Consider the following 72,089-nt stretch of genomic DNA (forward strand, 5'->3'; position numbering starts at 1 on the left):
TCCTCCATCCTTATTCCCCCTCTCCACGACACCTGCCCTGGTGCAGCTTGAGACTGTGCCCTCTCCTTCTGTCACTGATTGTTTGGGAGAAGAGATCAACCTCCACCTGGCTCAACCACCCTTCAGGTAGTTGTAGAGAGCAATAAGGTCTCCGCTGAGCCTCCTCTTCTCCATGCTAAACACTCCCAGCTCCCTCAGCTGCTGCTTATAGGGCTTATGTTCCAGACCCCTCACCACCTTTGTTGTCCTTTTCTGGATATGTTTGAGCAACTCAACATTTTTCTTGAATTGAGGGGCCCAGAATTGGGCACAGTACTCAAGGTGTGGTCTAACCAGTGCTGAGTACAGAGGCAGAATGACTTCCCTGCTCCTGCTGGCCACACTATTCCTCATCCAGGCCAGGATGCCATTGGCCTTCTTGGCCACCTGGACACACTGCTGGATCACGGTCAGCCGGCTGTCAACCAGTACCCCCCAGTCCGTTTCTGTCTGGCTGCTCTTCACCCACTCTGTCCCTAGCCTGTAGCACTGCATGGGGTTGTTTTGGCCAATGTGTAGAACCCAGCACTTAGCTGTGTTAAATCTCAGGCTGTTGGACTCTGCCCATCTGTCCAGCCTGTCAAGGTCCCTCTGTAGAGCCCTGCTACCCTCTAACAGATCAGCACCCACCCCCAGCTTGGTGTCATCTTCAGACTTACTGATGATGGACTCAATCCCCTTGTCCAGATCATCAGTAAAGATATTGAACAGGATTGGACCTGACACTGACCCCTGGAGGACACCACTAGTGACTGGCTGCCAACTGGCAGTGACACCATTCGCCTCCACTCTCTGGGCCCAGCCCTCCAGCCATTTCTTAACCCAGCACAGAGTGCTCCTGTCCAAGCCACAGGCTGACAGCTTGGCCAGGAGTTTGCTATGGGGGATGGTGTCAAAAGCCTTGCTGAAGTCCAGGTAGACTACATCCACAACCTTCCCCACATCCACCAGGCAAGTCACCTGATCATAGAAGGAGATCAGGTTGATAAGGCAGGACCTGCCCCTCCTAAATCTGTGCTGGCTGGGCCTGATCCGTCAGCCATCCTGTAGGTGCTGTGTGATTGCTCTCAAGACGACCTGCTCCATAGTCTTGCCTGTCACTGAGGTCAGGCTGTACTGGGTCTGTAATTCCCAAGGCTCCTCCTTCCAGCCCTTCTTGTGGATAGGCATCACACTGGCCAGCTTCCAGTCATCTGGGACCTCTCCATTGAGCCAGGACTTCAGTTGAGCTGCTGGTTTCACCCCTGACTCCCACTTACCATTCTCCATACTCCTGTCTGGAGAGACTGGTTTCAACCCCTTGCCCCTTCAAATCTAGTTTGAAGCCCTGTCAGTGAGCCCTGCCAATTGCCTTCCTAAAACCTTTTCCCCCCTGTGGGATAGGCTATTATCATTCTCATCTTTCTCCCCCTTTGTGACAGATGTACTCCATCTGTTGCTATTGTACCCAATGCCATAGAAAGTTCCCCAATATAAAAAAACCCAAAAATTCTGTTGGTGGCACCAGCACTTCAGCCAAGAATGTGAGTTTGAGACTATATTTTAGTCATCTCAGAGGCTATTCAGAATTACTATCATTCACTACTGTGATCACTTTGTTCTTTTGAAGGTCCAGAATATTTTTAGGTTGTTGAATGTACCTTTACAGCCTGTGGTGGTTGATTATTATTCTAGTGTGAACATATTGTTCTGTTTGGAACAAAACATCTCTTGCTATTGGAGGTCTCTTGTTCCAGGCTATGCTGGAAGATATAAACATTTAGTTTATTTATTTGTAGTAAATCATAGGTGTTGTATAATGCATTTTCTTACAAAGATGTATACTTGCTTTTGTTTGAGGTTTTGAGCTCTGACCCAATGTGGGTTGCAGAAAATGACCATTCTTTGATGCAGCTGAAGATGCTTAAAGTAGCTTGTGTAGTGCGAAGTGTGGTAGACAAGAGGAGTGGTAAAGTAAATAAAAAACAACAAACCGTTGCTCAGTATGAATAAAGAAGTAGTGCAGACAGAAAGAGATGAAGGTCTTTTCTGACCCATGGTGCTTTTGCAGAGGCATATTTTAAGCACAGAAATGAAGATATGTATGTGAAAGGCAATTATTCCGCTCTGGTAAATCCCTTCCTTTCATCATTATCTTCCCAAAGCACTTACTTTCTGGAAGTGGAAAGTGTGTCCCTGCCATATTTCTTATCCCTGAATGAAGAAACAAATGTGAATATGCTCTGGTTCTCTTCTGCAATACCATGCATGGTCTGAAGTGTCAGTCAACATTAGCTTTGGATAGAATTTTACACTAACTTTCAAATGAAAATTGGAAGCACTTCCAATCAGCAATTTCCTTAGAGCAGAGAAGGTGGAAAATTGGTTTTATAAGCATGTAACAAACTGAAATGAATTCTTCAATGTTTTCCTTGTTAATTTACTATATGAAAAGCCTGCAGCTGATGGAAAATTTTCCTGTTATTCTTGAATTATATTTTCTTTATATTTGTTAGGTCACTTCCCGTGAAGCCTGAAAATTACTACCAAAATTTATTGGCATGTAGGCAATATTAATCAAACATCCACAGTGTGTTCTGGTGTTTTAAATATGCCTCTTTCAGAAAGGATTGTAAAGCATATCTGCTTTAATTCCAAGTTTAAATGTGAGATACTCACGAGTCCTAAGGGACAGTCTGCTTGCAAAAAAACCTAAGTGTTTTGACAAAGGCATTCAGAGATAATCATATTTCCCTAAACTATTGCCAGAAGTCTTCAAATAGTGGTTTTGATTTTAGGGTGAAAAAGTTTCTTTTCCTTCCTGGAAAGAACCAAAAAGTGCCAAAAGACTAAAGAAGATAAGCAGATGAAGTGTATCCACTTCTGCTAAATGTTTACAAATAAACCAGTACAAATTATACAGAAAATGTGACTCTTGAGGAGGAAGGAGAGGGGAAAAAAAAAAAAAAAAAAAGAGAAACATTACAAAACCATTAATAGTAGAGGAGCTGCTCTAGGAGCATTCTCACATAGCAAACTAAATTGTAGTTTATCATTATAATAGTATAAAGATTTATTCCAAGGTTGGCAGATTGTGGTAACCCACTGTTAAGTAGGCCAGGCTTATTAGTTATTGAATTTCTAGAAAAACGAGTAGATTCAATCTTCTCTTGACAACTACAGCTGCACTCATTAATTTTCAGGATGAGCATTTTAACTTGCAACTTGATAACGGTAATCCAGTGGTAAAACTGCTTCATTTCATATCTTGCTACCACTTGTTAAGATGAGTTTGGCTTCTTCATTTTGGCTTGGAGATGTACTTGGCTCATATTTTGAACCATGAACACTACCAAGATCTTTCACAAGATAGTTGCTCAGAGATTAAAGATTCATTACCACTAAAAAGGCCAACATTCACGGTGTGAACCCAAGTAATTAGAAGAGAATGAGTGGATCTGGATGGTCAGAGGTCGATAAAGTGTAGATGTTCATTTCCCCTCTTTTCTTTTATTATTTTTTTTCTGAGACTTAGAGAAACAGTTCAGTTTTATGTTAGCATTGGATGCTGGATGATCTATACAATAGACTGACTTCAAAAGGTCTCTTTTGGGTAAATGAGGAAACAATGAAATTTGAGGTATCATAAGGGGAAAACACCTTTGTGTCGCTCAGGAAGTGATCTTAAAGGATTTTTTTCTTTTTTTTTTTTTTCTGTAACTATAAAACTGTATATAACTGGATATAGTGGATATGTTATTTGGTTAATATGCACAGCTTTTTTGTAAGACGTTATTAATTAAACACCTGCCATGCCAAGAAAATATTATTCTGCAACTGATGGGCAGATATAGTCAGATATAATTCATGAAAAACTAGGACTAGTAGATCATGGGTTATAAAGCTCCAAAGCATCAGTATCTCTGCAGGCAAATAAGCTGACAAAAAGTTCTACTTAGTGTGTAAACCATCTCCTACACTTAGGGTATATTCTGCCTTTGAGGAAAACCAAATAAAGAAATAAACAAGAAACCAAATCTAAACTAGGAGTATCTAGTTAAAAGTAGGGAACAAACAAACAACAAAAAACCAAACCAAACCAAACCAAACCCACAACACCTCCCCCCCCCCACCCCCCCAACCAAAAAACAACACAAACCAACAATAACAAAACCAAACCCCCAATCCAAATCAAAACAACAACAAACCAAAAAACCCAAACCCCAATTCTGGGTGTTTATTACTCAAGCCTAATAATAGGTAATATTGATTTTGCTCTATTTTCACTTACAGTCATCCAGTCTTACTCAGTTTTACACTTCACTATTTTCTGCCGATACTTCATCATGCTCATATTAATGGTGAATTTTAAGCTTGGGGTATTTTTTTCTGGTTTGTTTTTGGCTTGGGGGCTTTTTGCCATCATATGGAGGACTGTAGACTAATATTCCTGTCGATGTTCTTGCTTACATTTACATTCCTGGCTACATCTATAGCTGTAAATAAGCTATAGCTCAACATATTTTTCCCCTTTTTCCTCTTAGAGAATAATTTAGTTAGTTAGTTAGTTAGTTTAAATTTTTCTCAGTCTACTAGACAGGCAACAGACACATACATGTTCTCAGACTCTGCTTTGGTGGTTTCTGGAAGTATGAGAGTTAAAAGGAGTGTGGGACAGAACTTTTATTTTCTCGTCTTTCATCCAGAAAGAACAGTGCTGGTTCACGTTTGCTCTGTTCTCAGTAGAAAATGCAGGAGTAAAAGGTAGGTTTGGACTAATGTTTTAGAGATTTTAGCCACAAGACTGTCCTGAGGATATCAGCAGTAACAAACCAGACAAATTCTTCCTGAAATAAAAAGGATTTTTTTTTTTTTATGATAACATTGTTGAAACACTGGAACAAATTTCTCAGAGAGGTTGTAGATACCCAATCCCTGGAAACATTCAAGGTCAGGTTGGATGGGTTCTGAACAACCTGATCTTGTTGAAGATGTCCCTTCTTATTGCAGGGGTGTTGGAAGAGATAATCTTTAAAGATCCCTTAAAACACAAACCATTCTATGATTCTATGATAATTCTAAGTTAAAACAACTTGAGATAAATTATTGTTCTCTACGTCATTGCTAGCACCTTTGATTTGATTTTTACCACTATTTCATAAGTGGAACTACCTATGTCTTATATGCCTGGTTAGCTGGTTGGCAGTCTTTATCAGTAGTGAAGACATCTGTTGCAATTGATAAGAACGAGTTATATATGTAAATTCTATTCATCATATAATGATTTTGTATGCTTTCAGAAACTGTAGACTACAGCCTATTTCATGTGAAATTTTCCACTGAATTTGGTAAGAGATGTTCTTAATTACTAACAAAATTTCACTTGGAAACATAAAAGTGAAAACATTCTTCAAAATATATAATCACTGCAACAACAAAAAAGAAATCCATTCTAGGCTACCTCGTGGTTTAAATAAAACACTGTGAAATGTAGAATTAATCTTACATAGATGGGGCAATATCAAAGTCCATACACAGTTTCCACTAAAAGTTTTAAAGATTTAAGCGTATAATTTCCTAGTTCCTGTGAAATGACCTTATCAAATTGGTAAATAACAATGCAAGCTTTATGCATATTACTTTTACACTGTTTAAGAAAAAATAAACACACATAATATTGCTTGGCCTCCTATATCACAGGTTCTTTGCACACATTATAAATGAATACAAACTGAGTTGTTTCCTCTGAACTAATATTTTGGATTTTCTTCTTCTATTAAAGGAGAAAATGCTTCCCATTATTATACATTATCTGTGTTAGTAAAAGCCAAATTCATGAATCCAGTTGAAGGAGTTACTTGTGAGAACAGTCCCACATCACTCATAACTAGTGAAGGATGTTTCCAGTCTGTCTCATTGTGAAATTTGCAAGGCCATTCTACCATTCCTTTCTCTTGCTCTCATTTTTAAATGCAGCTTTTCTGTTGGTTAATGAGAATTACTCATTCTGCTTCTAAATGAATACAATTATTAAATATTCTTGCTATGTTGTAATTTCATGTATTAATATGCCTGCATAAATTCAGTACTCTGTTATGTGAGGTGCTTTATGTAAGTGAATCCTTTCATTGAATTGAGGTGAAACAGAATCAGATGACTAACAGTGAAAGAGTGACAGGATCAGATTTCTCATGATTTTTGCACTGCATTATTATTGTGATTCCACCAAAGGCAAGAACCTGAACCTTTAAGAGTAATACATTATTTTTAATATTTAAATATTTTTTTTTTTATCTTTTCAGTTGTTAAGGAGAAAAGTGTCCATGAAATTGTCTTTAAATATGGCAACAAGAGAGTTCAGAAGCCTAAATATAAGTATTTGTTGTCATTTTTAGACATTGGATGCCTGCCCTCCAGCTGCAGCTCCAGAAGGATGAAAATCGCCCATAAATCTTCTTTTGTACCTGTCAGCTTCCTGTAGAGGTCATGGATAACTAGGTCATGCTCACATTTAGATGGTGAAACTTTATGTTCTTCCGGACATTCACCTTCAGACACATTGATGGAGAATAAAACATACAGAGGAATAAAATGGGGAAGATGAGATAGGGACTGAAAATGTGTCTTGTTCCTAATTTTAACCTCTAGTCATTTTCAAAAAGAAATCAGAGAATTTACTTTAATACTTTGACTCAAATAGCCAGGAATTTATGAACAGCATCAAATATCATAGATATTGGCAGTAACAGCAACAAAGCTGTTTTCCTGAAACTTGATCCTTTTGATCGAGAAAAATTCTTTCTCTTATGTTTTCCTAATTCTAAGAGTTTGATACTTTAAAATCACTGAAAATTGACACTAAGAATGTAAAAGCTATACCATAATTTGTGGTTTGGTACATGTGACAGCATGAGACATTTTACTTTATTATCTCCATCATTAGCATTACTCAAGTCTGCTATAAAATTACAAAATGGTGCTTTATTCCAGAAGGTGTCAGCAGAGTATTGGAGAATAAAAATGAGAACACTATCTAAGGTCTATAGTATTGAGAAATTTTAATGGCAGAAATTATTATGTGTCTACAACTATCACTTGCTACGCTTTTATCATTCTTGTAAAGAAGGCCTGTACTCCCATGCTTTCAACTAATAAGTTAGAAGATACTGAAATATATTTAACTAAGAGAAAGACCTCCAGTCTAAATAGTAGTGTGAAATAAGCAAACCATCTGCAAAGATATCAACACTTCCACACTGCTGAAAAAAAAGTAATCTGATGAATTTAGGGATACTGCATGAGATATTTCTTGAACAGTTATATGCCACTGATAAGGTCTTCTATTGATGCCAAAGCCATAGAACGGTTTGAAAAGGAATATAACTTGAACAGGTTGCCCAGGGAAGTTGTGAATGACCCTTGCCTGGAAGTTTTCAAGGCCAGGCTGGATGGGGCCTTGAGCAACCTGGTCTTGTGGAAACTGTCCCTGCCCATGACATGGGGTTTAAACTGGATAATCTTTAAGGTCCATTCCAACCCAAACTATTCTATTATTTTACAGAAAAGAAATGTGGAGTGTTTGGTTTATGTTCCGTATTTCTCTGTCTCTCTTCCTCTGTTAGTCATCTGATTCTGTTTCTTCTCAACTCAGGGAAATGATTCACTCATATGAAAGACTTCACATAACACAGTGCTCCATTTATACACAGATTTTAATGCATGAAGCCTCAATGGAAAACAAGAATGTTTAATAATCATATTGATTCAGGAGTGAAATGAGTAAATGAAAGAGATATACGCATGTTAGGGTGACCTTGCAAATTTTTGGAGGAGTTTCTAAACCATGTCATTATTAAAGAAATGAGACTAAACAGAAGATGAAATGTGTGTGTCAGTCAGGAACTGCACTCTGAAAAAAATGATCCATTCTAGTATATCTTTTTTTCTTATTGTTTTAGTCAAAAATATGACCAGAGTTCAGTCTACAATGATCAGTAGCACTAATGAGAACTATCTGTATGTCCCTAAGTAAAGAGGGAGTGGTTGCACTGAGGTTTCTAGGAATAAAATGATAGAATATATATATATATTGGAATATACATATTCTTATTGTCCTGGAAGAGGCATTAATGAACCAGCTAAACTGGCCACTGGCCTTTCTCCTCCCTCCCTGTTGCAGTAGTCCAGGTTGTAGGTCGAGGAGCCAATAGGCAGGTGCCGTTGAGGCTGCCTGGGGGGATGGAAGCTGGACCTCGTGCTTCATGTTTCACACAGAGGCATGTGTCAGAGGCTAGTCGAGAAGGCGTGCGATACCTTTCCAAGGCCGCAGCATACTTACCACATTGAAACTCACTTGTTCTGCAAATTAAATTCTCACAAGCTCTTCAAGCAATGCAAACAGACTCTTTTACACTATGAGAAAAAGGGTGAGAGGAATAGTGCTTTCTAGACAGCCTCCTCACTCCTTGAGGGTGCTGCTGGTGGCTATCCCCTATGCAGACCATGCAAGAAAGGAGAGTTCTTATTTTCTTCCAGCATCAGTAAGAAGCTTGATCTTGATGGTCATTAGGAACTAGCTCACTGCTACTGTAGTAACAGTCCCAGCTAAGGGCCTTCTAATTTGTAGTGTTATCCCCTCCTTTTATTAGAACAGAGTCCTTCTATTTTTTTAAGGTATCCTACAGTCCAGTTTTCAGACTTTTCTTGATTATGAAGCAAAACTTACAAATCATTATAAAGGCAATGAAAATGACATCTTTATCTTCATGTGAGTCCAGAAACCCTTAATTAAACATAAAAATTGATGTTTGTTTGTTTGAGTTTTGTGGTATGTGTTTGTTTTTTGTTTTATTATTTGTTTGTTTTTGTTTGTTTTTGTTTTGGGGTGGTTTGTTGGGGGGTTTTCGTACTGTCACATTACTTTTATTTTGTAGCTGGTTATAATGGGAAGTTACTGAGAAAAGGATAAGGATGGCAACATAAAGTAAATAAACTTTAAAAGATACATAGGAGAGCCATTCTATGCAATTATTTTTTTTTAATTTAGTTTTAGGATTAATCAAAAAAGAAAAAAAAAAAAAAGATCCATCCAGGCATGATGAACCATGTCATTGTTTTGCCTTTCATTGTGTTTGTATCTCTCTCTGGCCATTGGAGACTTTTTATATGACCATGCTGAAAAAATCACATATGCCAAATACAGTCAACATGATAAGTATCTCCCTATAAGGCTGAAATAAAAATATGGTCAAGGTATTTCCTTTTTTTAAGGCGCATCTTGCTTTTTCATAAAATTAATCTCAACATATCTCTCTTCTTTCAGACATTACAGGTTTTCTCTGTCATTCCAATCTAGGAAATTTCACAATGAAGAAAAATCACATTATGAGAAGCTGTATTAGCTGTCATGTATCTTGTGCAACTTCAGAGCATTTGTTTAAATCATTTGAATGGGTCAAGACTTTGAAGTTTAAATAAACTTTGAAGGAATTAAAGGATCAAGAATGAATTGTAGTTAGTGATGTTTTCAAGTTTCCTCTTTAAGTGACTTTTATGAACAAAAAGAACTACAAAGATTTGCCTTTCAGTAAGTAGTTTCAAGGTCTGTAATTGAAAACAAATGTACAAACCACTGCAGCATTAAATTAGGCATGCATATGAATATATTAAAATTTTGAAACAGACTACCTGTACTTACCAGGTACACCTAAACTGTAAGTATATAAATATTTATTTTCCATTATCATTTATTGGTCATATTTTTTAGATGAACAAAGAGGTAATTTTCTTGGATGCAAAGTACATTGCATCCCTTGGCACTGAGTAGGGAGTTCATTCCTGGCACTGGTTAAGGAAGAAAAGAAGGTATTTTCCCCGAGGACTCCTTAACAAAGAAGATTCTCAGGCTGTTTGCAAGGGAAGTCAACCAAATTAACTAAGTTGCTTGAATGTAAGTTACAAAACGTTCTTCAGGTAAACTAGAAGTTGATAAACTTTAAGACTATGGAGACCACACAAGTGTTCGGAACTACAATAAGAAGAGAACTAAATCATGTGAACAATGAGTCAGCTACATGTAGGCATTCTTCAGATTATGGTGAAAAAGCCCTGCTTATGGACATTGCTAAAAAGAGTTTTATTACCTTCAGTGTCAGACTTGCAGAGTCTTTCATAAAACAGTATCTTTTCCAAAGAAGATGATGATTTAAGTCCTGATACACAAGACAGCTTGCCTGAGACGGATCTGTGAAGAAGACCATCAGTGACAATGGGCAAAAAGTGATGTATGAAGTGAAGCAAATACTGAAAAAAGTAGTGAAAAGCTCTTGAGAACTTTTCTTCTGTTTTTCATCACTTCATTTGAGATAGCTAATAAAGCCTAACAATATTATATATTCCTTACTTTGAAGCCAAGACTTCTCAGGAAGAAAAATTCTAACTCCGACAATGATTTGCGAAGGAGATGTTTGGGCTATCTTACTCTTCTGTAACTTGAGGTTAAAATTCCAATTTTATATAAATACAGATGTGGGAATTCACTATTTGTCAGTGAGGACTTACATTTGACTCATTGCTTGGTAATCAAATGATGTGAGTATGCTTGTTGTATTTCAGGTGGGAACTCGAGCTAGTGTGACCAGAAATTCTTTGAGTGTTTGTTGTCATTTTGTTCTAAGTATGAATTTTTAAGAACCTAATCTGTCTCCTGTTGTTAACTGAAATGGTTAATTATTGGTATGTGTACAAAGTTCTTAATTGCTGATAAAATTTTACTGTACAAAGAGATGCAGAGATATGCAGATCACAAATTTGGAGCACATGGGCTTATCTTTGTTTAGTTTGGAAGACTGGCATTCTTAGTTTGGCTATTTTCATAACTTATCATTAAGAAGTTTCAGAAAGAATATTACGGCTCCATGATTTACATTCCTGAATTATGAAATTGATATTTTTTTTTATAGTATTCTGCATTCGTTTGCCTTTATCTTGTAATGGATTGCATTTTACTAGCAAGATGGGCAATTTTGCCATCTGCCCTAAACCTCAGACTTAAAATGAACACTTATTTTAAAGTTAAGTCAAATGAAGGATAACACAAAGCAGAACTTAGATACAAAATCATGAGTATTTTATATGCCATTACAATACACTTATTTTTTAAATTACTCTTCAGAGATGCCCAGGAACTAGAAGAGGAAGTTCAGAAGTTTGCTTGAGAGTAAAAGGTTTATAGTGATAGTGTGGACCAATATATATCTAATAAGATACAGATTTTGAATAGTTCCCTGTCCTACTAACTTGGATCCCTAAACCAAATAGTTTGGTCATCTGGAAGTAGCATTGAAATTAAACCCTTTAGCTATAAATGCTCATTTTAAAAAAATTAATTTCTGATCTGCTATACTGTCCCCAGGCAATAAAATGGTCTGTACAAATAGTTAAGCTGCAAAGATCAGGAAAAAGCAGAAATAAGTTATACTGACTGATTGGATAGAACACTTCAGCGTTCTGACACTTGTATATCTACATGGTATCCAGACTTTCTGTTCATTCACTGTGCACACCCCACGGGACAATATTTAACTCTTCAGAGAACAAACTATAACAGCCCTATCAGGCCATTGCAAACTAAGTATATAAAACAAACAGGCTTAAAAAAAGGCTTGCCATACTGCTCTTTTTCTGGAACCATTTTCTGTAATGGTTTTGCTGCATACTTGGCAAAGCTGTTAGTCAGTGCTAGACATGGGTACAGGGCATGACAGAAGATATTTCCAGTTGGCAGTATGACTGAAAATTTAAAGAGGCCATAGCTTAGTGACATGGTGGGGAGAGACATATTATGTCAGATAACTTGTCAATAGAACCATGGGAGAGAAACAGGACCATTTTCTCTATCGGCATAAATGTCGTCTGTGTTGCTGTGTTATTCTACCAAACTACAGAATAAACCAACAGCTAAGCAGCATGGACCAACTCACACAAGCATTGTCTTAAATTAGATCCCTCCATGTCATAATTTTCTTGGCAAGAACTGCTGGAGGGAACCAGAAGCATCAGACATACTGAAGCAATAGTTAAGTTGTGTAGACCTCAAGATCCTTGAGCCCATGATACAAGTGAAGAATATCACCTTATTGCACCTATATGGTGGGTTAACAATTCCCCCTAACATAAAATTTCCAGACCAACTCATTTAGAAAGCAAATGAAGCCATATTGACAAGCAAAACTACAATCTAGAAACAAAATGCAATGAATATGTACAAAATATACAATATTTACATATACCTACAATTTATAAACAGCACAAGAACCCCCCAGCAAGAACCTACCAGCAGCTTCCCCCTCCCTGCTCCTTTTGGCCATGTACACAGTAAAGGAGAGAGAAGAGCAGAAGGCTGCTTGTTAATACTCAGCCCTAACAAAGCAAAGCAGCCAAGGTCAGCAAAGCCAGCAGAAGCCAGGAGATAGGATCTGCTAGAGCAAGGAAGCTGAAAAGAGAAAAAGTTAGTTTACACAAACCATCTTTGTTAGTAGTCTGTCCAAGGGGATTATTTAGAATTTATCATTCTTTTCCTTTTTACATCCAATGGTGATTTATTTACGTTCTACTACTTTCTGTTCAGGAGCTGCGGAAAATTTTCAAGGCACAGACTAAAACTACCACAACCTATCATTAAATGAAGTTAACAAGATTCTACATAATTCTTTTCAGCACTTGAAATCCCACTGGCATTCAAAAAATCATTTGCTAGGGAAATGTTATTGGGCGGCTTAGCAGAAAAATCAATTTTTTTTCTTCTTGTAAGCAACAACTGACAACAGCTTGTTTTTTCAATTTAGTGAAAGAAAGCCAATCAGAGAGATGAACTTTCTCTCATCTCCTGGAATAGATTGCTGGTTTAATGGTAAACAATCAGACCATAAATATTGTGTAAAATTAATAGTTGGATTACTTGTAGTTGCAGGTTGAGAACAGTCGAGTTCTGTTTTGCAGGGCTCCTGTCAGTCTAATCTTGTTTACTTTATCCATTGTCTTTTTTACATGTTTTTGACCAGTTTTTCTCTCCACACCCATTAGTAGAAGATGAGAGACTACATTCATGCCTAGTTGGTGTCAGAGGTGTCAGAGTACCTTTATGTTCTCTTTTAAAGTCCTTTGACCAGCTGAAAATTCCACTTTGAATGATGCAATTCAAAGAAGTCTGTGGGGTTAAATCAGAACCTGTCAAAACAGATGCAGAAATAAAGGTATGCATGAGGTCAACAACTAGACACTTTCTAGTCTTTCATAAAGGAGAAGAATTCAGACTTCTTGTTTTTACCTTGATAGTTGCAGATTACTGGAGGGCATCTTACTAATTTACATTTAGATACAGACTGTAGATTTAAAAAACAGGGGTTACCCTGATGGAAAGCAGCTCCACAGAGAAAGACCTTGGAGTACTGGTGGACAGCAGGTTCTCCATGGAACAACGATGTGCTCTTGTGGCCAAGAGAACCAATGATATCCTCGGGAACATCAAGAAAAGTGTGTGCAGCAGGTCTAGGGAGGTTCTTCTACCTCTCTAAACTACCCTGGTGAGACCACACCTGGAATACTGTGTCCAGTTTTGGGTTCCCCAGTTCAAGAGAGACAGAGAACTGCTGGAAAGAATCCAACAGAGAACCATGAGGATGATTAGGGGACTTGAGCACCTCCCCTGTGAAGAGAGACTGAGAGACCTGGGGCTTTTTAGTCTTGAGAGGAGAAGAGAAGACTGAGCGGGGTTCTCATCAGTGTGTATAAATATCGCGGGGGTGGGTGTCAAGTGGAGAGGGACAGACTCTTTTTGGTGGTTCACAGTAATAAGACAAGGAACAAGAGGTTCAATTTTCAACATTCACCTTGAAATAAGTATGAAAAAAGTACACATGTATTGAGAAGTGAATTTTCAGGAGTTTACTTAAATAAATTACTGCAGTGTGGCAATATAGGTTTTTTTTTTCTTGGCACTATTTTGATTTGTAATGTGGAACAAATAATCTGAATTTCAAAATAAAAAAATCATAGGATTAATTCAAGCCACTTTATTAATCTTTAATGAGGTTGGATTTAATTAAATTTTTAAAATATAGCAAAAGTAAGTTAAATAAATGTCAATTATTTTCCCTCTATATCAAGAACAGAAGGTATATTTCACAAAGGATAAATTACTGTCATATTTAGCATGATGGTCCCTGAGTGACTTTAAGTGTACTATAAATGACTTTTTTTTCCGTAAAGTAGAAGCAAGTTTCGTAGTTTCATATTTGCCAGAGAAAACAGCTACTGCAAAGGTAGTAAGAATAAATATTTTTGCTTGAGTACTAATTAACGTTTGAGAATTGTAAGACTTCCAATTTTTTATGAAGGTGGTGTGATTATGACTCTAAGAGTGTCCTAAAATCTTGCATCTAAGTCCTCATTTCAGATTGCTGAAAAAAAAAAAATTTACTTGAATGTTCTTTCTAAAAATGAAAATATTTTTAACGTTTTTGATGACTTTTAAATACGAAAAGAAAACACAGTTTGCGTTAATGAGTGTATATATATTTAGCTGAGATTTAAGTAGTCTGAAATTTTATTGCTTTCTTTTTACAAAGCGTTTGTGACTTTATAAAAATAAACTTTCCAGTTTTACATTGCTGGAAATAAATTTCAGCTATTTTTAATTAACTTATTTCTCTTACAGATGGGTTTTTCAAAATTTAAATCAACCTGTGAAATATTCTGATGCTGTTAATATGGTCCATTTTTATGAAATAATTTCTATCCTAAGTTCATTAAACATGCTTTCCAATCTGTTACATGAACAGAAACAGGTGTTTGTTTAATAGAACTGACATTTTCTATTCTACAGAGACCTTACACCTGTAAGCATAATTCCCTAGCGCAATTTGCCTTTGACCAATGTTTTAGAAAAGAACAAGAATTATATTTTTTTTTGTTCTTGTACCTCATTCTTATAAATTCCTAAAGAGCACAACTTTCAAAGTTGCTCAGTTTTTGAGATGTTAACATTATTACCTCAACTTCATAGATCTGAGATTAAACATTGTTTATATTGCTATTATATTGAGGGGGGGGGGGGGGGGGGAATAATAACAACAGAAAAAAAACCCAAACAACCAAAACCTCAGACATTTGAAATGCACATATCGTAGAAAACATTTCCCTCCATTATATCTTTGACTGTTCAATATCCATAGCATGTATAGGTTGTTTTGTTTGCTTGTTTGGGTTTTTGTTTGTTAGTGTTTTTTAGTCTTTTTTTTTTTTTTTTTTTTTTTACTTTTCCATGCTTGATAACCTCCTGTTTTGAAAGGAGATTATAGTGTGATTTCTCCTCACTGATGTTTTCACAAATAATGAGATGGAAATCAAACTGTTTTCAAGATGGTCGTTGTCATTGTGCTTTCTACTAATCTTTATGCCACTTGTACTCAGATGTTTGCATTCCAGGTTATTCTTGTAGAAGGCAAAATGGTTTGGTTTTGTTCATTGTCTACTAACAGTCAAAGGAAATGAGAAATATTTGATTTATTTCTGTAAGCGTAATGCTTTCAATTCTTTGGAAACAGGCATATTTAATCAATAGAAATATTTTTTTATAATTTCAGTAGCAGTATCTTAATCAATCTGGGCCTTCATCATATGCCTAGATATATGACCTCTATACATATTTTTTCTTTTTTTAATGGTAGAGGGCTACCAAGAGTCGAAGTTGGATATTAAGGATAAAAATACAAATGTGGAAAATTAATCACTAAAGAAATAAAATCAGCACTCAGAATCAGTCGGTGTCTATTCATGATTTCTCTATAGACTATAGGACTTTTGGTTCCTGTTTGTAGTGTTGGGACAAATTTTTCACAGGTATGGGAGCATAAGGTTAAATGAGATTAAGGTGTACAGAATTAACTGATGTGATAGTCTAACAGTAAGTCAATATGAGCATAGAGATGTGTGGAGTAAATTAACTGATATTTTGTGAGCATACAAAATCTTCCTGTACCATCAGCTTTACTCCATGCAAATATAGGTGACATTATGTAAAAAATATTAATTTCGCAGCCTTTTAATCTACTGGATTAATTCTACCAGGAACCTGGCAGATATTAAAATTACTTTCTATAAACATCAAAAGTGGGTTTTATAAGGATAAGTATATTTCAATGTTTTATCTGGTACATGACAGAAATAATTTATATTTTGCAGTAAAACACTTGGAAGATGAACTAAATTTATTATCAACATATAAAATTCATCATGATTTACTGTACTTGAAGCGAGCATCATAATTAATTGTTATAATGACAAATGTTTTGAAGAGAAAAGACTGGAAGTATGTTTGTCAAATTTTCACACTAATAAAATATCTTACTGTCTGTACTACAAAAACATTCTGATGATAAAGTTATGGAATGTCTATTCCATAAAATTTTCTTCATACTATTGCTCCAAAAGAAACAGAGAAATTAAAAAAGGCAAGACACTTAAATTTATTTGGTTTGGGGTTTTTTGTTTCTCTTATTTCAATGAAACTGTTTAAGATTTAGAAATTAATAAGGAAGTATGAAAAATATTTAATTTGGATCATTCTGATGTATCCAGACATTTAGCAGTGTTTTGGAAAGACTCAAATGAGTCTACGTCAAAAGACTGAAATTAACCTCCTAGACGAGATTAATGGAATTAATGATTCTGAGATGTTATAGGTGTTCTGAGTAAAAGGTTCAAAGCAGTAAACAAAGCAGTTCAAAGCAGGCCCACAGAAGCACATTGATCAGATCCCCTCTCAGTCTTCTTTACTCCAGACTAAACAGCCCCAGGGATCTCAGTCTCTCTTCACAGGGGAGATGCTCAAGTCCCCTAATCATCCTCGTGGCTCTCTGTTGGGTTCTTTCCAGCAGTTGTCTCTCTTGAACTGGGGAGCCCAAAACAGGACACAGTATTCCAGGTGTTGTCTCACCATGGCAGAGTAGAGAGGTAGAACTTCCCATGACCTGGTAGGCATACCTTTCTTGATACATTCCAGGATACCACTGGCTCTCTTGGCCACAAGAGCACATTGCTGTTCCACAGAGAACTTGCTGTCCACAAGTACTCCAAGGTCTTTCTCTGTGGAGCTGCTTTCCAGCAGGGCAGCCCCCAACCTGTACTGCTGCCTGTTGTTACTTCTCCCCAGATGTAGGACCTTGCACTTGCCCTTATTAAACTTCATGAGGTTTGCCTTCACCCAGTTCTCCAGCCTGTCCAGGTCATGTTGGATGGCTGCACAGCCTGATAGGTGTCAGCCAACCCCCCCAGTTTTGTATCATCAATGAACTTGCTGAGGGTACTCTCAATCCCCTCAACCAGGTCGTTGATAAAGATATTGAACAAAACTGGACCCAGTACCAATCCCTGGGGGACATCACTTGCCACAGGCCTCCAAGGTGACTCTGTGACACTGATGATGACCCTCTGAATTCTGTTGTGGAGCCAGTTTTCAATCCACCTCTCTGACCAGCCATCTATGCCACATCTCCTGAGCTTTTCCATGAGGATGTTATGGGAGACAGTATCAAAAGCTTTACTGAAGCTGAGATATATGACATCCACTGCTCCTCCATCATCTACCCACTTGGTCATAACTTCATAGAAGACTATCAGATTAATTAGACAGGATCTCCCCTTGGTAAATCCATATTGGCTACTCCTGATAACCTTCTTGTCTTCCATGTGGTTAGAGATGACGTCCAGGATGAGCTGCTCCATCATCTTTCTAGGGATGGAGGTGAGTCTGACTGGTCTGTAGTTGCCTGGGTCCTCCTTCCTGCCTTTTTTGAAGACTGGAGTGACATTTGCTTTCTTCCAGTCATCAGGCACCTCTCCTGTTCTCCAGGACTTTTCAAAGATGATGGAGAGAAGTTCAGCAATAGTATCAGCGAGCTCTCTCAGCACTCGTGGATGCATCCCATCAGGGCCCATGGATTTGTGTGTCTTCAGATGATTATTACTTGTTCAGCACTACTGGACAATTTCAATGCATTTAAGTTTTATCAAGGGAAATTGTGAAACACTGTTGTTTTAAGACATCGTGTGACAGACACACACATAGACAGAAGACATTTCCATGAACTTTAATGCATTCAAGCTAGATTTATATAGGAGTCTAGAATTTTGGATATTTAGAGATGGAAATGACTCCACGATATTAATCCCTTCAGGTAAGCAAGCATATGTAAATTGTCTCTGAAATCCATTATTTTTTTTTGTTGCTTGTTTTTTCTCTTAATAATTCTAGTGAATGGGGTGTTTCAAGCTTCATTGAAATATTTTTCCCTTAATACTTATTCACTAAGTACTGAAGTCTGAGTAGTCTTCCTTGTTGTATAGGTGGGCCACAGAGCACTATGTTTGCCAGTTACCTGAATTAATATTTTCTGAGCCTGCAGTCTCACTTCACTCTGATTCCTATTCCTGTTGGCTTCTGATGACTTGCAGCCTCTTCTCCATCCCATGCTTCTCACCTCTACTGGCTCTACCTTGCTCCATATGCTCTTCTCATCCCCATATCCTCAGGTTCAGCTTTTTAGTCTTTTGTATTTGGCTCACGCTTCCTTCCTCAGTCTGTCCTGTAGATAGTAGTAAGGGAATAGCAAGGGCATAACATGTATAAAGGGAACTGCAAAAGAGCAAATACAGTTGAGATCTAGCATATGTTGCTTCTGCAGGCACAAAGGTTTGTTGGAGCTCTGTGTCAGGAAACCTAATTTGGAGCAGAAATGAGTAGTCACAGGAACAAGCAGAAAGGAGATTTTTTTGTGTCCCAGATGCAAATAATCTTTTCATGATTCTGGGAATTAGTGCAGACAACAATAATTTACAGTGAAATCCTCACTGAATTGCCTCTGTTGTGTGGTAAAGCAGCTCTAGCACAGATGAAACCTACAGGACACAGATGTATAACTCCTAGCAAGATCTTAATTATGTGTTAATTTTACTCATTTTAAAGTGTAACTATTTAGTAGTATATAGATGACTATATTGATACACTTCTAGGACAATTAAAGGACTACACCATATTCCAAATTTGTCCTTCATCAGCTTTGTGCAAGAGATTTTTCCAGAGAAAGCTGTTTCTTTTCTTTCTTTCCTTATTTCTTTCCTTCTTTCCCTCTTTTTCAATGTGGGAAAAACTATTTACTTTTCACCAATATTGACATACATCAAGAGCTTGCTCATTCTACTCAAGAAAAATTAACTTCAAATAGGCAAAATTTTGAAAAGTTGTAAGCAGTAGAAGAGGATTATGTAAAATAGATAAATACTGGTAACACTGAAACATAGCTACTGTTCATATGTCATAAAGTGGTTTTGTCCTTCTCTTTCTAAAATAATCATTTACCTTGTGGTTCCTCTTGAGTATAATGTAAGCACTGAGTCTTATAGGAGGTACATATAGCAAGACTACTACTAGGCAAAGGAGCACAGAATAATTATCAAAATTACTCATCAAAGTAGTACTTATTCTGAGCTTGAAGATTTCTGATTTACATGACAAATTGTGTTGGTTTAAGCTTTACCCAGAGTCTAAAAGCCCAAATGGTAGCAGACTGAGATTCCTCCTCTCTCCCTTTCCCAGTAAGGTAGAAACAAATAAGGTAGGGGAAAGGAGAGGTAAATTGATGAAAGAAATGGTCTGGAATCAGTTTAGAAGTAGAAGAGGGTAATTTTTTAACAAAATGTATGTATCAGGAACAGGGAGAGTTACAAACTATTAAGAAAAGGGTAAACAGAAAAAAAAAAATAATAAACCAGGCCCAAGCTGGCATTGGATCCCTTTGATGCAAATGGATTCAGTTCTTTAGAAAAGAGTGGATGCAGTTCTGGAAGCCAAAATGTAGGCAGCCATGTGGTATGTTGTGTGGCAGCACTAGCAGAGATGATCTTTCAAGCATTTGATGTGTAGGGGAAAAGAAGCAGCAGCACGTGGTTGTCTCCTTAAATAGGCTTGCTGGGCAGGAAGGGGAAGAGGAATAGACCATCTTTGACCCAGGGGGGACCCCCTCCACCTGGGAGGGGGAAAACAAGTGTCTCTCTGCCCACCTGGATCAAGTTTCTTTTGTTCACCTGGGGCTGGGTTCTTTTTTTCAGCTACCATCAAGGATGGGTGTAACCCAGCACACAAATCTAAGAGCAAAGGATATAGAAACATAAAATCTGAAATCCATAATGGCACATACCAGTAAACTACACTATTTCAAATGCTTGTTCCCCTTGAAGTTAATTTTTCATGCACTGAAGCCAGAATGTAGGGGAAAGGTTTTGTAGAAAGCATATTTAAAAATAAAGTCCATGGTGGCATTTGGCATGGGGGTTACATGCTGATGAATTTTACATTGGAATATATGCACTCATTGCTGGAAATTGTTGGCATCAATTTTGTTTTGTTCCTCTTTGAGGAAATCAAAGCAGATATTTTGTTAAGCTTTTAATTTAAACTTTGAGAGTCTGACCTTAATTTATAAATCTGACCTAAAATCACTGGAACATCATAATCATGGTATATAGCAAAATCAAACTGAATGCCTGTGTAAAATCATCGCCTCCATGCCTAACCATGCCCAATGATGGTTATTCAGTTGCAAATGTGAGGTCAGTTTCTCTTCTTCAGTGCACTGCAGCACCATCTGAAATACACCCTTTTTTTTCAACCTGGTGGACAAACTGGTCTGCTGAGATGCTGTAAAATGTTATCTTATTTTTGCCAAACATGATTCTCAAATGCAAATAGAATGTTCTCAATGGAACATTAGAAGAAGACATTTTGCCCACAATACTTTTCATTTTTTGATGATAGCTAGCAGCTGCATACAAACATGTACAAAGAAGAGGTTTTGGTGCTATACAGTTTGTCCAACTCTCTGGGTACTCCAAGGACAGCCTTGATGTTCACTGTGAAAGCAAACTTGCCCTGTGAAAGGTTAAAGCAGCAGAAATATATATTAAAAAATATCTATTTCCAAAATGAGTTTTCCAGCTGCTCGTGTCAAATTCTTTTTGTTATTATTGGAGAATACCATTTATCTGTAAGTTAATATAACATGTAAGTTATATACCTAGGAAGAATCCTACAAAACTTGTTTTCTTTTTTTATTTTTTTTAAATAATTTTATTTTATTAATTTTAAGCAAACTGTGATAACATTGTGCTGTAGGCAGCTAGACATAGTCTGACTTACTCTGAAACAGAATAATAATTTCCAGGTAACAATACCCACTCTGGGCATTCTTTACATAAAACAAGGTTTAGCTTCCAATGCTATTCAAACTCACATCAGTCTCAGAGAATAATTGCAGTAAAGAAATACTATTTAAGAAATTAAATTCAAGAGGCTATAATCCTACAAAGCAGTTTGACCGTTGCATAGTGAATTCACAGAATCATAGAATCAGCCAGGGTTGGAAGGGACCACAAGGATCATCTAGTTCCAACCCCCCTGCCATGGGCAGGGACACCTCACACTACATCAGGCTGGCCAGAGCCTCATCCAGCCTGGCCTTAAACACCTCCAGGGATGGGGCCTTAACCACCTCCCTGGACAACCCATTCCAGGCTCTCACCACTCTCATCCTGAAGAACTTCCTCACGTCCAGTCTGAATCTCCCCACTTCCAGCTTTATTTCATTCCCCCTAGTCCTATCACTACCTGATATCCTAAAAAGTCATCTTTCTCCCATAGGAACTTTAATACAATAGTATTTTAGTATTTTTTTTTTAGGTTTCTTGGTTTTCTTTTCAATCTCATGAATTTTACATCATTTTCTACACAGAGACTCATCTTCCATTTACTCCGTATCTGACTACAGATATTAGACATAAGAATTAAGTCTTCCTGCTGTAGGGTACAGAGTTGCAGCTCCATGTTCAATTTTAAAAGGGAAAAACCCAAATCTATTTCTAGCAATTTAAAATAGTGATTGACATTCAAGATGAGATTCACTTATTTTAACATAATCTATATTGTTTTAAACTCATAGTAGTCATATTCCCTTTATAGTTCACAGAGACAAGCCACTCAAGAAGGCAGTAGTTCTTACTTACCACAGAGCATACCTGAATGTAGAGGGAACCCAGAAGGCTGACTGAGACTAAGTGTAATTTTTAGGGATCTACATTGAGGCATGATGAATTCCTCCCTTCTTCTCAGGAAATAATGGCAGGCTGCAGATTTCAGATAAAAGAATAGGATTTTTGAGATACGTTTCTATGATTTTTGAGGTATATTTCTATGTGGTATGATGATCTAGTTCCAGCTAGACATGACTCCCTGTAGAACATAGTTTGAATTATTGTCAGATGTTGTTTGAAATGCAGATTTGAGTCACACATACAGGGTTGGAAATATGACACAGGACCTACAAGAGACCCACTTTTTTTCTTTTTTTAAGTGGTAGCTGGAGCCTTGATACAAGGAATCACAAATGACACAATAGGTATGTAATCTTAAATTGCTTTAATAAATAAACCCTTAAAATTAGGGAGAAGCGAATTTTGGTCTTGCTGTATCTCTGGGCTGATTAATTTTAACTATGGATGCAAAGGACTTTTACAGAAAGAAATGGGAATGCCCATTTTTTATTCTCTGCACAGCAGGGCAATATTTTGATAGTTCTTAGATCTAAGTTTGAATGTCTTGATGTGAAGAAGAAATTGATTCTATGTATCTTTTCTCTATGCAGGTGTTGACTAACCTAGACAATCGTAAAAATGAAGGAATAAAAGGAAACAGCTTGACTAACCTTGTCCCTGAATTTGGAAAGAAATACATTGTGGTCTCTCCTTTGACTTTGAAAGGACTACATATAATGCCCTGAAAGTCAGTTGCAATATACAGAGGGACCTTGAAGACTGATGTCAGGAGAAATTTACAAAGGAGCATATAGACAGCATTTCTTAATGGGTAGCTGAGACAACACAACACTAACATTGCAAGTTTTAAGATCAAATTCTGAGACCTGTAGCTTTCCCTGTGATTTATATAGGGATGTTGGATATGCAATTTAGAATTTGTTTTCTGACATGGGAATCAGGTGCTTGAATCTTACAGGATCAAAGGATGTTAGGTGTTGGAAGAGACCTTCAGCATCGAGTCCAAACTGCCTGCCAGAGCAGGACCATAGAATCTAGCACAGGTCACACAGGAACACAACCAGATGGGTCTGGAAAGTCTCCAAAGAAGGAGACTCCACAACCTCTCTGGGCAGCCTGTTCCAGTGCTCTGTGACCCTCACAGTGAAGAAGTTCCTCCTCACGTTGAGGTGGAACCTCTTGTGCTGTAGTTTATAGTCATTACCCCTTGTCCTATCACAGGGTGCATCTGAGAAGAGCCTGTCTTCTCCCTCTTGACACCCAGCCCTCAGATAGTTATAGACATTTACGAAATCCCCTCTCAGTCTTCTCTTCTCCAGACTAAACAGCTCCAGGGGTCTAAGGCTTTCCTCACAGGGCATGTGCTCCAGTCCCTTCATCATCCTGGTAGCTCTCTGTTGGACTTTCTCCAGCAGATACCTGTGACTCTTGAACTAGGGAGCCCAAAACTGGATGCAATATTCCAGGTGAGGTCTCACCAGGGCAGAGTAGAGGGGGAGGAGAACCTCCCTTGATCTGCTGGACACACTCCTCTTAATGCACCCCAAGATCCCATTGGCCTTCTTGGCCACAAGGGTACATCTCATTTTGGATCTAATCCTAGGTCTTACTTCTCCGGTGATTTTCCACTTTTGGTTGAAAAACTAGCTTTTGCACCACTTTGGCAAAAATAAAGAACATGCAAACAGTTGGATCTGCCATTAGAATTTTATTCCTTAGTAAAAAACTATAATTTTTAGATTTAATTTATTTCATTGAAATTTTGCTAAAATAAAGCACAAAGGAGAATTTTTTTCTCAATATTAGATAGTCATTCATTAAGTACTAGTTTTTCAAACCCTTTCTGTTTTTTTTTTTTAAGTAAAGAGCAAAGGTAAAGGGATTTGAATTTGAGCAAGAGTCTTCTCTTCACAATCAACAGTCTTTCATATATTTGATCCTGAAGCCAAATGTTTATTTTGAAATTATAGTGTCTTACCTATGTCCATAGAAATAAATAATGCTGGTGTCACAGTCTGAACCCATGACTATTCTTCCCCACCATGAATGCCAACAATGAAAATTACCAATATTCTTTTTCCTTCTTATTGTGACAATGTATTAGTTGTTTTTTTCCTCCCTATTACTGTCAGCCTACATAAAGAATGCAATAATATGAATCAATTAGAAGTAATATAATTCTCCTAAGTCTGTGATGATTTACTGTCTTCGTTCCAGGTGTTTTTTTGTTGTTGTTGTTTTTCCCTCTAAATATTCTCTTCTGTGTTTTGGTTTCTTTTTCTTGTCTCTGTACCTTTCTCTTTCTCTTTCACAGCAGGGTTACAAACCATTCTCTTGTCCCTTGCTTCAGCAGTGATTTTTCATTGCCTTCATAGCTGTTTTGTGAGGATTTGCAGCTGCATTCCCATGGCTCCTCTTTATCCTGGCAGCAACCCGCAGAATTTTTTCCTACAGTTCTTGCCTGCTTGTTTTAAGGGTGGGTGTCACATTACTAGTCTGTCAGTGCTTCTGTTAATTAATAGAGACAATGTTAATTGAGGAGTGATTTTCTTAATAGACATGTTAAACCTCTAAATACACCCTGTATGAACTCAGTGTTTTCTGTAACAAGAACATTTTCCCACTGAGCTAGTTCATGCAATTCATAAAGGTTTGGTGCCTTTTTAGCTTGCATTCCAACTGCCTACCAAAGTAATACAGTTTGGATTTAGTGGCAAACTTGGTACCAAAATCAGGCAATTTCTGAAGCCTGACTGAAGAGCTGAGAAAATCTGGGTGAGCCTCACTCATTCTTAAGTCAAAGTAGGCTGCTTCATGTCTGTTGTTGCAAACCACTTAAAATTCAGTGTTTGTTTAGAGATGGTTCAAACTGAAACAAAAAGCACTTTATTCAGTTTTGTGTTGGTAACTCCTGGCATGCTACACTATCAAGGAATTGCAGTGTTACTACTGCACCATTAAGACATTCTTTAATTGGACCACGTTTTCCTGTTACCATGGAGAACATCCTGGCACATAAAAGCTCAGAATAAACTTGAATGCTTTCTAGCATTTAAAATAGCTTCAGATTTGGAGTTTGCATTAAAAAAATAAGTAAATAAAAGCAGAATCTGCTCTAACTCTTTTCTAGAGTGTAGTTAGCCACACACTGGAGACTGTAGGAAGGTAAAGGGTGGTAAAGGTTTCTGCCCACAAGAAAAATGTGTGACAAAGGCAGAGTTGCTCTGTATGCTTAACAAAGCAAAGAACACCCCCAGAATGTGATTTATCCCAGCCCTTTCCTAGGCATCCAAACACCGATGATCCTTCATTAATGGCCAAAAATGGTAGCTCTGACTCAGAAAGATAAACATTAGGCATCTACACCCAGCACGTATTCTAACTATAGAATATGCCATGTATTATCTGAGAATCACAGAGTACATCTGGTTGGAAGCACCTCAATGATCATCCAGTCCAAACTTTGACCCAGCACTGAAGGGTTAACAATAAGCCATGTCCATAAGAGCCAGGTCCACACACTGCTTGCATACCTCCAGAGATGTTGATTCTACCACTGCCCTGGGCAGACCATTCCAGTGTTTGATAACCCTTTCAGTGAAAAAATATTTCCTAATATCCAGCCTAAACCTCCCCTGCTGCAGCCCGAAAACATTTCCTCTAGTCCTATCACTTGACACCAAGGAGAAGAGGCTGGCCCCCTCCTCACTCCAACTTCCCTTCAGATAGTTGTAGAGAGCGATGAGGTCTCCCCTTGGCCTCCTCTTCTCCACACTGAACAACCCCAGCTCCGTCAGACGTTCCTCATACGTTGTGTATTCTAGACCCTTCGCAAGCTTTGTTGTCCTTCTCTGGACATGCTCCAGCACCTCAATGTCCTTCCTATAGTGAGGAATATTTGACATATATATAACAATATTTGACTGTTACTTAACTATGAACAAAGACAGATGGATATATATCTTACATGGATATAACCTACTAGGTAGGCAAGTGTCATGGTCTTTAATTCTGTAATATGAAACTAAATTAATGGATTTGCTTCTCTTCTGATTTTTTTCTCTTTAATCTCAAGCCACTTTGCTGTATTTTTTTTTCTCCTGCTTTTATATAGTAACATGTGTGAGATCATTTTAACCAGATGTGATTTTAAAAGGTCACAGTTTTTTGGCTGGTATTGTGACATAATTACCATACCTGGAAACAGTTAAACTGTTAACTTTTCCACTCATGACTGCTTTCATTTCACACTTCTCATAAAGCAAATAATAAGAGATCATCTTTGGGACACAACCTTCAAATATAAAATGATTCTTAATGTGGTTGTCTTCAATGTGGTTTGGTAGGACAAAGTGTTGTACACCTGGAACTTGTTACTATGATATAAAAGGAAAATCTTTTTATTTTCAGTTCTATTCAAAAGAACAGTAGGAGAAAAAAGGGAATTAAAATTAAAATAATTGACAAATGAAAAGGAAAAAATGTTAGAGGAAACATTTTCCAGCTGTTACAAATAATGAAATGTAACTTAAAAGCTACTTTGTAAAAATGAATGCAACAGAGCGTTTTTTATGTGTTTGACACCATGCTTAGAATTCTTTGGAGTACCTTTCAAAACAAGTTACTTTTGAGCCTTTCATGATAGATTTTCTAACTTTTTTCTTTATTCTGTTTAATTACAATACTTATAATATTTTTATACTTTAATGAGTAAGTCTTTTGCACTGAAAAGCAAAATTGCTCCTAAACACGCTGATCACTTTAATAGAATGAACTGCAACAATTTTTGACCTAAGTGACAAGAACACCACTTGCAGCTTACAGAAAAAAAAGGAAAAAGTTTTAAAAAATTATTAACATTTCTTTTCCAATTCACTATCCAATTTACTGTTGAAGTTCTCCATCAAGTAGGTTTTCCTCTTTATTTATTATAGAACAGATACATTTGATTTATATTTTCTTTTTCAAAAAATGAAAATTCACTTACATTTTTGCACCTTGACTCCTTGAAGTATACCTAAGGAGTCATCATCTTCTACTAACTTACCAAGGAGAGTCTCTCTTGTGCTTTTAGAAGACACAAAGCACAAGATGCATGATCCAGAATTTGAGTGTTAAACCTTTGGGTCACCCTATTCACACTGTTTATAAAGATAACCAGAGTTAGTCTCATGGTGCTTGTTAAAGCACAGGTGATATTTACTTTTAGAAAAACTTGTTCTTTATAGCTTCCTTGCAGCAGACTTGATTTTCTTCTTATTCCTGATGTAGCAGAGGCACCCACAAAACGAACAGCAACAGCTATCCAAAAAATGTGGATTTATTGCAACCAAAATTAGTCAGCACTCCTTCTGACACAATTAAATTACAATTTTGGATGTCATCTAGGAATATACTATTACAGAACCAATTAAGCTTTAACCTTTAATTATAAGGAACATTCTTTCTAGAAAGGTAAACCAAAATGTGCACACACACATAAAGGGGAAACCTCCCACTCAAGGGCACTCAAAGTATACATTGACCAAAGGGAATGTAAGCGCTCAGCCCATGGAAGTATCCTTAGATGACATCCCAGTCTAACAGGAAAAGATCCAACTGCAAGGCTGCTTGTTTAGAGGAGACCAACTCATATTGGCTCTGTAGCAGGATTCCAATTATACCCTAAGTTGACGGTGCACTGTGGTCATTTTTAACTAGTTGGAAGTTAATGTCTGAGAGAGGTCAAGCTGATCTTTTATCAGTCTCTAACAAGCCTTGGCCCTTTGTCAGATGTCTGTGTAATAAAATGTACATTTTTGTGTATTTTACTATTTAATATATTGGGTGGTGGTATCTTCAGACACTGCTGTAACTTATTTACAAAGTATATTTACAGGTTCTGTTATTCAGTTGTGAGTGACACATTCCACATATAGAGACAGTTAAACGATTTAAGCACAGATCTCAGAATTTCCGATACAGTGACTCAAATTGGAAATAAAGGTTCTGTGATCTGTGGTTTCCCACAAATGGGATTCTGTGGCAGATTGGCTGGGCACTCACAGCTTGTTCCTCTGTCTGGTATCTTCCCAGATGCTGCGACTACAATTCGAGAGGCCCTTGGCTTGGAAAGGATTAGGGGGCCTCTCTCTCTCATGTGCTTTGTCTGTAAAGGCTGGTACACATTTGCCTGGACCCCAGGAACTGACCAGGTTTGCACACTCACAGGTGGTTAACCCATTGTCTGGGTTAGAGCATGTTTTGAGGTTTGACCCTTCAGGATAGTCTGTCATGCTTTTGTGTTTCTATCAAAACAGTTGCACCTGCCTTAATGATGGTATTTTCCAAGTGGATATTGCTCTGTTGCAAAGCAATTTAGCTCATCTCTACAGGACCAAGACCTGCTCCCATGACTGCTACCGTTGCGCGTTTTATTTCATTTCATTGCCGGAGTCTGTTTTGGATTCACAAAACTAGAGCATTCCTAAATAAATCATAAGTCCAGCTCTGACTCTAGGGAGTAGTCACAAAAAAAAAATCCCCAATGTAAACAAGATAAACATATAGTTTGACCTACACCCGGCACAGTGCTCCAGAACTTTCCCAGCGAGTTTGGCACAAAAAAAATTCATATTATAAACAAAGTACTTTGATGGGATGAAGCACAGATATTGCAATGTTTTGGACACATTAAACTGGAGGTGAAATAAAAGGAGAAATGAATCACAGAAAATAATTATTAGGTTTTAGTGTCACAAAAGCAGTGGATGAGGGCAGATGATGCAGTGCTGCGGAGGGTGCACATAGCAGATAGAATCTAATTTTCTATGGAAGGGAAAAATCACTTGGCTTTCTACAAAAAGCCTTGAACAGTGTTATTGTAAGCTACTTCTCATCGCTTGTCTTAAGGCTAGGCATCACTCCCTGAGTCAAATGTGCTTAGCAAGGTACATTTAGGTAAGGGTGTGTCTTTAATGGTGTCAAGGGTTAGGGCTGGCTGGGCTGGTGAATAGATGAATGACCAATTAACCTCTTTCACTTCCCAAAGAGGAAGAGAAAGGGAGAAAAAAAAAAAAAAAAGGAGATTTATAGATAGGAAAATAAAATTAACACTACTTTAATAAAAAAATTAAAATAACAAAATACATACAAACAAGTACAAAACAAATACAAAAGATAACCTCCCAGTGGTAATCATGTCACTGTCACCACTGATTCTGCACTGCATACATTGGGAAAGTCCTAGTCCTAGACTTAGTACCAGATGGGAAACAGATTCAGGAGCTGCATACTAGAACTGGATTCAGGAACACACACAGATCAGGATGGAGATCAGAATGAACAGACCTCTCCTGGAACACTGATGTTAATTTGGGTTAAATTAACAAGGCAGGAATTACAAAAATACAGTTATTTTTATTTTCCTGAAAACCCCGCCCCAAAATTGTGTACAAAACGGATGAATTATTTACAGGTTCCATTCGGTCAGGAATACTTCCAGGATGCTTATGCCAATTTCAGTACAATCTGGAAAATTCAGATAATGGGAAAGAATAATCCACAAATAGCTTCACCCCACTTGTAAAGCAAAGGCCAGTCAAGAGACTGCTAGGGAAGTATGGGATGCCAGTTTTTATTCACAAGTTTGGAGTAGGAATTTTCAGACGATCCCTAGGTGTACCTCCCTTGCTGACAGGCTCCAGAAACTGCTGGTTTTGTAATCAAATTCGGTGGGTGACATGGCTCAAAACCAAAATGGGGGGACCTGCAAGAAATCAAAAGTGTCTGTAGACACGGCTGCCACGAGGGAAATTCGTGCAGTGCAAGGAAAAGCTGCAGGATCGGTCCCAGGCAAGATCGGTTCCAGGCAGAAGGGATCACGGCAGGCAGGTGGGTCCGGGGAGAAGCCAGTCGAGTGCCAGTTCCTCCAAGGTAGCCACAAATCCAGGGCAAGGCAAATAGAGTCAAAAAATGAATGCCTAAAGTGGCAGAGCCAAAAATGAGCGGGCTCCCAGGAAAGCCAGGAGAGTGGCAGAAAATGAGTCCTGACTGCTCCCTGCTTACCCTAAGCTATTCCTAGACAATTGTTCGGGCCAAAATGTGAAGTACCCCCGTATCACATCTCCAAATCCCAGCAGGACTTTGCATCTCTGTCTTCCCTTATGCAAACCTCTGCTGATAGATAAGGAGGGGAGGGGGGAACACCCAGCAACAGACACTAGCCATTGAAAAAGATTATTTAAACATTGTGATATACTGAGTATAACATATGTGGAATCAAATACCTTTTTGGTCAGTTTAGGGTCACTTTTCTGTGCACACCTCCCTGCAGGTGCAATCACTTGCTTTAGGACACCCCAAGATTTGGATGATACACAAGATTTAGCAGTGAGATTGATTTACATTGGAGCAAGTGTAAGCAAAAGTCTTTTTGCATATTTATCTTTTTTATAAAATGTAGAATCAGACACTGTGAAAATATGTTATCTTCAGCAAGTACAGTCACTTAGAAGAGACTTAGCTGAAAAGAAAAATTACTGAACAGAATTGTGTTTTAGCTTAAACCAGGACAGACAGTAAATAGAAAGGGCAAAAGGCATTGATTCTATAGTACTACGTCCCTTTTACAAGATGCCAGGTCTTGGTCTTATTCTCTGTAAGCAGATGGCACAACCAACAATGTGTCCATATCACTAAGCAAGAAATCACATCCTCAATGACTATTAGAAACAGTCTGTAGCTACTGGTCTTTTACAAACTATGTCAAGCACCATCTGGGAGACCATAGTTAATTCCAAGCAGAACGGATGTAAGCTGACAGTGCTACTAGTCTCTAAGAGCCAGTGCAACTATGCACAAAACCTGATGTTTATTAGTACATGCAAATTTCTCTACACTACAAAGTCTCAAGAAAAATCAGTCACACATTTATTCAACTCTTTATGGTAATACTGTTTCTGTAGTTTACCCCAAACTCACAGTAGTCTCTGAAATAAAACAACAGAGAGGCACTGTTGTTTCTCTGTTCTGTGACGCAATGGTTTTTATATATTATTATAAATTGCATTACATTTGCTTTTTCTTGTGTCTGTTACAAATTAATATGCAACTTTGTATCCAACAACAATCCCTGATCTGTTTAACTATCATGTTTTTAATCTCCCTGTTGAGTGCAAAGTAGGAATTTCATATCTTCTTTTTCCCTTAAATGTGGTAGCTTACCTTTCTTTCCTTTTTCAAAGTCTCAGTTCAATTTGTGTATGTATGTGTTCAACTTTTCTAGCTTGATTTTTTTTTATACTTATGTCCTTGTTAGGGTTTGAAATATTCCCTGAATAACTGCAATATCTAAATAATATTAATATAAAAGTTGTAGTCTAAGTGCTCTACATTGTTGAATAAAGGCAGTTGTGACACAGTTAGCAAATTCATCAAAGTTCCTGACAAAACTTGAGCCATACAGCTTATAATATGTATTTATTAAGAACAACTAAACAAGAAAACTTTACTCAAAAAATTATTTGGTTGCTTTATTTTTGTCCACAGCTGATATTTTTTATATCGAACTTCAAAATTTAGTTTGAATGACAACTTCTCTCATATCACTTTTTGTTCTTACATACTTTCTGAATAAAGTTCTAACAATAATGCACAGAAATACCTGTCTTGGAAGCACTCCAAGACTCCTTTTTTGTGCCTGGCATATCCATATTTTTTTTCTTTCCATGTGTTATTTGGTAGATGCTCTCATGAAATACCTACTGGATTTAAGCTAACAAAGACTTTAGCTCTGCTCCTTGTTGATTGTGCAGTGATTAAATAATCCATTTCGGATATGTGAAAACAACTCAGTTCCTTACTTTGTCTTTAGGGATGCTAACCTGCACTTCCCCCCCTGCAAATGCACTAAGGAAGTGTTCAACCATTGGGTGATTTCAGTTCAGCCTTCTTAATATGTTTCACTGTGCACAGTCTATGAAAATATTCATTTGGTTGGAGAGAGAGAATCCAAAAACTCCTGGACAATAGATTGAAAGCTCAGAGCTTAGGTTCCATGCACAGGAGATGGATAGAATGAGATATCTCAGAGCGGAGGTCCAAAATGTTGCATTCATATGCGGTCCTACTAATAGCTTGCTGATGAGAAATTCTACAAAAGATCTTACCTTCCACATGTGCTTCATCCTTAATCTTAGAAGCCATCACCCAAGCAATTACAAAACCTCTTTTAAAATACCAATTAGAGAGGGAATCTTTCTTTCACAGTACAATTTGTGTGGTTGATAGCAGTGGAATACTGCACTTTGATGCGGAAATCAGGTTAAGCTGCACTACTAGTAAGCAGCTGAAAAGACTCAATGTCTTTCTCAGTGTTGCTGCAGTGTCCCTTGTGGGTCACCCTGTGTCTATGAAGTGACTCATACACTGAAATGAGCTGGAAAGCATTAGCATGGAAGGAACTAGAAACAGCCCTCTGGAACACACATGGAATACCTGAAACCAAATGTACTCAATGGCTCAGCATGCTTTCAGTCATGCTCCCAGAAACAGCCTTCAGTACAGATTAACCATAAAGGAGACAACTAAATGTGAGACAGGATGAGATAGAGCACACCCTTGTTGTAGTGACACTGAATAGCCATTAAATATGTAAATAAAAACATATTACATTTAATGTAGTTAGTTGCTCTTATGTTCATGTTAAAAAAACAAACAAAAAAACAAACAAACAAAAAAAGGACCTCTTACTACCTTAATATCAGAGAAGTCTTCCAAAGACTATTGAAGGCTTCCTACATGGCAGTGACAACACCCAAAAATCTTAACACTAGCTAGCCTGGGCTGCTCTTGCTGCTGATTTTTGCAAACCCAATTATGCCACACAGAGGCAGCCTTTCTTCCAGTTTCAGAAGAAGCTACCAAGGTACAGATGATGTTCACATGTCTTGAAAAGCAATGGAGATTTCCTCTCCTGTGAAACGCAGCCTTCTCTTATTCAGAAACTCATCTAGAGTGGCTGCAACTTCTTAGCATCATTTTTCTCTATAAAACTAGAAAGAGAGAACCACCATTTTTGCACCCATCCCAAAGCCAGAGGTAAGACCCTCAACCAGCCAAGATACCACACAGAGGAACTCAGCCCCAGTAAGGATGCCCAGCCAGTGTCCATGGATGATAGTGAAGTAGTCATCAATTCTCTTCCTAGCTTTTGTCCACCATCACCAATCACCCAGTGCACACCATGAGGACTCACCAGTGAGGAGAGGAGGATCCTCAGCCCAGACGGGCTCAGCCTGGGGCTTCTGCTTTTCCTGGGTGGGATTAAAAAGGGGAGTGGACAGAGAGAGCAAAGTGGCCACACCTGGGGTGGGAGAAGACACCAAAAGAGCCCAGGTGCTCTGGGATTTGATGGGGAGGAAGAGGGGGGAAAGGGGTGGGTGGTATTGATAAGAGGCATATATGGTGGGAAAGGGGAGGTGATGGTGAAAGGAGCTTTATTTTCCATAAATCTTTCATAATGCATAACTGCAGTTCATGGTTAGCTTTGCCTTCATGCAAAAAGAGTAAACCCATCAATACTTCATAAAATAAAGTACAATTCAAGGCTGCACCTTGAATATTCAGTTCAATTATTTACAGTGGGGGTGATGGAGCACTGGAAGAGGCTGCCTGGGGGGGTTGTGGAACCTCCTTCTCTGAAGACTTTCAAAACCCACCTGGATGCATTCCTGTGTGGACTATCTTAAGTGATCCTGCTCTGGCAGGGGGGTTGGACCTGATGATCTCTTGAGGTCCCTTCCAACCTCTGATATACTGTGATACTATGACTGAAGCTCTAGGAACCACTTATATTAGGTTTGCTTGCATCATCTATAATCTTAACGTTTTCAGAATTTTACTTGTTATTATCCAAGAAAAAAAAAATATTTTTACAAGGTGGAAAACTAAAAAACAACAGTGAAACCTTTAGTGGCACAAGGTGGTGCTGTTGGATAAAAAAATGTAGAGGCATAACAGAAATATTGTTATGACGAGTTAAAAAAAAATGAAAGAATGACAGTTTCATTCACCTCTGTCATATCCAATCTTGCATTTCTTCTTTTGACACAACGATTTTAAATTAAGCAGAATTGTAATTTCTGGTGGCTTGTATACCTGATAACTTGCACAGGGGATACAGATCTTTAACATGGAATTCATGCTTCTGAATACTGACGGTTAATGAGGCTATTATTTTAATTTTTCAATTGCCCAGATGTGATATTGGTAATTGGTGGTTTCACATCTCTTACTGTCATTTTTCAGTGCAAATTTTATTCCTCATTTTTAAAAACCTTTTATAATATAAGGTGAATGCCAAACCATCAGAAGATTCAATACCATATTTTCTATTGCAATGAGTATTTTATTAAGCCAATAACCTTGTTTCTCAGATATAAATGGCACATGTTTGAAAAAAAATGAATACCTGTTCAAATTGCTTTGGCTGATGTAACATCTTGACATTGAACTGAATGCTCAGAACCCTGCTATCATCTAATTTGCAATCTTTCTTCATAAATGTTCTTTTTCTAAAAGGTATTCAGTGTGGTAGATGTAAACAAAGTCTTCAATTTGGCAATCATCTCTGCTTATTGTATTTCAAGCTAAAGGCTTTTAAATTTTCAGCAAAGCACCTTGTCATATTTCAGTATCTACTGAAGACCGTTTGGTTGTCTGTTTTTAAAACTGAATAGACTAATTATGCAGTGGCTGATTTGCAAAAGGGGGGTAAATGACATATTTGAGTTTTGAGTTATTGTGTTAAATTTAGTTTTAATCAAAAAAGTCATTATTATGTTAACCCTTTCAGTGGATTTTGATGCTCTGATGATCTCACTAGGATTACATTATAGCACTTTATGTGAGGTCAGAAAAGATGTCAGAGCTTTAGAAGGGATTTTCAATGACAAAATGAAAGTTTTAAAATTGTGCTTTGCTTCAAAGGAAGGGGTCTCAGCAGTGATACTCTTTGTCACATTGGTAGGCAGGCACATCATTAGCATCTTTGACTTATAAGAATAGGAAGCCTGAGGGTATAAATTTCAGCACATTAGAGTTAAAAGATGAGGCACTCAGACTGTGGCTGTGGCCAGCTACTGTTTTCAATATAAGGGGCAGAATAAACTCAAAGTGTATTTCCACCTTTCACCTTGGTGCCCTGTGTGTAACGTTATTTCATTTTTATTATTCTTTGGATTCAAATCCTAAGTGAGATTCTGAGTATCCTTTACTCCCTTTGACATGAACAGCATTTGTAAATGAAGATTATGTTACCAGCACATTTTTCAATGCAGAGTATGTTATCAGGACCTCTTGGTACCTGGTTCAAAGCCCTTGCTGTGTTTGATTCATTTTGGATGTATTTGATTTGTATTTTATTAAAAGCAGACCCTTCAAAGGTAATGGATAACATGCTTCAAAGACAAAATGCATTTGTGATCTCACAGAAACAGCATGGTCTTTTGAGTAAGTACTAGCTTGGGAAAACAATCTGGCATTTCTGGGTGTTTCCACCATCATTCATCTCCCCACTGAATGGCCTGCAGGAAGTGGTTCCCTCACTGTAAGCTTGAGTATTGTTTTTCAGTTGCTTGGTTGGTTGGTTGGTTTGGGGTTTTTGGTTTGCTTTTGGTTTTGGTTGGTTGATTTAGTTTGGTTTTTTTTCCCCAAACTAATTCAATAAATTCAGTAATTTCAGTCTAATGATAAAAAGCTGATGATAAAAAGGTATTTGGCATGGTTATCACAATCAGAAGGATGTAATTCTTCTTCCCAGAGGGGTAAAGAGAAGTGGACATGAAGAGAACTCTGAAATATAAACATGTGAACTCTGCATATTCTGTATACCTTTATGCATGCACATATCTAAATATATCATTGTTCAGTTTCTTTCTTCTTTCTCTGTATCTCAATATTTGCTAAGCATTTCTAAGCTAACTGTTGGGTGTAAAACCTTTATTAAGAAGGCTAAAGAGAGCAGTAAGTTTGGATGCAATACAGAGATATACTTTTTTTACTGTACATGTATTCTTTGGTCCTCATCCATTATTCAAACCGCTACAGGAAAAGCTTGTTTGTGTGACAGGAGACTAGCGAAAAACATTAGAGTAGTCAGTATTTTCAGAACCTAGCACCTTATTGTTTGACATCTAAATCCACATAACTTGCTTCCTTCATAACGTGTTAAACAGTCTCCTTTTCTTACCAGTCTTTTAAACATTACAGTCATGGAGAATAGCTGCCTCTCTAGGGGATGTGTATACTACAGTTTGTACCTCAAGTGCCAGAGTAAACATAAACATTTATGCTGTTATGTCAGTAATATAACCTCCCTACTCCAGCTGAGTATTCCCCTGTTTATGTGGCCAAGAATCACATTAGCCCTTTCAACCACAGCACCACACTGGGAGCTAGCAAAATCGTGTTCAGCTGTTTTTAACTTGAAGGAACAGATTGTTAGAAAGTAACATGTCCTCAGCTTCCTTGATTTAGAGGATGGGTAAGCTTCTGTGAAGTGACAGTTTGGGGACTTCATTGAGATCAAATGCAACCATATTCTTGTCTAAATAGGAAATATTTAATGCAATATTAGAGTTTAGCTTGCCTACTTAACATTTATTTTAAGATGTTCCTTTCCCATATCACTCTAGGTATCTGATAGAGTCACTGGAGTGAGCAGAAAGTAGTTGATAATTATGCAGACAAGCGGCAGTGAAAATTCACTGAAGAATACAGACAACATTTCCATATCTGCCCTTTTTTCTACAGTACATTTTCTTTTTGCTCTATGACTTGATGCAGCCAGTGCAACAGAAAAATTATCATGGAGCTTTGGTTTTATTAGAAGATGGAGGGCCAGGTTTTAGTGATGCTGTTCCCACAGCCAGTGCAAACTAGCCCCAAAGCTGCTGTAAGCAGTCTGGCAAGTTCATTACAGTGCAGAGGTGATCCAAAACTAGAAGTGAACAGGGATTTTTCTCTCTTTTCATGCCTGAAGCCAGGGAAAACTGGCATCACTCTAAGAAAACTTAAATGCCCAGTGTGTTGTTTTGCCAGGAATTTTTCACCTTCTGAAGGAAGAGAATTCAAACATGCAACATGCTTCTGCTGCATAGTTTGATGAAATGAAGAAGTGCTACAGATAAAGGCCCAACTTTAAAAAAATAACAGCATCAAAACTGAATTGATAATCTACCTCTTTGCTGGTGGGGAATTTTTCTGCTGCTGTAAGCCAAGGATGCATTTGTCAGAGACTGTGACTTGTTTAGCTTCAAGGGTGCTGCAACATAAAACCAGTAACCAAGATCACCACCATGGCAACGGAGCATCAATCAGACCACAAGACTAGAGGCTTCCTGATTTCTTTCACATTTGAATGTGGAGCTGATTCCAAAAAATCTCACCTAACCCCTGTGCCTGTGCTCAAATCCACAGCCTGGAAGACAGAGGGACCCAGAGACCTCTGAAGACCACTGGAGACCCCCCAGTGATGGTATTGGTCACATGAACCACCAGCTGGTGGTGGATGTGGTTAAGCAAAACAGCTTTTAGATGATACGTGGTTCTCAGAAGAAAATTAATATATAATAAGGCAACCAGATAAAAGGAGAGGAATGACCAGCTTTCAATGGAACATTCCCCCACTGACCTAAGCAATGAATTGAACTGGAGGAATGCCCCAGAGCCACAGTGGTAGGTATCCCAACATTTTATTTTCTTGCTTGATTTTTCCTCCTTTTCTGTACTGCTAACCCTTCCCTTCACGAAAATAAGATTAAAGTGGTTTTCTCAGCCAAATACTCGGATCCATCTCAGTTTCATTCAGGGGATCCCTAAAAGATCCTACTCTCCCACAACAGTGGATTAAGCCAGCATTATAACGCTCTGATTCCACACAAAGCCTTATAATACCCTTTTGGACTGTTTGATATATCGGTTGATCTCTTTGTATCAACTGATTCCCAGTATCTATCTCACCTATTTTCCAGTTTTAGGCAGAGTCACCGCAAACAAACAAACAAAAAAATCAAAACCCTAAAACCCAAAAAACCAATCCTGATGTATTTATACTGTAGGTTTTTTTAGTGCAAAGTCTACCTTTTTTTTACCCACAGAACTAAAAATAACATCTCCATGTGCTGCTCCAACAATGCAATCCTCTCTAGCTTGTCATGATCCTAATATTTTCCGACTACATATTCCTTCTCCCTAACTTGCACTATCTGAGTGCTTGATTACCTACATTATAAACTGCTTCAGGCAGTTGGCCCAGCTAAGGACTAACAATTTTTATTTATTTTTCTTAATTTGACACATGAATTTTTATCCATTTGGCTCCCTGTAATGTTTCAATACATGATTACAGAAGACATAGTGCCAGTGCAATGCAGTAGATTGCTCAGCTGGGGATGCAAAAGGCAACTGAGATCACAGCAGTCTCAATTAAGATTTGTTGCAATGATTATGGATATGCACCTTTCATTTCCTGAATTTAAGCTACTGCTGAGAGAAGTGATCCATGGGGAACTGTTTAGGAACCTGGATGAAAATATTTTTAACCAGACCTGTTCATCATGCAGCTTTATGAACTTCTTTGTTGGCAGCTAGAAGGTGGTACAACCTAGAGGCAAGCGACTGAGAGAATGAGAAATATTTCTTTAGTGACAGTGACAGTTTATTTTATCCTAAACTGATATTGAAACTTTGTGTGCTTTAATTAAAAAAAACAAACAACCAATCAAAACCCAACAAAAATCTGCTTAGTTTTGCAACTGCTTTAAAACAGTACACTGCTCTTGTGTTCCTTGAAACCACGTTTTTCAGACAACCTGTACAATTTTCCAGAGGAATTTCACCCTGACCATCCTTCACAAATTTCTACCTTCTTCAGTCTCTCTTTTTAGCCTAATTAACTCCTCTAGATATACATAATTCAAGAAATTATTTGGGAGAATATAGAATATATTTCTATTCTGGTAGTATCTACTGATTTGCAAGACTTCAGGGCCGTTGGCCATCAGTTCGGAGATAACCAATTCTGATTGTCTATAAATGTATTAGCTGTCTTTGAGTACTATTCAAACATGTATACATCAACTTAGAACAAAGTGGAGATGACACACAGTGCAAACAAAATGTACATAGAGCTTGATACCCAGAACATATTATTGATAGGTTTTGATCAACTTACAAAGTCCAAAGAATACAATTCCATGCTTTATAAAGTATCACCATAAAAAAAGGCAGTTCATTGTTTTCTGCAATGTTACCCACCACTAAAAAATACTGGGTTTTTTTTTCCTGAATTATGCTTAGGACATTGCACTAACATGGTTGCAAACTAGATTTGTCCTACATCCTTCAGGCTGATCTCCTAAAATGAAACATAGAAGATCAAATTATGTATTGTGAAGAAATCAAAGACAGGAATTTTGTGTTCCATAAATTATTTCAATTCTGCTTTCCTTTTCTTGGTTACTTAAACGGAAGAATAGATTCACATTTTTTAAGGTCCCTGATCTCAGAATTTTACCAGACATATAACCATAAATTAGTTTTAATGAAAGTAGGTCCCTAATACATAAACTGGTTAAAACCAAAAAATATTTAACTAACACCAAAAAAGGAATAAAAGTACTGAACACAAATCCTGATGTCGATAACCTCTTTCCACGTGAAAATTCACAATTTGTGCTAAATGTAAATGCTTTAATTTCACAGAAATTAAGAAGTTGTGGATAGGACACATGCCATAGACTTGGAACTTTGCCATATTTTTCAAACCCACTAGCCACTTTGCTATGATTTTTCTCCTAGTTCTCTATCACCTTTTGTATTCACTTATGAAGCTTTTACTTTTTCAGCTACTTTATAATGAATTTGTCTATTATTAGAAATTTTGGGGTTTAATTAAATTACCTTATTGGTTACCATGCAATAGTCTTCTAATATACTGCTTCTCTTAAATTAATGAAGTCTTCTACAGTTTGTTTGATTTGTAATTTTTACTTAGTTATGAAAAATTTCATTGGCTTATAGCATCTCCTATTTTCACTAGCATTCTTAGGTGAAAAAAAAAATCAATCAATATAAAACCAGAAGTATATCTTTTATTACAGTGTCATTACTGATATTTGAATAGCTGCCAAAGATCACCAGCTGACTTCATCAGCTAATGGATTGGTGTGATTTCCCTTTAACCAAGCAATGAAGTCACCAATATTTTACAGCTCTCACACATACTTTGTTGTGAAAATTAAATATATTGTGCAAAGCCCAGTATAAAAACTTTCCATGACATCTAATAATATTTTGTAATGAATAAAGGGGTGCAGAGAATTAATAAAAATATAAATTATTTTATTAATTTAGAAATCCCACCACCCACACACCTTGTATACAAATTTAGAAAAATACTATTTACATGTTCGTTGCTCAGTTGAACAATATCTCCCAGAGTACAGGAACAGGTACAGATGGTTAAAGATCAGTATTTGGAAAATGATAGAACCCAAGAGTAGGATATTGCCCTACTAACAAGAGAAGGTGTTCCCCAGGGACTCAGGCATGTTCCAAATATACTCACAATGCTGGTTTTAGTTGTGAGTAGTTCTCTTAGTGCCTCTGCTTCTTGAGGAATCCTTCTGGACTGTGGTGTATGGTCCACATGTGCTGGGGAGAAAATCCCAGGAAGGACCCCTAGTCCTCTCTAGCAAACCCATTGTGCCTCAGCTCATGGCCCAAATGTCCTGTGTCACAAATGCCATAAATCATATTCCACGTGCCAAAAAAGGGCAAGAAACTAATCAGCATCAGGTTCTGCATTGTTCAGGCTTGTACTGGCCTGGGGGTCTGCCCCTGACTGTAGAGGGAGATTTACCCCAGCTCCAGTTAGAGAAAGCTTTGGTTAGTCTTTAACTTAGAAAAGAATGTAAACATCTTGTAACTGAAGACAAAGACTAGGCAGAATTTGGTTGGATGTGTTAAAAAGCTTGTTTGCTAATTTTAACCTATTGTATGCTTTGCTTAAACACATGTCAGTAATTAATAGCCAAATAGGATATGCCAACTCTGCTTAAAGAAAAGTATATAACTTGTCTGTGTAACGTAATAAGCGTCTTCACCTGGAAACATCTTGGCCTCACGCAGCCCATGGAGACCATGCTCACACATCACTACCTGACATGTGACTTGGGGGAAGGGGCCCAGGTGTCAGCTGACATGATCTTGAAAGGGGAGGAGGTGCCTTCTTCCTTACCCCTCTTCCCATATTTTCTGATCTTCACCCCCATCCCGACTCCAGGGGGTACGGAAGGGGTTTTGGATGCATTGCCACATATCTGCATCCTGGCTTTACAGATAAAGGAAGTGGATAGCATAGCCTATACACGAATGACAGAATCTGAGTAAAAGGATGCACGTGTGTAAAACACTCTCTGTTCTTTCAAATTGAAAGCAATGAGTTTTGCTGCTTCATATATATGCACACCAGTATCACCAGAGCCTCAGCACTTAGATGTTTATAAGCAGTATGCAAATGTTAAAGCCAAAGAATTTTCTACCAGAAGCTGAGAAACATATAAATGGTCAGTACAAGCTTGGGGGTGCTGGTAGACGAGAAGCTCAACATGAGCTGTCAATGTGCGCTTGCAGCCCAGAAAGCCAACCAGATCCTGGGCTGCATCAGGAGAAGTGTGGCCAGCATGTTGAGTGTAATTGACAAAAATGACCACTCCAATTTTATGTGGTTAAATTTAAAGTTTTATTTGGTAAGTGAGCAAAAACAGCGCTGGGCAGCCAGGGGAATCTCCTGTTCCTCCACGGCTCACATCTGACAGTATCGTATAGACTCCTTTTATAGGGTAGGAGTTCAGCATCATCTCAGTCTCTTTGCATTGTTTCAGTTCCTTATCTCTTGTTCTGCATACTCGGAGCCAGTTTATCATTCTGCATATGCGTAGATATCCAGCAAGGAGTCGTGGATCCGGCTTAGGAATGTTAGAATACAGGACTTTGACAGATACACAAAGCTGCCTATGATACACAAGGCTGTCTGTTGTAGTTTAGTTACAAGTCTTGGCAAATAAGCAAAGCAACCTACATTCCACTATTAAGCTATTATAAAAGATAATTATTAATCTAACATCATTTAAACTTAACATCATATGATTAACAGATAATTCCATTTCTATTTATTACAAAGACTTCGGATTAGATACGTATTTTATGGGTAAGAAATATGTAGAAAACAATTATTGTTGTGATAGAGTAGGTGGTTCATTACATTTTAAAGTCAAGGAATTTGAAACTCTCCACTAGCTACGGCACAGCAGATTTGTCCAGGCCAGTGAAACTCTTCTCCTTGCCATGAGGAGGGAAGCAATGTATATGATAGACATTATGTAACAGCTACATATTTAGTATCCACTCCTTAATCTTGTTTTTCATATTTCAGTGGCTTTTTAGACATCCCAGCTCAGCTGCTTTCATTATTGCTGTGATTTGAACTCGAGCTTTTTGTCTGTCTGATACAGGAACTAGTTGAAGTGCCGAACAACCCAAATTCAGAGACCTGATGTCTGAACCCCACAGTTAAACACTCATTGCCCCAGATTTCCTGCTCCTTTAACACTGGCTGCAGGATTTAGCAGATAGGATGAGGAACTCTTTGTCAGAGCACTAACAGAATCTACAAATCCAGTCTGCCCAATCTGGAGGCTCCCTAGCTGTATTCACAGCCCATATCAACATCCCAGGGCCTTCAGAGTCAGGTCTACAGCTCCCCCACAGCCCTGCCCTGGCCTGGGCATTGTCTCATCAGCAGAGGTCTGAATAGAGGAGACAAGGTGTGAAACGTTTTTCCCCTGCCCTGATGACAGCAATAGTCACCTATTGTCACTGGCCCCACAGGTATTTACCGGTGTGGGGAGAAGCCCTCTGGTATTTGAAAGGTGATAAGGGGGCTATTTCACATTTTGGCTTGAACAGATTGTCTAGGAAAGGGTAAGCAGAGAACAGTCAGGGTCCTCACATATGATTAACAAATAATTTCATTTTTATTTATTACATTGAGGAAAGTGATTCTCCCCCTCTGCTCTGTTCTGCTGAGACCCCACCTGGAATACTGCATCCAGTTCTGGAGCCCCTATTACAAAAGGGATATGGACATGCTGGAACATGTTCAGGGAAGGGCCACCAGGATGATCAGAGTGTTGGAGCACCTCTCCTATGAGGAGAAACTGAGAGAGTTGGGGCTGTTCAGTCTGGAGAAGAGAAGGCTCCGAGGTGACCTTACTGTGGCCTTCCAGTATCTGAAGAGGGCCTACAAGAAAGCTGAGGAGGCACCTTTTAGGATATCAGGAAGTGGCAGGACTAGGGGGAATGGAACAAAGCTGGAAGTGGGGAGATTCAGACTGGATGTAAGGAAGAAGTTCTTCCCCATGAGAGTGGTGAGAGCCTGGAATGGGTTGTCCAGGGAGGTAGTTGAGGCCCCATCCCTGGAGGTGTTTTCGGTCAGGCTGGATGAGGCTCTGGCCAGCCTGATCTAGTGTGAGGTGTCCCTGCCCATGGCAGGGAACTAGATGATCCTTGTGGTCCCTTCCAACCCTGACTGTTTCTATGATTCTAAGTTTAATTCAAAATATTTGTAGAATTTCTGAGGATTTTTGGTTGGAACCACCCACTAGATCTCAGCTAGTCCAATTGCTGTTCAAAGCTTGTTTCTCACATCAGTTTGCCCAGGGCTGTCTTCAGCTTCTCTGGGTGCAGTTGGGGCACAAAACGTCAGCTGTTTACTTAGGAACAGAGTCAAGTGGATTCTCAACAGTTGGAAAGTCTCTCAAGGACTCTTTTGGTGACCAAATGTACACATATAATCCTATAATCTTTGTCTACATAGAGAAGCCACTGTCACCTTGGAGATGATCCATTGTTGATGCTAGTGTGTGCTTGCACCCTTGCACGGTTTTACCCAGCTTTTAGTATTCTGTATATATTTGTTCTTGATGCTTCAGCAGGGCTAGAGATTGGAACATTTTCATACATTATCTGTCAACATATACTTTCTTTGTTTATATCTACTTGTCTTTCCACATCTACAAGTCTCTTATAGAAGATATTTGCATAAACGTGCACAGAAAGGTATTTTCTGAAACACCCTACAGTCTCATGTGGGGAAGGTGGAGAAATTCCCAGGAAGTCCATTTAGGCTGAAGACAGCTAGAGGTAACTGAATCAAACCAGTCAAGGTACCATTTCTTTCCTAGTGCATCACCACCTTTCCTATGATGACTCCATCATCTTCAAGCACTTTTTGCATGCCTTTGCTTGACAATTCCCATGACAATATCTTGTTTCTGCATTTGGGTCAATGTTGTGCCACTAGTTGCTACTGCTTTGTGTCAGTTGAGTAGGAAACCCAGCGTATGCCTAGCTTGCCCCCCAAGACTTTCTGCTGAGCAGGGGGCATCACCTGGTCATTTGTTCTTCTGGTATGTTGCACAACCTCAGGGACTCAGTCTTATAATCACAGGGAACTTTTTGTAACTCAGTGGACTTCAAAGTATAGTTTTTCTTGAAACTTAGTCTTAGAAAATATCCTATCACATGCAAACCAGAACCCTTCATACACAAAAATGTACATTAGCTACACAGATGTCTTCACTTTCTTCTGATCAATTTATTTTTTTATTTGCTTGTTTAAAATGCCAATCTTGCACCTTTTTCTTTTACTCAGCAAGTAATCTATGCAAGCATCACATTGTGCAATTATTTTTTCTTTGCACCTGTTGTTGAACTATGTGAGTTACATATGCAAAACCCACCAAATTTTGAGCAACAACAGCTGAGCAAATAGTTTGAAATAAATGCCTTACTTAATCTTGTCCATTTGCAAAGTGTTTATAGGCAGATCATTTTTTCCTTGGATTGATTGAACATTCAGATTTTCTCAAGAGTTTTTCACTTGAATGATTGAATAAATAACTGGGAACAGCTTAGAGTACCTGTGTATTGTTCAGTATTCTCTTTGGCTAGCAATTAAAAAGCAGCTTCTGACTTCTAACTTTTCTATAGTTCTTCCTTATCAAACATCTCTTTTATACCACAGTATCTGAGGACCTTACAGACTTATACATGCTTACAGCTTACGAACTCAGAATTTTTTTTTTGTTTTCCCTTTTATGGATGAGAAGCGTTATACAGAAGGCTTTTTCTTAAATGCTTAAGGCACAGTTCCACTAAAACAGAGAAGCATCATCTCATCCCTTGCCAGCTCAGTTCCTGGAAAATTCAGCAGCCAGTAAATGTTTTGGCTCCCAATATGATATAAAAAAGAGCCAAGTGCCTAAGGAATGGATTTTCAGAAACCTGCAAGCTAAGCAGAGTCTATGTCAGTAAGATATGAGACAAATCCTTACAAAAGGCCATAAATAAAAGCTGTGATTTGCAATCCTTCCATTGCAGTCATCCAGAAAACAATTGATCCAACAAGCTTGGGTCTAAGTAGCTAATGCTGTTCAAAATATGAGGGCACATCAGTCTCTTGCAAGTACTAGAGAAACATAAAATGCCTGCCTCATCCTTGGGGATCAGGGCAGGTTACTCGTTGTTTCTAGATAGAAAGTGTCTTCTGATTTTTTTATAGGGACATAAGAGCCCTGGGGGCACCAGTAGGCCTCAATGTCCCTGGACAAACTTCACCCATGGAATCCCTCCTTATGGTCCCAAGGGTTCAAGAAACCTCTGGGTCAGGTACCAAGTCCCTGCATGAGGTATGTGGTAGATATTATTATTTCTAGCCCTACCTTTGCCTTCCTCTGCTCCTGCTTCTCACTCCCTTAGCGCTGATGCATCATGTGCTGTGTTTGGTGCCACACATGGACTTCATTACCTGACCTCTCCTAAGACCATACCCATATACCAAAGTGAGAATTCTATTTGGCTGAACTGATTGTATACCATTGCCAAGTCACATTCAAATTATTTTCACACAAATTGTTGAAAGATATTAATTAGATAATTTAAAATTATCTATGTCAGAAATGAACTTTGGAGTTCTGAAAATACTTAGGAACTCAGTCCCAAAACTGCACAGTTTATATAATAACAATCTGGAGACATGGGACAACAGGTATTGCTTAAAGATGAGATTAATCTTTTTCAATCCTGAGCATAGGACACAAATCCATATTCAGAAACTAAAATGTAAATGTTGGCATTAAGATGTCTCCTTGTAATTCTACATATCTATTCAAGCCTAAATGTGGGAAACTTAATCCATCTGAGGTAAGGCTTCATGGATCTGGAGGAAAGGTTGTTTTGTTGTTGATTGGCTGTTTCTTTAATATTTTTCTTTATGATCTACAAAAAGTCAAAAGGAACTCTCATTTCTGTACTTTGTACAAGTGGAATGTATGATTCTCTAAACACTTTTATGTTCAAGGCCTGACAGAAATAGACATTTATTCAGAGAACAAATGTGTTTCTGTCTGCTAGTAGGTTTTATTTCATTTTTAGTGATGCAGTTAATTTGTTGTGGTTGTCCTTATATTTGTTAAGACCTGATAAATATAAGCTCAAAAAGCTCCCTTTATGTTCACATCTTTATCTTGATGGTTTACAATGAGCAAGTGTATAGATGGTATTACAGAACTAGCTTGTTTATATTCTTATTGATAATTCCATACTTTTTAAAAAATAAATGCATTTGTGCTCCCACTTTCAACAAAGCTGGAGATCCTAAAATTATTCAGTCAAGAAAACAAAAATAATGTAATTTCAGAGCAGAGAGGGATGCATTGTTGACTCAGTAGATAAATTGCAGTGGCTCTAAATAAAATATTGCCCTATGAGCAAAACCACAATCTTTCAGAGTCCTCCAAATGTCATATTTCTTAGTCAAAAGTTGAGTCTCAACAACATATAATTCTTTGCAAAAACTACTTTTGAAACAATCTTTGACATATACAAGAATGAAAATGTGATAAACATTTCAATATCAAATAAAAGCTTGTTCAATTACTTGTAAGGATAAGCCCAAATTCTCATACGAAAGTTCAATGAATTGCCCAATTGAATATTTTCCAGGGCATGTGAAAGAAATAAAAGGAAGCCCTAGATAAATTATGATGTTTTGGATAACTGCTGTAAAAATGTTACTGTTCTAGTACTTTATCTGCCTGTGTTGATTTTATCCTGTGTTTCTAAATTTGTGCTTCAGAGGGATTATTGTCTTACAGTTGAGCCATTTGTCTTTCTTGAAGATAGCAAGATATTTCTTTGACTAGGTTTTCCAAAATTCTTTATTGTTCTTGTGTTCAAAAAGGAAAAGACTGTAGGAAGTCACTGTAATGAATCAACTGAAATTTCCATGTAGTAATTTAATGTCATGGGTGTCCTTAATATTGTAACGTGAAATTTACACCGTGAATTATTTTTCCTTAGTAAATCTGAAGAAAAAGATGGAACACAGCTTTGTTGCAAGTAGGTTTTGCAACTCAGGTTCCTGAGCAGAACTTTCCCCTTTTTTCTTATATTTAATTTCAAGACAAAGTGGCTGTATATACATCTGATTTTTTAAGATTCTTCCTTCAGGAATCAGGTTCTTCAAATTCATCTTGAAGGAAAGGTGTCATCTATCTGGACTTTTGTAAAGCCTTTGCCACAGTTTCCCACAGTATCCTTCTCTCTAAACTGGAGAGATATGTCCAGTGGATATGGAATTGGTAGTATGATCTCATACAGAAGGTAATGGCTCATTGTCCAAATGGAGACAGATGACAAGTTGTGCCTGTCAAAGGTCTGTATTGGGACCAGTGCTGTTTAATATTTTCATCAATGACATAGTAAGCAAGATTGAATGCACCATCATCAAGTTTGCAAATGATACCAAGCTGAGTGGTGTGGCTAATAAGACAATGTGCACTTGCAGCAAATCACATTCTGGGTTACATCAAAAGAAGCATGGCCAGCAGGTAGAGAATGGTGATTCTGCCACTCTACTTTGCTCTGGTGAGACCTCACCTGTAGTACTCTGTCCACCTATGGCACCCCTGTCATGACCCACTATCTTGAGCCAACACTGGGCAGCAGGGGTCATGCTAAGATTAAAAAAATTCCCTTAGAGTAAATTAAAGTGAACCAGCACCAAATGGCTGATGAGTTAAGGTTATTAGAGCCAGTGAAAACTCTTGCTAATGGACTGGAGCAGAAGGAAAATGATAAGAAAAAGGAAAGGAAAAACATTGAGAGAGAGAGTTAAGAAGTAAAAATATCACCACCCTTGGTTCTCAAGACAACTCACAGATGTAGTCCAAGTTCTTCTGTGGCAGGTATACTTTCCATCAGGGTCTTCTGTGGTAAGGGCAACATGTGGATCCCCTTTTATACCCTCTTGTCAGGGCTGGGTGTTCTCTCCAAGTCACAAAGAGAGGTGGGCCTGAGTGAGGTCTGCAGTGTGCACAGAGGGGTGCCAATGGCCTTTCATCAACCCTGTTGCAGCAGTTTTAAAGAGGGAATGCCCACTTCTGCAGAAATTCTCTCTTTTCAATGTAAAGCTATCTGCTGACACAGCAGCTCTTCTCCAGAGCTATTATGGTCATCACTCTGTCTGTTCAAGACCAGGTATTGTCACTCTTTGAGACACTAGACTCATTAGGGGCTATCAGCTTTGCCATGCCACATGCATTGTTTTGAGACAATAGAGGACTGGACCCCCTGTCTCAAAACTTTGAGTCCATGGAAATGGAAGCATTTTCCTTCTTCAGGGTGGTAATATGAATGTAGTGCAAAGGGAGAGAGAGAGAAGAAAACAATCACAGTCTGGTGACCAAAAGTAATACAGTTCACAGAAACCATCTTCCTTACCCCGTGATTTTCCAATGCAAACCATGAGGTTGGGGGAGCCTGTTGAACCATTCCTTTTGGTTTTGATGATTCAGAAACAATTTATTGGCCTGGTTGGAGATTTCTTTCATCTCAACTTGACCTCCTCAATAGAGGTCTTGGAGTCTTCAAAATAACCTGTCCTGCAAAGTCCTGGTCCAATTTACTTAACAAGCACAATTGGCAAGTAAATCATATCAGTTGAGGGGGAGAGGAGACCTCGTGTCCTTCTCAAAAGGTCCTGCCTTTCAAATATTTTAAAAGTGAATTTGGTCCACTTATTGTAAAATAAGAAAAGATGATATTTTTGTTGCTTTCTCCTACGAAATGGAGGGTTTTGTCTGAATTGTGTAGTTCAGTGGGGAACTGAATTCAGTGAGGAACCTCTTCATTGGATCTTTCTGGTGTTCCGTTCTCTATTGAGACTTGTCATAGAGGTGGCATAGGTAAATGGCAAATTTACAGCTGGCATAATAAAAACCTTAATCATTTGCTAGAGAAGGGCAATTAGGGCAAGGAGAGGAGTCTTCTAAAACCAGCAATTAAAGCAATTACATGTGCATAACCAATAACAAAACAAAACAAAATTTTAATTGTTTAACAAATGATAAAATTAAACATAGTTATCACATAGGTTGTGTCTTCACAAGACTTGTGAAGTCTTGACTGGTGAAGATTGATCTACTTCCCCTTGTTCTTGACTGGCTAAGGCTGATCTCCTTTTCCTCTCAGAAGAACAAGAACTCATTCCCTTTTCAGACTGGTCTTAAAATAAGGGGACAATCCAACAAATATTGATTCTATATTCCTTGTCATGGGTGTCGGTGACTATCCAGGCATACATATTCAGGCAGTTTTAATGCCAAAAGAATCCATCCCAACTTAGTGAATTCTCCTGTGATATTTTCAGATAGCCCTCTAAAATAAATTCACTGGTAGATGAGGTGGAGAGCTGATGATAGAAACAAGTGAAATTCAGTTATCATTTCCCCATTATTTCCGCTCTCTGTTATAATTATCTTTTCACTCTACATTCATGTCACTATTCACCTCAGTATTTAGCTACAAGCTTGTCAGTTAAGTAGAAAGTAAAATAATTTTTGTTTGTGATCAAAAGACCTCAGTATTAAATCTGATTTTGGAGAATCCTGAGATTTAAATGCATATCCTCAGCTAGGATGTATGCCTTAATACATGATTGTGGCATGTGGGATGCACAGGGTTGAAAAGTCCAGGGAATGTGGAGAGAGCTTTAGAGAACATATAAGATCTTTTAGGAAACACTGTGCTTAAGAGGCATGGAGTCTAAAGGACTGAGAAAGCAGCATGAGTGTATGTGCTATTTCTCAGCCTTCCACTTGAGTCCTTATCCTGTAATATCCATTGTATTGTTTGAATGCTAGTAATAAAGAGTAGATCCATCATGAAAGTGATTATCATTTGTTAAATGCCTACAAGAAGAAAACAAAAAGCTTGAATACTTTGCACTAGTTAAGCAAAAGAAACCTCATGCACTGTATTTCAGTGGCCATTGCTGTGGCATAAAACTTTCAGGAAGATCCTGCCACACAGCAGGAAGGTGATTCAGAAGTGTATTTTTCCCCAAAATCCTGATCAGCTTTGTTCAGATAAAAAGGGAATTTGTATTCTTATTGATAATTCTTACAGGGCTTGGGGCTGCAATATTGTCAGAACTTGTAGTCTTGTTCCACATCTCTTGGTACATGCTATATTTCATAAAGATTCACATGACTACTGATGCCCTCCGTTTTCATGAGTTAAAAAGATATCATTGCCCCTGCTGTGAATCTATTTTCTAAAGCAACAGAAAATACAACACAAAAAAATCCACAAATAATAATTAAAAAAAAAAAACCACCAAATTTGTTTATCGGTTCTTGAATTTGGAAAAAGAAATTACATGAAATCATCATTTTTTTTGTAAATCTCTGATTTGTAGCCCAACATAATTCTTCAAACTTGCTGGCTGTTGTGAGTTAACCTTCGTGAGCAGTTTAGCACCACATAGCCTCTTGCTCACTTTCCTCACATACCCACAGTGGAACAGTGGAAAAGAAAGAGTTACAGCAAGAAAACTCAGGAGTCAAGATTTTTAAAAATTAGTTACTCACCACCACCCACCAGTAGACTGATGCCCACCCAATTCCTGAGCAGCATACTATTAATCTCCTGAATCCTGCCTTTTTCCCCCCTTTGCTAAGCATGATATTATATGCTATGGAATATCTTTGGCTAGTCCAGGTCATGTGCCTGGTTTTGTTTCCTCCCAATAGATGGTGCACCACCCAGTCTATTCACTCAGGGGGACAGCAAAAAACACTTAAGATCTTGACGCTGTGCTAACAGTGTTCATCAAAATCTAGAACATTGGTATGTCACAAATCCAAAACACAGGACCATATGAGGTGCTATAAAGAAAACTGACTGTCTCTTACTAAGGCCAGTACATGAGTATCTCTTCATGGCTTTTGGCAAGAGGACTGCCAATATCATCACTGGAAATATCTAAGTCACAGGACTTAGCCTTTGATTCTTTTAGTTTCTCTTTACATCTGTGAACCTGACTTTCTTAGGCTTGAAAAAAAACCCGAAACAAATCAGCCAACACACTGTAGCTTAAATGCATTATTTGTAACCAAAATCTTGAAGCACCTTAAGAAACCTTGAAATGACGCTTTCAAAGACTAGTTGACTGGGGACAGGGGAAACAGATGAGGAACCTATATACTCATACAATCTACTGTTTTTTCTGCTGTAGCCAGAGGTGAACCACTTAGAACTGATTCAGAGAGCCTAAAACTGGTGAACTTTACCTTTGTTCTCAGTGTAAAAAATGGAAAGATGTAGATGGTCCTGGCAGTTATGAAATGCATCTAAGTTAAAAGTCTAAATTTAACTATTAAGAACCCCAGGATTCTGCCAGGATGCTGCCAGAAAAGCTCACCAAGCCACTTTCCATCATTTCCAGCAGTCCTGACTAACTAGAGAGGTCCCAGTTGACTGGATATTGACAAATGTGACACATATCTGCAATAAGGGCTGGAAGGAGGATCCAAGAAATGACAGACCTGTCAGTCTGACGTCAGTACAGGGGAAGGTAGTGGAGCAAATCATCAGGTCCTGTCAGCATGGATTCATAAAGGGCAGGTCCTTCTTGATGAACCTAATCTTCTTCTATGACAAGGTAAACTGCTCAGTGGATGAGGAAAGGGCTGCAAATGTTGTTTACCTGGACTCTAGTAAAGTATTTGGCACTATTTCTCACAGCATTCTCCTGGACAAATTGTCAGTTCATGGCTTGAATAGAAGATTGAGAGGGGGTTTAATAAATGCTTACAAATATCTGAGGGCTGGGTGTCAAGAGGGAAGGGGCAGGCTCTTCTCAGCTGAACCCTGTGATAGGATAAGGCGCAATGGATATAAACTACAGCACAGGAGGTTCCACCTCAACATGAGGAGGCACTTCTTCACTGTAAGAATCACAGAGCACTGGAACAGACTCCCTAGAGAGATTTCCTTCTCTCTAGGAGTTTCTTTCTCTGGAGACTTTCGAGACCCATCTGGATGCATTTGTGTGTGACCTGCACTAGATTACATGGTTATGTGGTCCTGCTCTGGCAGGGGGTTTGGACTCAATGACCTCCGGAGGTCCCTTCCAACCCCTAAGATCCTGTGATCATGTGATACTCTTCACTAAGTGAAAAAAAAAAAAAAAAAAAAGCCTAGATGGCCAGGCCCATCGAGTGGGAATAAATAGAGTCAAATCCAGATGGTGGGATCTGGAGCTCAGTCTTGGGGCCAGTTCTGTTTATTATCTTTATCAGTGATCAGGATGAGGGGATTGAGCAGACCCTCAGTAAATTTGCAGGGAACACTAATCTGGGAGGCAATATTGATCTGCTTGAAGGGAGGAAGGCTTTTACAGAGGGACCTGGACAGGATGGGTTGATGGGCCAAAAGAAAAGGAGAATGGAGAAAAGGAGGATGAAGGGAGACCTTATCACTCTCTACAGCTCCCTGAAAGGAAGTTGTAGTGAAGAGAGTGTTGGTCTCTTCTCCCTAGTATCAAGTGGTAGGAAAAGCAGAAAAGGCCTCAAGTCGCCCCAGGGCAACTTGAGACTGGATATTAGAAACAACTTCTTCACTGAAATAGTCATCAAACACTGGAATAGTCTTCTCAAGAAGGTGGTTGAATCCTCATCTCTAGAGGTGTTTAAAAGTCACATAGATGTGGTGCTAAGGGACAAGATTTAGTACCAGACTTGGTAGAGTTGGATAATTGTTGGACTAGATGATCTTTTCAGACCAGGTGATACCAAGATTCTATGATTGTAATTGCAAATTGTGACTTTAAATACATCCTAAATTACTATGAATTTATTTTTCCTCTCCATATGAATTAGAGTTTGGGACTTCTATCTAATATTTTGTTCTGATACATTTTCATCAAGAAATACTCTACTGCAACAGTCTATACTGTATTATGCCTTAATGCTACATTTCTTCTCCTGCAAAGATTTCTCAGACGAAACTGTATTATGCCTTAATGCTACATTTCTTGTCCTGCAAAGATTTCTCAGATGAAACTGCTGTTGTCTGCCTCTGGAAGCATTAGAAGTGTCTACATTATGCTATCAGACTGGCATTTCAACAGCAAAAAATGACATAAGGCAGTGATGACTCAGAATAATTTTTAAATGATGAATTTAGCTAATAGAATTAAAGTCTCAATCTGACCAGTCCAACTTCTATGCAACAATCTGAATGAGGATCCAATTTTACATGCAAAACCCACACCCAAACTTCATCCATTGTCATTTCACAATACCAGACACAACATAAGAGAATTATTTTTTCTTTTTATTGCATCAGATGAAACACAAAGGCCATTTTTCTACTGCATGTAGAATTCTGCAATATCTATGTACTTCAGAATGCATAATTTCATTTGAATAATTACAGAAGGAACTGATTATTTGGCTTAAAACTTATTCTATAAAACCATTAGATCTGCTAGGAGTATTTTCAGATATGTGGACTTGCCTAATTATATGTGATTCATTTTAAATTTCTATCTATGTAGCTTCTGGAGTCCAGTAGTGAAAAATATTTAGTTCCAACTCCTCTTCAGTCGGTGCATTGGATGAGAGCCTTTACTCTGAATAGGGTAAAGCAGGGACTAAAACCAGAATGATCATCTGTGCTAGGCCAGTAACCATAAATAATCACTCTGGTCCTGTTTTTGAGTAAAAACAAATTGAGATTTTAGAATTCTCTTGATAATTTAAATGTTATTACAGTAATATATTTTTCCTCCTTCTGCCCAAGACCTGAGATTACTATATCTGCTTTCTTCATATCCCAGGTTTACATACTTTTTCCTCCTGTAGCTGAATGCAAGAGGTCTATGAAAATAATAGATATACTTAAAGAAAACAAGAAAATACATTTTTCTTGAAAAAAATTATCTTCACTTTTGTGATCAATAAAATAGAATAAAAATATAAGTGACTAAGGGATGAGTTGAAAGATTAATGATGTATTATTTTGTTTTCAATCACTGTTTACCTTCTGTGAGAACATGAAATACTGTTACTACTTCTGATGATAATGTGTTCTGGTTGCACAGTAGTGAAATATCAAAACTTGTTTTAATGGAAAACACATTATTTCCAGCAGTATATTTATTCAGTCAAGTTCCTAGCTGTAAACTGTGCTGGATTAGTTTTACTGTGAACTGTATTTCGCAGAAAGGCATGTTCAAAGAGAACAGAATATCACAGCATAGGGAAAAGTCATCTCTTTCTTCCAGGTTACATAATTTCATCTGTTCATTCTTCACAGTGCATTGGCTTGTTTTTTCTTTAATCAAGTTTTATCAGGCTCTGCTCTGTGGGTGTCTGTAGAGTCGCTTTTGATTTACCGCTATGTCAATGAAAGAAGGATAAGGTTACATAGCTCTCATGAGACACCTAGTCAAAAGTTGTAATAATAAAGACAAATTGTTATATTATTTTGTGACTGTTACTGTGTCACCAGAAAAGGGCTTTGAGTCAACTCAGCTATCACTATTGTGAGTGGAAGAAAACCTCTGTATCTTGATCCAGCTTTACATGAAAACCCAACAAAATACTCCATAAATCTATCATTGCCAAAAACATAAATGGAGGAACAGAATCTGCAAATATCTTGTTGCAGTTCAATAGCAAATTACTGTGACTGACTGTGTTTACTTTCTCCAGAAGATGTCAGTCAGTACACTGGTAGGTGTAAGTTTCAGAAGTTTGCAGTAAGAACACAGTCAGAATGAACTGTGGCATAAAGCCCTGCTCACTTCAAAAAATACCTTGGCCTATTTCAATAACATTACTGCCATATATACATGTCAGGAGTGAGGAGCAGTCTTCAGTTCTGTTCCTCTGTCAAACACATTTGTTTGCACTCCTCCTTTAATGAGTTATCTTTTATTTACATCCACAGAAGAGTGATTCTCTGAAGGAGTTCAAAGTCTAAGGAGAGAGACTTGGAGAAAAAAGGACAATTCATACAGGAGTTATTGCAGCCTGAAGGAAAACAGATAGTGCTGGCAGTTTACTACATATGCAATTTATATACCGATTTATGATACAGTTGCATTAAAACGAGTAGCTGATAAATATCTAGTAGTTTTTCATGTTACCAGACATTAAAATCAGACAGAGCAACCACTTTTTACAGAAAAGAGATAGTTTTGCTTCCAAACACAAGGCGTTGCAAAGAACAATTGTCCCTTCAGAGACCAGTGCTGTTTAATACCTTCATTGAGTGCACCTTCACCAAGTTTGTGCAGATGACACCAAGCTGAGTGGTGCAGTTGGTATGCCAGGGGGATGTAGTATCATCCAGAGGGACCTGAACAAGCTGGAGAAGTGGGGCCAGGTGAACATCATGTGGTTCAATAAGGCCAAGTGCAAGGTCCTGCAGCCGGGTTAGGACAATCCCTGTTATCTATACAGGGTAGGGGGTGATGTATTAGCAGCATAAAATATTATCACACTAAACTAAAGAGTTACAACTATACTATTAAAACAAAGAGTGACCAAGATGCATTCCCTAGTTCTGCAATTAATTCAGATGATTTGGCTAAAGTGACACTATTAAAATCTCTACACCTCCAAAAAAAGTACAGTTGAGAGCTGTTCTTAATACTGTGTTCTGGCTTAAAACGCTTTCGGAGACTGATACTTGACCAGATCAAAATTTTCTCAAGGACTATTTCAACTGTTTAACCATATAATTAAGGAGCTGGTGGCAATGCTCACCAATCCACTCACCATCCACTCAACAGTCCTGGCCAACTCCAGTTGAAAGGAGACTAGCAAATGTGACACCCATCTACGAGAACTACTGTAAGGATGATCATGACACCAAGCTGTGTGGTGCAGCAGACACGTTGGAGGGAAGGGATGCCATCCAGAGGGACCTTGACAGGCTGGAGAGGTGGGCAAAAGCCAACCTCATGAGGTTCAAGAAGACAAAGTGCAAGGTCCTGCATCTGGGTCAAGGCAATTCCCAAGCACAAATACAGGCTGGGCAGTGAGTGGCTAGAAAGGGAGAGGGACTTGGGGGTGCTGGTGGACGAGAAGCTCAACACGAGCTGTCAATGTGCACTTACAGCCCAGAAAGCCAACGAGATCCTGGGCTACATCAGGAGAAGTGTGGCCAGCAGGTCGAGGGAGGTGATTCTCCCCCTCTACTCTGCTCTGCTGAGACCCCACCTAGAGTACTGCGTCCAGTTCTGGAGCCCCTGTTACAAGAGGGATATGAACATGCTGGAACGTGTCCAGAGAAGGGCCACCAGGATGATCAGAGGGCTGGAGCACCTCTCCTGTGAGGACAGACTGAAAGACTTGGGGCTGTTCAGTCTGGAGAAGAGAAGGTTCCGAGGTGACCTTCTTGTGGCCTTCCAGGATCTGAAGGGGGCCTACAAGAAAGCTGGGGAGGGACTTTTTAGGATATCAGGTAGTGATAGGACTAGGGGGAATGGAACAAAGCTGGAAGTGGGGAGATTCAGGCTGGATGTAAGGAAGCAGTTCTTCCCCATGAGAGTGATGAGATCCTGGAATGGGTTGTCCAGGGAGGTAGTTGAGGCCCCATCCCTGGAGGTGTTTAAGGCCAGGCTGGATGGGGCTCTGGCCAGCCTGATGTAGTGTGAGGTGTCCCTGCCCATGGCAGGGGGTTGGAACTGGATGATCCTTGTGGTCCCTTCCAACCCTGACTGATTCTATGATTCTATGATTCTATGATTCTATGATTCTATGATCCAGGGAACTACAGACCTGTCAGTGCCAGGGAGGTCATCATGTAGCACATACAACACAACCAGGCAATTGGGCCCAGTCAGCAAAGGTTTATGAAAGGCAGGACCTGCCTGACTAACCTGATCTCCTTGTACAACAAGGTGACCTACCTAGTGGATGAGGGAAGGGCCATGGACTTTGTCTACCTAGATTTTAGTAAAACCTTTGACACTGTCTCTCACAGCATTCTCCTTCAGAAAATCACGGCACAGAGCTTGGACTCAGCACTTCATAAAAATGTGGTTGGATGTCTGGGCCCAAACCTGGCTGAAGTTTGGTAACAAGCAGTATTCCCCAGGGTTCAGTACAGGGTCCTGTTCTCTTTAATATCTTTATTAATGATCTGGATGAGGGGATTCAGTGCAACCTCAGAAAGTCTGCAGATGACACCAAACTGGGTGGCTGTGTCAATCTGCTAGAGCATAGGGAAGCTTTGCAATGGTTAACACTTAAGGGTTTAGTATAAATTAAAATATGAAACTATCAATATTGTCTAATTTTCCAAAGCTGTTCTGGATGACTTTTTAAGTATGTTGTGTGGTATGATAATACACAATTTATCTTAGAATCACAGAATCATAGAATTGTTAGGGTTGGAAGGGACTTCAAGGATCATCTGGTTCCAATTCCCCTGTCATGGACAGGGACACCTGACACTAGATCAGGTAGCTCAGAGCCACATCCAGCCTGGCCTTAAAAACCTCCATGGATGAGGCTTCTACCACCTGCCTGGGCAACCTGTTCCAGTGTCTCACCATCCTCATGCTGTAAAGCTTGTTCCTAACATCCAATCTGAATCTCCCACTTCTAGTTTTGCTCCATTCCCCCTAGTCCTATCACTGACATCTTAAAAAGTCCTTCACCAGCTTTCTTGTGGGCCCCCTTAAGATAGTGGAAGGCCACAATAAGGTCACCTCAGAGCCTTCTCCTCTCCAGACTGAATAGCCCCAAATCTCTCAGTCTGTCCTCGTAGGAGAGGTGCTCCAGCCCTCTGATTATCCTCCTGGCCCTTCTCTGGACATGTTCCAGCTCCTCCAGATCCTTCTTGTAATAGGAGCTCCAGAACTGGATGCAGTACTCCAGGTGGGGTCTCACCAGGGAGTAGTAGAGGGGGAGAATCACCTCCCTCGACCTGCTGGCTATGATTCTCTTGATAAAGCCAGGATGTGATTGACTTTCCAGGCTGCAAGTGCACACTGGTGGCTCATGTTGAGCTTCTCATCCACCAGCACCCCCAAGTCCCTTTCTTCAGGGCTGTTCTCAAGCCAGTCACTGCCCAGCCTATATTGGTGCTTGGGATCGCCCTGATCCAGATGTAGGACCTTGCATTTGGTCTTGTTGAACCTCATGAGGTTGGCTTTTGCCCACCTCTCCAGCCTGTCAAGGTCTCTCTGGATGGTATCCCTTCCCTAAATCTTTCTTGCATCATTTTTGGTGAGATATGGTTATAGTAAGAGACAACTAAGCATTCTACAGAAAAAAAATCTGAGCAAAGCTGAAGTATTCAGACTCTCAGAGAAATAATTACCAGAGATTATAGACCAATCTGGCAAGACGTGGGTGGAAAATGAAATTTAAAATTTAAACTTCTGAATCCCTCATGACAAGAATGGGAAGGATCCAGGATGCCTGCTAATTAATCTGTTTTATAAAAACCCAATACATCTTAATTTTACGTATATATATATATATATTTACATATAAATAACACTTTCAAAATATAATAGTAGGCGACTTGGAAGAAAGGTGGGAAAAAACAAGCAAGAATAAAACACCCTTTTAAATTGTATGTATAAGGGCTGTGTACCCCATATTGAGGTCATTACTTCTCAGTTTTGAAAAACTGACCAAAGCATACAGCCCAGAACTTGTAATTTCCTTCAATACACCATTTGTTTAATTTTGTTGTCTATGAATTCCACAGTTCTATGAGATTTTTTCCATTCTTTGTTTAATCTGAATAAAAGAAAAATCAGTGTTGTATTCCATATAATTTTGCCCATATTGTTAGTTACTAATATTGGAATGATTATGATTGTTACAGGTTATAGGTTTTACTATATTCTAATCTAAATCTCTCCTTTGAATGAAAGAAAAATGAAACTATCAATAGAATCAGTCATTTATAGAGTGCTAATTGCTCATAAAATAACACAAACTTCATGAGCAATACAAATGGGCTTTAAGTGCCATAGGCTAGCTCCATTAGATTAATGAGCCAATGACTCCAACTTGGATGCCTCTTCTAATTATGCATGATTCACCATTTCTTTCAAAAGAAAAGCATCTAATTAATTAGTTGCAAAATGTCATCTATAGGTCACTGACAGCAAGGAAGATCACCTGGTTTAGTCTTCAGGCAAAATTATTACTCCTCTGGGATTACCACTAAATGTCATTATGGAATCTAAAAGAGCTCCTGCAGCAGAAAGATTATAGAAAAGAAAGTAAAAGAGAAACAAGTAAAACCACAAATCCTCTCCTTTCCACCCTGAATCATACACAGAATTATCCATCCAACCTTAAGTAGGTAAATACAATACTCATGAGATGCTGCAAATAAAAGACTCCGTTTTAATAACATAAAAAAAATAGTGTTACAAAGTCCACAGTGTTCCATAAAGCAGCAATACTATCTGCTGAAACACCCTGGTAAAATTCTTGCTTGAAAGATCCTCTATTTCAGTCTGATGAACTCTCACTTTCAACTCCCAAACTAAGGCCTGAAGTTAACAGTTTGGCAAAATACGAAACTGCAACATTCTCCAAAACGTTTGTAAACTTTCTGTTTGATTTAGGGCCCGATCCAACCGGCACCGATTTTAAGACCCTAATTTGCAAAAATTAAGGGCTGTTTAGTGAATCCATCATTATACAGGTGCTAGTCTGTTAAATTACCTTTAACTTTAATTTGTGGAAATGTCACGGAAAGGGTGTTATTTAAAATGTATAACTCATGATATCAAAAACTGAAGCTGGTTTATTCCAACCGTTCCGCCTATAAATGAGAAGAAATGCTATCACTTGCAACTTGCAAGGAGATAAAAGCCGCTGTCAGGTAGGATCTCAGTTTGATTTATTCTCCTTTTTCCAAATATAAAATCTTAGATCCTTGATAGAGCAGTGCTAGTTAGGAAATCTATAGGCCATGAAAAGCAATGCAATGATTGAGCTGTCTGGAATACTAAATTTACATTCATCCCCACAGTGTGAGGTATTAAAATACACTTTCATTTTAAACATGTGACGGAAAGTTATAGACATTGTAATTTATTCATTCTGAGAAGCAAATACCTGGTTTATCTTGCCAAGGGATTTTGTTTGAATTAAGTCTTAATTTTTTGTTTTGTCTTCATCACTTAATTATGCTATTTATCATATATCTTGAAGCAGTAAAACCAAAATGAAACTTTGATAATGTCCTCCTGGCAGTAATGATAAAATTGACATGTATATGTGTGTGTGTGTGTGCGTGTGTGTATATATATATTTAATTTCACAGGATAACACTTTTGTGACAGAAAACAGGTTAGTTAGAAAGGTATGAAACAATTCTATTATTTCCTAACTTTTATCATCTTAGAGACAGTACCTTTTTTTTTAATTATTTTTGGACACCTTTTACCAAATGGAACAAAATAAGTCAGAGGACAGCCTTGTAGATAGTCTTCTAGTATCTGGACTTGATAACAGGTTACTGTCCAGGTCACTTGCTGTAAATTTCACTTCTGAGTTTCTGCCACTTTGGACTCCATTGTCTTGTGTCTGTTTACCCTAAATTTCACTTCTGTTCTACCACATAGAAAACTATGAAATCACATAACCACAGATCTCTTGTCAAACCAACTGAAACCTAACCACTCTACTAAACTCCATCATGTATGCCCATAGAGACATTCTCATTCATGAGACCTACAAATACGCTAGGGCAAAGTGATAGAAGAAGAGTTGGAATTCAGCGCTTTCACTGTTTAGAAATGATACGATAATTTGCCATTTTTTCTTTCATCTTGAGTAGTAAGACTTTCTTTTAGTGGCAGATGTAGAAGAAAATGTGTGTGAAACTCAGAAGGACTGATAGGCATCTAAATTTACCTTTGAGCAAATATAATCCAGACATTAGAAACTGACCTCTGTATCCTTAGATCAGAAATGTCCCAGTTCTCTGGATGGTCCAGGAACTCCCTACTAGCCAATATACAAATGATAAATTCAGTTTGAGAATTAATTTGTAGCCACAAGGAAGTGTTTGACTAGTGGCTATAGGAGTTTCTCACATACAAATTTTGGACTGTCACAGAGGTTGTCCAGAGAAATTAATGGGCACCAATTGTATGCTTTAGTTGGGTGGAGAATCTGACCATTCTAGAGATTTGCCCAATCAGTTGCAATTAGCGATTCTACTACTCGGTAGAAACTATGTTGGAGATGTAGGAATGGTCACATAGAAAAATGTTTTGCATGCAGAAAATTAGGGGGCATTTTGTAAATAGTTTAATGTGCTAAAAAGTGATTGATCATACTTGCGTCAGAGTACTCACAGATGACCACAGGGCAGATAGGTATCAGAAATTGGCAAGATTGTGGTTTTGAACTGACACCCATTGTGGCTGAAGACATCATTGCAAAGTTCTTTGCAACAGAGACTCCTGTCATCTTACAGATTGCCAGCAAGAGATTTAATTCTTCAAATAGGTGTTACCTTATGCAAATGTTCCTGTATGTTTTTAGTGAACATTTTGTCAGTGTTTCTGCAATGTAGCTACCTTTGCTCCCCATTAATTTTTTGTCCACAAGCCTCTTTCCCTTCTTTTCTATGACAAGAAATTCTTTGTGGGCCAGATTAGCTCTTTGAGATTCAAACTGAGGTAGTTCAGAACAGTAGGGGATATCATGGCACCCAATCCATACACCATTTGTAGGCCATACAGTCACTTTCTAGTATGGTCACATCCCAGATAGATGTGTATATATCTATGTGTGTGTAAATCTCTCCATGTAAGAGTAAAATGGATTTATGTGCACGAAGGTTTTCTTATTTTAAATCAGAACATTAAAAAAAATCCTCCTTAATTAGTAAAAGCAAAAATAAATTCTCATCAAGTCTCAAACATTTTCCATGAGGCCTTGCAAATTTTGCACCTCATTATTTGTTCTAATAGAAAAGGGTATGTGAAAGTAGGTAAGTAAACTGTTACAGGCCAGCAGCAAAACTATTATTATCATACCGTTATTAATGTGTATAGGTTGTAAATAATTTGTGTTTTCCTATATTGCACAGCAACAATGTTTGTTGCATATAATCAAGAAATTGAGAGATCTCAGTTTCTCTTTAATGGCTACTTCATGCAGGTTTGGTTTGGGGTTTTTTTGTTCCTTTGTGGTGGTTCAATGGGTTTACAGCTAGGAATATATATTTGAAGTGCTTTAACTAGTTCTTTAACTAGAACTTTCTGATATTTAGAGATGACTTTTATCTGCAAGGACAGTAGATGGAATTTAGAGGAAAAGACTCTACATGACACACTTGGAATCACAGGCTAGAATTCTCTGCTGCATGACAAAGCAAAAACTGATATGATCAGCTAGAGAATTTTCATGATCGTAATGAAAAACCAAAGAATCAGTTTGCAAATCTGTACACTGACTTCAGTAGGATATCAAAAGCTTGTAAATCAGTTTAGCATCTGGCCTTTGAAAATTTAATCAGGGAATTACAAGTGTTGGTAAATTAGGAACTGATCTTGCTGACCTTTAAGTCAATGAGAGATTTGCTATTTAGTTAATTGGAAGAAGAACTAGGTCTTTTGTATTTCAGAGTATCATATATAACCACATGTTGAAAATAAAATCACAACTATTCTCCATCTGCTTTAAAATCAACTGTTACAAATAAATCTCCAAGCAATTACTTGTTTTGAACTGACAACCTTGTTTACGCTCTGCAATGGATGCAAAAAGTAGTGAAATACCCAGATCCTTCAGTCTTCATTTGCCTTCATAAAAGAGCTCATCAATAAAGGAAAACATGTCTGAAAGTGATTTGGGGATTATCACAGGCAGATACCCCAGAAGGCATGAGTAAAGGAAAATAAAATTAAAAAAAAAAATAATTGTCCATCTTATTCTGTAATTTTGTTTTCCATACATTGATATAACTTTCAGCTTAATGAAAAAAAAAAAAAACAGAGCCACTTTTCTCTACTGTTGTAAGCATTATAATAGATTCCAGCAGTTTCCTTAGCTGTGGTACCTACTGAAACCTTGATTCTGCTACTATCTTTATGTAGGTTGAATTGCAAGTCTAATATAATTCAGTCTTTAACATTCTTTGTGGTCATACACATCAACACTGAAAGGACAGTGTACTTTGATCCTCAAGAGGTAGTCCATCAGTTGGGAGAGTGGGTGAACAAAGAGTTTCAAGGGATTTATTTGCCATGGTACACATTTATAAAATATTATTAAATTTGCCTCTTTCTAAAAGGAAAAAAAACCTAGAATTTCGTATGTAAGGTCTGTCCTCTTTTGAAGGGCTCCCTATATGTGTGATTACAAATCACTAAGGCAATTGTTGGAGTAATCTTTTTCACTGAATTTGAACTTGAGTTGGAGACTATTGTACTTTTCTTCAGATAGATTGCTTGCTGCCTGGCCAGCTCACAAGACATAGAGTATAATATTTTCACAGTAAAGGGAGTAGTTGTAAATGTTATTTACAAGGTAGCTTGTGTGTTCAGGGCATATAGTAGGTGCTAACATTGCAACACTGCCTTTGACTATCTCCATTAACTGTGTCTATGAAGGTAGAAAAGAAGGACACAGGGATAAAGAAGCAAAAGACAGGACAAAACCCTCCTGACTCTCCAAATTTTGTTGTAGATTTATGGGGGGGACAGTTTTTCTTCTCCTTTGAAAGCCATATGTTGTTCTGTAATCTAAAAGTTCTGGTTATGGAGAGGAGCTGATATATTGTTGATTATTTTGACATTCCCTCCTGTTGTGGTCAAGGGGGGATTATTATCTGTTTACCCTCACAACAATAATAAATGATATGGCAAATGGGTATTAATAAAAATAGTAATCATTTATTAATTAAATATGCCAAAACTCGTTAAAAGGATGGTTGTACGGTTGGAAGATATATTTACAATGGGACTATGCAGTCTTAAGCCAAATATAAACTATTCTATGCAAGTTAGAAGGCAACAATTTGGAAAGAGAAAGTCCTCCAGAGCAGATAGCACTCAATTACAGTAGAGGAAGGCTTGATAAGAACCTTCAAACCCAAGGGCAATGAGTTAATTACAGCTGGTTTTACCCACATGGGAGATGCTGCTGCTGCTGCTGTGTTAGCTTTGGGGTGCTATCATATCGCGTGGCACGGCAGATTGCCGGCAGGGAGAGAATACCGCATGGTCTGGCCTCAGCAGATGTTGGGCAGTTAACGACGCTCTTCGCGACAGGCGCTTGCTTGGTTCCTGGGTAAACTGAGGCACGGCACAATTTTGGTGGCAAGGGGAAGCAGGCTAGGTGGATCCGGCTTCTAGGCTTGTGGCTTCTCTGGCTTGCATGCGTATGGCGCATGGTTATATCCCAGACTCTGGACCAGGCACTTGAGGCGGGGCAACTCAAGGCAGCTTCCATGAGATGGGTCCAAGTAGGCTTGAAGCAAGGTTTGAAGCAAGGAAAGGCAAGACAAGGCAAGGGTGACTACCAAGTCACTTGTATACATGCAAATTGCCATAGGTCAGTTGGTCCAATGGGGCACTGAAGCTAATGTGTAGCTTCCCAATAGAAAAGCATTCTGCGAGGCTGTAGCCATAAAAGACAGAAACAAGGACCTTGTGTCTGGGGGAACAGTGGTCAGCTTACGTGCTCTCACCCCAGATAAACATCTTGTTTACCAGACAGGCAGGAGACCTGTCCCCTTTGTTCTTTTTCCCGCATTGCCCTGTGTTCCTGCAGGAAGGAGGGGAGAGAAAGGGACCCTGTCTAGACATCTTAAGGCCTGTCTGGATTTGTACTCTGGGCCATGTCATGGCCCTACCATGACACCTCCAAATTGAGGACTTTTATAGGAGGCCAATCACTTGAAGATTAAGTAAATCAGCTGTAAAAACTTCTTCATGTTTTATAATCTTTCAATCTGACAAATATCTGGTTTGAAAGAAAGGAGTTAGAAATGATCTTGCATTTGTTTAGAATTGTACAAAATGTGTTAGCAGAAGCAATCAATATCTAATTACTAGTCTGTCTCTGAGACCACAGTCCTCTCTTCTAATGTTTTCCACAGAGATAAACCATTCACTGCATGACCCGGTGCATTTGTTTTGACAGCTCTGCCTCAAATATGACAGTGAACATTGTGCTCCAAGAATAGCCTCCATCCTCCAAAAAAGCCAAGCTACAGCAAAAGTAAAATTGTAATGCTGTGGTTAAATGCTAAGCATAACTAAATTCAGAAAATCACTTACTCTGTGTTAAGAATGTTAATTCAAAACCAGCTGCTACTCAGAGACCATATTTGCTTTTTTACTTTCACAAAGATACTGTGAGTGCTTCACTGAAATCTGTGTAACCAAGTACAGCATTTTGTCCTATGCACTAAATGAGCAAGCAATTATAGACTACTTCATATTTTATGGAGCATTTAGGCATGTTGTACACAGATTCTTTCATGGTCTGATTTCTGCTCAGATGATGAGCAGTACATGTCCTTTGCTGGAGGCCTAGTTTATTGCACTTGAAAGGGGAAGGAGAATGCTTGGTTCTGTTTGTACATGCACTTTGAAAGAGCTTAAATAAGATGACTGGTTGGGAATATTGATTTCTGACAGATATTACAGTCAGATTTTGTTTTCAGGAAGTAAAACATTTAAGTGTTCTGTCCTGGATTCATCATCCAGAACATGGTGGTTGTATGTGTGCTACTTACTCAACAGCACCATCACATAGTTATAGACAAGGAGCTTTAGCTATGGACCAGAGGCTCATTCTGTGAAGCACAATACAAATATAATTTAAATCAAACTAAACCTTGCTTCTGGTACTAATGCCGAGTTTGGAGAGAAGTTTCATTACAAGACTTGGACCCTGACATAGGCCTTTTGTTGCCTCTTTAAAAAAAAAAAAAAAATTTATCTATTTTTAGTGTGTTTTATGAATTCATAGTACAGGGTACATGAAGGTACATAAAAGAACGGAATTATGGGTATGTAATTATATTTTTAAAATGTTTCATTTCTTATTCTCTGTCACAGGATGGCATTTACATCAAGAGGAGCTTGATATATATTTCAGTGCCTTTGTACTTTTCCATGTTATTAAATATTTAGGCAGTGAACACACTGTGGCTTCACCATTCTGTAGGTTATATTCACAGAATCAATGAGTAGTAGATGTTGGAAGAGACCTCTGGAGATCATTCAGTTCAACCCTCCTGCTAAGGCAGGTGTGCCCAGAGCGTGTTGCCCAGCACTGCATCCAGATGGGTTTTGAACGTAGAGACCAAAACCTTTCACTTTCATCTCCAGGGCTGCTCAGGTTCTGGCTTGTGTAATTTATGTCCACATGAAAGAGTAACCATGGATATTCATGTCACCTGCAAAAGTTTCTGGTTTGCTTGTTCCTTCTTTAACTTTGAGTAGTGATTCTGAAGTAACATTCACATTAAATTATTTTTAGTGCTACTGCCATAAGTAGTGTGAGGTTTCCATGGCCTTTGTAGATTAAGTTCTACCTAACCAAAACCAATGATGGGGTGAAGGTTAATTCCATCTAGCTTTAGTAGTTAAATCTAAACTCACAAGTCAGTAGTCTTGTTGATGAATTTACTGCCCCTAACGAGTCCAGAGACAGTCACATCTAAAGCCAGTTTTGGATCTGAGCTTTGATTTTAGGAACCCAGTCACTGTAGTAGAGCTGTAACTTAAGCATGTCAGCAAAACATGGTCAGAGGTTAATGTGTGACAGGGAATCAAGGTATAAGTATAAATTAACTTGTGCATACCCAGCTGTTGTGTAGATGTGTAAACAGCAGTCAGGCTTTCAAAGTTTTCAGCCCAGTTCATATGTCTATTTTTCAAGAGTCAGGCTGAACACAAGAATAATTTTAATGAGATACCTAGGCAGATAGTAATAAACCATTCTGAAGTTCATACCTTACCTCCAGGCATTATTCTCTCACTACAGAATTTCACATAAGAAAAAAAAAAAGTTTAAAAAAGAAAGAGAGACATCATAACCAGACTTTCCAGTATCAATCATTTCTACCATATTCAGGAGACTGAACACGAAAAACTGCACGGAGCAGAACTTACACAGCAAAATCTATTGTAAAACATATTCCACAGCTCCAGTCACCAAAGAGAAGAAAAATCTTCAAATGTCCTTAGCTGAATCAGTAAACATCTGTAATTCACCTGTGCATGTAAAATTATGCCTGTATTTATCTGATCATTTACAAGGGCAAATAGCTAATTTACAACCTGACAGTTATTATGATTTTTTTAAATACTAGTCTTTTAAGTTTTAAATTATCATAGTCTGTAAACTCTACCTTGAAGACAAAAATTGCATGAAGTTTTTTTTTAGTTATAGCACTTATAAAAGTAGCAAACTGATATCTAAACATGTAACTAAATTCACCTGTAGTTTTAAGCACTATTTTATTAAAAACTCACTATGTAAGTGAATTGCTGCAGTCGGCTTTCTATATTCTAAGCCTATAGATGAACTGCTGAGTTGGTAAACACACAAATCCAAGAGCCCTGAATGGCTCATGGGAGAAACAGTAATGATATGTAGATAGCTAGAATGCATGGGCATATAGTTTGTGAGCATATTGGGTTAGGAAAAAAGCAAGGGAGAGGAAAAGCAATTAACTAAACACCCAGATAGACAAGAGGTAAATGCAAGATAACAAAATACTATCAGCAATGAGAAATATCTAAAGTAATAACAACTATAACAACAACTACAAGAGTAATAATAATAACAACAACAAAAACAACATCAATAATAATTAGGACCAGGGTCTTGTCATGGATCCTGGATGTAGTTAGGTCTGGTCTAGAGTTCAAGGTACCTGGGGATATGCATGTTCCTATGGATCAAGAAAGGGAGGGTAAGCATTTTCTTGCTAGTGAACTTCAGTTTGTATCAGCTGGAGAGGAGGAGAGATGTGAGTGCTGGGTTCCTCAAGTTTCTGTAAATATTGCTGAAGTTTATGTGGGTACCAATAAAGACAATGTTCTCCACTTCTTTTAATTTTTTGGCCTGCTTTGTGTACAGTGTGCATGTGTATCTCAGTGTGTGTATCTCCAGTGGCAGAATGTATGCTCAGCCTTACTACTGTCCTGATCTACAAGAAAGAACAGCAAAAAACACTGTAGAGAAATCACCTGTGTATTAAAGCCTGCTCAAGATCTCTATCCCTATCCCTATCTCTCTTTCTCTCTCTCATCTCTATCTCTATCTCTATCTCTATCTCTATCTCTATCTCTATCTCTATCTCTATCTCTATCATCATCCATATCATCATCTATATCTAATTATATGACATAAGTAAGAAGGTGACCTTTTCCACAATACACTTACAGCTCTCCAAATGTTGATCCTGAACTGGACACTAGTCTTTGGGACAAGAAGAGGGTCTGTGAGAGGGTTTGTATTGTTCCCAGAGTCACTGCTTTCTCAGGTCAATGGTTCTGTCTTAATTTCTACCAGTTTTCTCTATGTATATTTTCTACAAGAAATAATATGAAGGAAATCTAAGTCGCCTTATTCTGTGTTCTTTCTGGAAAGGCTGAATTCACCTCTTCAGCTATGATATGCGATTACAGGTATAAATGTATATGTCCAATATTCTTGATTCCCTCACTTCCACATATCCCTAACAAAAAGAGGAAAAAGAAAAATAAACAATCAAAACCAACAAAACCACACAAACAAAACCAACCAAAACCCAAGCCAACCAACCAACCAAAAAAGAACCACAGTAAAACCTTCAAAATGTTTTAGTCAAAGACAAGCTGTTTTGTTCTTGAACTAACTTTTCGCCTTCACACAGTAATTCATTCGTAAACAAAAGATTTCACAATATCACAGTATATCAGAGGTTGGAAGGGACCTCAAGAGATCATCGGGTCCAAGCCCCCTGCCAGAACAGGATCACATAAGATAGTCCACACAAGAATGCATCCAGGTGGGTTTTGAAAGTCTCCAGAGAAGGAGACTCCACAACCCCCCTGGGCAGCCTGTTCCAGTGCTCTGTCATCCTCACTGTAAATAATTGAACTAAATCTTCAAGGTGCAGCCTTGAATTGTACTTTATTTTATGAAGTATTGATGGGTTTATTCCTTTTGCATGAAGGCAAAACAAACCATGAACTGCAGTTGTGCATTGTGAAAGATTTATGGAAAATAAAGCCCTTTTCACCATCACCTCCCCTTTCCCACCATATATGCCTCTTATCCATACCACTCACCCATCCCTTTCCCCCCCCCCCCCCTTACCCTCCCATCAAATCCCAGAGCACCTGGGCTCTTTTGGTGTCTCCTCCAACCCCAGGTGTGGCCACTTTGCTCTCTCTGTCCACTCCCCTTTTTAATCCCACCCAGGAAAGGTAGAAGCCCCAAGCTGAGCCCGTCTGGGCTGAGGATCCTCCTCTCCTCACTGGTGAGTCCTCATGGTGCGCACTGGGTGATTGGTGATGGTGGACAAAGGCCGGGGGGCCACCAGGCCCCCCGGTTAGCTAGGAAGGGAATTGATGACTACTCCACTATCATCCGTGGACACTGGCTGGGTATCCTTACTGGGGCTGAGTTCCTCTGTGTGGTATCTTGGCTGGTTGAGGGTCTTACCTCTGGCCCTGGGATGGGTGCAAAAATGGTGGTTCTCTCTTTCTAGTGTTATAGAGAAAGATGATGCTAAGAAGTTGCAGCCACTCTAGATGAGTTTCTGAATAAGAGAAGGCTGCATTTCACAGGAGAGGAAATCTCCATTGCTTTTCAAGACATGTGAACATCATCTGTACCTTGGTAGCTTCTTCTGAAACTGGGAGAAAGGCTGCCTCTGTGTGGCATAATTGGGTTTGCAAAAATCAGCAGCAAGAGCAGCCCAGGCTAGCTGGTGTTAAGATTTTTGGGTGTTGTCACTGCCATGTAGGAAGCCTTCAATAGTCTTTGGAAGACTTTTCTGATATTAAGGTAGTAAGAGGTCCTTTTTTTGTTTTGTTTTGTTTTTTGGTTTTGTTTGTTTGTTTTTTTAACATGAACATAAGAGCAACTAACTACATTAAATGTAATATGTTTTTATTGACATATTTAATGGCTATTCAGTGTCACTACAACAAGGGTGTGCTCTATCTCATCCTGTCTCACATTTAGTTGTCTCCTTTATGGTTAATCTATACTGAAGGCTGTTTCTGGGAGCATGACTGAAAGCATGCTGAGCCATTCAGTACATTTGGTTTCAGGTATTCCATGTGTGTTCCAGAGGGCTGTTTCTAGTTCCTTCCATGCTAATGCTTTCCAGCTCATTTCAGTGTATGAGTCACTTCATAGACACAGGGTGACCCACAAGGGACACTGCAGCAACACTGAGAAAGACATTGAGTCTTTTCAGCTGCTTACTAGTAGTGCAGCTTAACCTGATTTCCGCATCAAAGTGCAGTATTCCACTGCTATCAACCACACAAATTGTACTGTAAAAGAAAGATTCCCTCTCTAATTGGTATTTTAAGAGGTTTTGTAATTGCTTGGGTGATGGCTTCTAAGATTAAGGATGAAGCACATGTGGAAGGTAAGATCTTTTGTAGAATTTCTCATCAGCAAGCTATTAGTAGGACCGCATATGAATGCAACATTTTGGACCTCCGCTCTGAGATATCTCATTCTATCCATCTCCTGTGCAGGGAACCTAAGCTCTGAGCTTTCAATCTATTGTCCAGGAGTTTTTGGATTCTCTCTCTCCAGCCAAATGAATATTTTCATAGACTGTGCACAGTGAAACATATTAAGAAGGCTGAACTGAAATCACCCAATTGTTGAACACTTCCTTAGTGCATTTGCAGGGGGGGAAGTGCAGGTTAGCATCCCTAAAGACAAAGTAAGGAACTGAGTTGTTTTCACATATCCGAAATGGATTATTTAATCACTGCACAATCAACAAGGAGCAGAGCTAAAGTCTTTGTTAGCTTAAATCCAGTAGATATTTCATGAGCGCATCTACCAAATAACACATGGAAAGAAAGAAAAAATATGGATATGCCAGGCACAAAAAAGGAGTCTTGGAGTGCTTCCAAGACAGGTATTTCTGTGCATTATTGTTAGAACTTTATTCAGAAAGTATGTAAGAACAAAAAGTGATATGAGAAAAGTTGTCATTCAAACTAATTTTTTGAAGTTCGATATAAAAAATATCAACTGAGGACAAAAATAAGGCAACCAAATAATATTTTGAGTAAAGTTTTCTTGTTTAGTTGTTCTTAATAAATACATATTATAAACTCTATGGCTCAAGTTTTGTCAGGAAATTTGATGAATTTGCTAACTGTGTCACAACTGCCTTTATTCAACAACGTAGAGCGCTTAGACTACAACTTTTATATTAATATTATTTAGATATTGCAGTTA

This window comes from Indicator indicator, chromosome 1 (genome assembly GCF_027791375.1).
Source record: "Indicator indicator isolate 239-I01 chromosome 1, UM_Iind_1.1, whole genome shotgun sequence".
In the NCBI taxonomy this organism is placed as follows: domain Eukaryota; kingdom Metazoa; phylum Chordata; class Aves; order Piciformes; family Indicatoridae; genus Indicator; species Indicator indicator.